This window comes from Zingiber officinale, chromosome 6A (assembly GCF_018446385.1).
Source record: "Zingiber officinale cultivar Zhangliang chromosome 6A, Zo_v1.1, whole genome shotgun sequence".
Classification (NCBI taxonomy): domain Eukaryota; kingdom Viridiplantae; phylum Streptophyta; class Magnoliopsida; order Zingiberales; family Zingiberaceae; genus Zingiber; species Zingiber officinale.
Window position 1 is genome coordinate 139679788 of NC_055997.1, and position 72089 is coordinate 139751876.

General features: G+C 40.7%; 2 protein-coding genes and 1 long non-coding RNA gene across 4 annotated transcripts in view; 1 reads left to right on the plus strand and 2 right to left on the minus strand.

Annotated features, from left to right (window-relative positions):
• Positions 1 to 1084, minus strand: part of LOC121998325 (mitochondrial-processing peptidase subunit alpha-like) — a 7046-nt gene extending 5962 nt beyond the window's left edge. For both annotated transcript variants that reach the window (XM_042553201.1, XM_042553200.1), the window contains exon 1: positions 927 to 1084. In XM_042553201.1, the coding sequence (XP_042409135.1) occupies positions 927 to 965 (39 nt within the window). In that variant the 5' untranslated portion in view covers positions 966 to 1084. The remainder of the gene's footprint in view (positions 1 to 926) is intronic.
• Positions 1085 to 27266: 26182 nt separating this feature from the next.
• LOC121998326 (acid phosphatase 1-like) lies at positions 27267 to 51667 on the plus strand. The gene is made up of 3 exons (XM_042553202.1): positions 27267 to 27728; positions 51001 to 51210; positions 51311 to 51667. Exons 1-3 carry the CDS (start codon positions 27304 to 27306, stop codon positions 51486 to 51488), a joined length of 813 nt encoding a protein of 270 aa, XP_042409136.1. The 5' UTR covers positions 27267 to 27303; the 3' UTR covers positions 51489 to 51667.
• Positions 44422 to 46560, minus strand: LOC121998327. Its single transcript, XR_006116478.1, has 2 exons — positions 45917 to 46560; positions 44422 to 44924 (listed from the first exon to the last, which is right to left on the minus strand). It is a non-coding gene; the product is annotated as an uncharacterized LOC121998327 (long non-coding RNA).
• Positions 51668 to 72089: the final 20422 nt, after the last annotated feature.

The following is a 72089-nucleotide window of genomic DNA, read 5'->3' on the forward strand; positions in this document are numbered from 1 at the left end:
AAACTTTCAATGTGCTCAAACTGTAAACTAAGGTAAGATACCACAAGATTTCTACAGAGTGATTCATATATCTCCAATAGAAGCCTCTTTTTTCCCGTTCATGCCCCCTATTTGTCTATGTTGATCAGTTAATCTGCTGATTCGAACCCAGGATTATATAAATATAACCTTGATTCTTTGCTTCCTGATTCTTCCAAAGTACTGAATGATAAACTGCAGGCATAATTGTGTCCACTACTACAACCTTGACCAATTATCATTTTAGGATAATCTTTGCCTGTATCTGTACCCATAGTTCGCTGATATTGCAAAGCCATGAAATATAAATCTAAAAACCAACTAGATCATTCAATAAAATTTGCAGCTTCCAACATAAGAGTTTCCTTTCTTAAACAATCCATGTCAAGTGCAGAACGTTGTATATGTGTATAAATGATCTCTAATATTACAACTTTAGATTCATTTTTTTATGAAATATTTCTTACTCCATACCTATGACAATTTATTAGTAACATAAACAAAATCAAATTTCTCGATGTTTGTTCCTACTTGGAGACATTGAAAGGAAAGACTAAGGATAAATGTATTATCAGACATCGCCTACATCTCTTCAATAAACCTCCAGAAATTAACAGTTTTTCCTGTTAAGATTAGGAGAAGGGTTACTTCTTGGAATATAAGTGTTACAGATGTAACAAAATTCCGGAGTTAGTTGCATCACATCACCCATCCCCAAGTCCGTTGAACCAATAACACTTGGAAGAACAAAATTTTTGAAAAGATTGTTTAATAAAATACACCCGTAATCATCTTAACTAAGAGAGTAAGAGCACTGAGTTTTCATTAAAAAACAACTGAAAGGCAATAGAAGAAATCTAAATTCTACGAGGGGAAAGAGGCGTAGCGATCCAGAGGATCAACTAAACCTTGAGAGACTTGAGACGAGATCCGACAGCTCGGTACATGGCGGGCAACAACCAAACCCTAGATCGGAGCGGCGACGGTATTCAAATTTCTCAGGCGAAGCGGAGGGCAGGATACGATCCTATTGAGGCGGATGATGGGCGATGGCTCGTGTGTTTGGTCGGACTGTACTATTTAAAAACAACGAGTTGTGAGACAGCTGCCGATTAGGGTCGGGTTGAATCGGATCGGGTCGAATCAGGTTGGATCGGGTCGGATCTGCCGACCTCCAAGTTGATCTGGACCCGCTTAATTTTTAAAATGTTTAAAAATAAAAAAAATATAGAAATATCTAAATGAGATTATATTTTATTAAATTTTTAGATATCTTTTAAATTATTTAAAAATTTTAATTTATCTTTTAATTTTTAAATATCTTAGACTGGCCGCATGACGCCTAACGTAGCCCACGGGCCATGTCTAGAGTCTCTAGACTTGGTCCATATCAAGAGGATTGAAGCTCTTATTTTTTCTTCAAGATTTTTTTATTAATAAATTTTTCAAGTGAGAGAATATATAAAATCTTTTCTTAGTTTATGTATAATAAAAATATGGAAAAATGAGAATTGAGAAGTAAGATTTTTTAAATTTTCAGATGGAATAGTAAGTCATAGCAATAATATAAATTAGAAGTAAATTTATGAATGTGCATAAGCAAATTGTACTTTGATCTAAATTAAAAGAAAATTTATTTATTTTAAAGATTGATTAGTGTGTCATTGAAAACCTAAATCTAAAAAAATTTATTAATTTAAGTATCCAACTCTTCAAATTAATTAATATCGGTCCGACTCCATAAAATTTTTTTAGGATAAATCCAAGAAGCACAGATTATGGTGGATGATCCAGTATCATGAATTATTTGAATATTATGGGCGTATATAGGGACGGAGCTAAAATCTTGATTTAGTATAGGCAACCATATAATATAATTAATAAAGTTAAAAATAATAAAATCTTATAATCATAAAGCACCATAAAAAATTTATCTTATAATTACTATTTTTAAATCTTCATATTTTGAAACTTTTATAGAATAGCTTTATTATCAATAGTTAGAAATATATTTTTTTTAGATAAAGTGAATGGAGAAGAGGTAAAAGAGGAAAGAAGTTTTATTGTGAATGAAATTCTAGTCCCACATTATGAGTTTCAAGATATATTAGTTGGTTTTATATTGATTCATCTGTATTGATGATGTAAACAAGTGCATAGGGAGAAGTTCTATCTCACATGGGGAGGAGGGTGCAAATCCAGGGCTCAGATTGTACTGAACCAAGTTGCTTCGTCCGCTAGGTCGCTTCATCCGCTTAGTCACTCTATCTGCTCGGGCTATCCTACCTTCTACTGTTATACTGCTCTGCCCAATCAGTTACTCTACAATTCGATCGATCTGCCCGCTCGACCTTATTACTTGATCGACTACTCTGCCCGATTGGACACAGCCTGATCTGTGACTCGACCGCACTGTATGGTCGGCCGATCTACCCGGCCTCACTAAAGGAAGGAAAGTATTTAATGAAGTCTGTGCTAATCTAACCATATTGCATTAAGTCAAAGAGCAATTATCACTAACATTTAACCAAATAAAGAAGACCAATCTTGACGATGAAGAAGTTGCCCTTGGATGCTAAAAGGGTTATTGGAGTTGTAGAAGGTGATGAAATCTCAACTGATTTTCAACGATAGGGAACCCCAAGTCAGTTTCGCCCAGATCTGTTGGAAGGCTGCTATGGATTTGATGGAGAGGATGTTGACCAACTGAGAAGGAAATGTAGGACCGTGATCGTTCGATAGAGGGGGGGTGAATATCGATTCGAAAACTCGAGTGTAAAAATACGCAGCGGAAAAGTAAATGAACACAATTGTTTTTACTTCGTTCGGAGCCTGTGACGACTCCTACTCGAAGGCCCGTGGTCCTTGACCACTTTTGTTGGGCAATCACTATCAATTCGAATATTACAGAGTTAAGTACAAGAATTGACAGATAAAGAAAATACCGACAATAGAATTAAAACAAAACCAGCACTGAGTCGGAGAGCTTTTCGTGGCGTCGCAAGAGCACAGAGCAGCAGATCTTGGATTCTTAGTTCATATTGAAGCTCCACCCTTGCCCCTTCTTTTATATGAAGCTCAGGGCGCCCCAGATCCCTTCCAGGCGCCCTGGTGAGACGTGGCAGGTCCAACCAATGAGCTTCACGTGGCGATGTGCAATCAGGATAAAGTTTGCCTCCCGGGCGCCCGGATCCCTTCCGGGCGTCCGGACCTCCGGGCGCCTGTATTCCTTCCGGGCGCCCGGACCCTGTTTTCCCGCAGAATCCGTCCTGCAAGACAAACGTCAGTCCGGAGGCAAATATATATCCTGTAAAATAGATTGTTAGCACAATTAAAGTTCAACAAAGTAATAGCAAAGAGTATGACTTAGATTCCATCTTTCCGAGACCGGAATCTAGTCACGATCTCGACTTAGATATCCGAAATGGATCTAAGCCGGATCGACGCCTAATGTTCCCTTCCCGGGAACGCGTCCTCGCAGTCACTCCCCTCCAGTGACTTACCTTACTTACCTGCCAGACGTTCGGTCAGCCCTTCGACCCGTCTGAACTTCTCGCCAGCTATCCGGTCACCATCGAACCGCTGGACTTCTCGCCAAGCGTCCGGTCAGCCCGTCGACCCACTTGGACTTCTCGCCAGTTATCCGGTCAGCCCGTCGACCTAGCTGGACTTCTCGCCAAGCGTCCGGTCAGCTCGTCGACCCGCTTGGACTTCTTGCCAGCTATCCGGTCAGCCCGTCGACCTAGCTGGACTTCGTGCCAGACATCCGGTCAGCCCGTCGACCTGTCTGGACTTCTCCTGCACACTGGATCAAAGTGTCAGACAACAACAAAACTAACTTAACCTGATTTGTCATTCATCAAAACCTGAGTTAAATCGTTAGTGCTAACCGCACCAACAGGAAATTCCCTTAACTCATTAGTGTTGACTTGCGGTGGAAGATGGTCGGATCTATTCGGGATGGATGAAAGATGGGACTGATGGTTGAGCAAAGAAACTCAGAGGTGGAAGAAGAATGGCTCGCGGTGTGGAGAGGGAGGATGATAGGTAGGGAACCCCCTCACTAAGGTGAAGGAATACATTGTGGGCATAAATAGTAGACGCCTACAAAGTATCTAAGGATTTATCGTTAATTAAATTAGATGAGTTTTTTTTTTCAGAATTTGAATTGTATGAGCAGACTAATACATTGTCGGGTGAGAAAGGTATTGCTTTGATTGTAGGTACAAGAAGAACCCGGGAACCAAAAGCAAAGCGCAGAACCGAACCCGAGTCCGAAGATGAATCAGACTCAGAAGACGATGAAATTATCGTCGAGCTTGTAAAACTGGTACGAAAAATGTGCAAAAAGAAGAAGGTGACTCAATCGAATACGAATGTTAAGTCTGAAGTTACATGTTACGGCTACAACCAGAAGGGACACTACAAGCCAGAATGTCCGAACCAGAAGCAACAAAGAAGGAAGTCCTTGAAAGCAACATGGTCTAAGTCATCGGAAGAGTCGGACGAAGAAGAACACAAGCAAACAAGCTTTCTTGCTCTACTGGTACAAGCGTATGTTGCCAAAACCGACTCTGAGTCTGAAGCCGAGAGCGAATCCGAAGCTGAGTCTGAAACAAACCACGGATTCGTATCTATTTTCGAAGGGCCAAACACCGTTGTAAGATCTTCTCAAGTAGATAAACTGTATAATTTAATTAACTATTTAATACGTAAATTAGCTAAGTCAAATATCCAAGTCAAGTCACTCTAAAAGGAGGTAATAGCCCTTAGGAAAGTGACTAGCCCAAGCTCCTTGACTGAACCTACTTAAACTGGAACCTCAACTCAGGTTCAAATTTTTAAGTTAAAATAATTTTTTAAAATAAATTTTTAAGTTAAAATAAATTTTAAAATAAATTTTTAAGTTAAAATAAATGTTTAAGTTAAATAATTTTTAAAATAAAATTTTAAGTTAAAATAATTTTTAAAATAAAATTTTAAGTTAAAATAATTTTTAAAATAAATTTTTAAGTTAAAATAATTTTTAAAATAAAATTTTAAGTTAATTTAATCAATATATATATTTTATTAAAAGAGTGATTAAAATTTATTTTATTTTAATTTAATTTAATTTAATTTAAATTGAATTGAATTGAATTTAATTTAAATTGATTAAAATTTAATTTAATCTAATTTTGGTCCTTAGTCATCTCACCTGATCTAAGTTTTCAATCAGAGAATCCTATAATTTTTTGTGAGATGAGTCAAGTTTAATTTCAGAGTTTGATTTAAATTTGTATTATATTCAGGTTTAGCTTTGGGCTCAATAAACATGTATTCTTTAGATAAACTTCTGAGCTATGGTGAGTCACCTGGACATGCATAAACTGGTTAGGATCCGTACAAATAGGCATACTTTAGCTTTAGCTTAGAGTAACCATGTCTTTGAGATTTTCCAAATAGTCCTATCTACTGAACCTAATACAAAACCTTTGTCTAACTGGTTAGGATCCGTAAGGGGTAGTTTCAGTTAGTTCCACTCAGCCAAATGCACCAAGTAGAAGTTATATCTTCCTAGACATGCATAAACTGAGTTTCCCTAACCTACTATCATCCAAAACTTCATCAGTATTGTAGGTCAAGTTAAACTTTTTGTCCCTTTTTAATCTAATCCTAATTACCTTGTCGGGTATGTTATTTTTGGAGGTGTCAACTAGTTTGGTGTCTCCCCCTAAATTATTGATTTTTCTTTTATGATTTTTGTATAATTAAGATTAGTTTTAGTTAAGATTTATGCTTAATTTGTAATTTAAATTTAAGGTTTTAATTTTGAATTAATTAAATTGGTCAAATTGTCATTCTTTAAAAGAGTATATTTAATATTTAAAATTTCTTTTTATTAAGTTAATTGAATTGTCTTTCTTTAATAGATTATTGTTAATGTTTAAGCTTTTATTAGTTTTTAAATTCGAATTGATTAAATTGTTTGAATTATATTTCTTTAAAGATTTATCTTTTAACTTGTTATTAATTGTTAATTTTAAATTTTCTTTAATATTTAATTTTGAATTTGTTAAATTTGGTTTTGATTTTAATAGAGTGTTTGAATTTATCCTTATATTTTCTTTGTCTTTTAAGTTCATATTATTAGTTAGATTAACTTATCTTTAAAATTTTCTTTGCTTTGGATAGAATTTTCTAGATTGATATTGTCAAAATTATTAAATAATTTATTAAGGTAATTATTGATTTCATCTAAATCTATTTCGTTATTTTTTGAATTCAACTTTATTTTAATGTTTGAATTAATTATTTCTGAATTAATTAATGTGTCTGAATTAATTTGATCAATGTTTTGTTTGACCAAGTCATGGTTGATGTCAATTTAATCAAAGTTTTGATTGACTTAATCAAAATCTAGATAGTCATTCAAATTGATTTGGTTATCATTTGAATTTTTAGGGTTATTAATTATTTTCAGATTTTCTAAATTTTCTAAATTAATTAGATTTATTTTATCAGATAATATCCTAGGGGTATTTTTGCATGTATTGTCAAATACATTATTTTCATGTATATTTTCAGAAATACCTAAATTAACATGCATATTTTTAAACTACTACTATCAGGGGTATTTTGGTAAATATTACTTGTTGGTGCTGTAAAATACCGGAAAATAGGCGAATATTAATAAGGGAAATTTTCAGAATTTTTGGAAATTTTTCGGGAATTTTTCGGAGCTCGTATGGATGAGTTAACGGGAACAAAAACGGGGTCCGGAAAAGCCTATTTTGGCTACCCCATTTAAATGAGGAAAAGTTGAATTTTTCTTATTTCTTTTCCTTTATTTAATTTTCCTTTTCCTTCATTTTTCGCCGTTTCCTCTGCTTTTCTCCCCGAAACCACTCGCGCCTCTCCTTGCCCTAACCTCCTCTGCGCCGATACTAGCCGCCTCCTCCTCTTCTCTGAGCCCGATCTTCCTCCTCATCCATGCCGAGCCGTGCGCCGATCACCGGCCACAGGAATCCAACGCCGTCGCCGTGCCCTAGCGCCCCCGACGCCCTCTTTCTCTCCTCTGGCCGACGCGACGCCGACCCTGATCTCCGGCATCTGAGCTCTAGCGCCGTTGTTGTCGCCACAGCCGAGACTCCCCTCTACCCCTAGCATCGACGCCCCACTCCCGACGCCACAGCCGTCGCGGTCGATCACTAGCCACCCGAGCTCTCATCTCCGGTCGATTTCCTGTGCCCTAGTTTGGGCCATAGCCAGCCGACTCCCTCTCCTCCCTATGCTCACGACCCACCGTACGGGACCAGCGCTGGCCATCTTCACACTGTGCCTAATACTCGACCCGGTGCCCTAACTGCGATCATGAAGGTAAGGGGTTACTTAGTAGAAAATTTGAGATTTTGTTTGGATACCACAGGCTCAGCTTCACAATTTCCAGCGCTGACCTAGGGTTTCTGAGTGATTTCTTGATTCCAGCAGCGGCTGGATTGAGGAATTGTGTACGGTGGGGAGTTTATGGTTTCAGTAGCAAACTCTACAGCATTTTCTTGTTCCAGCAACAAAAGCACGACTGTATATTAAGGTAAGGGTTTTGGTGTATGGATTGAGTTGGCACGCTCTTGATACATGTTGTTTTAGGTATGAATTGATACATATATAATTGGATTTGGATTTAGGTTAATTTCTCGGGGATATGATTTAGCTAATTAATTTATATGTAATTAGCTAAATCCATATATCATGTTGTTACAGGACTGTGATTCGAGATGGGCGTCTCGACATCGGATTGGTTCGATTCGATCTATATCGGAGGCGGGTACCTCTTGACTTATCTTTTATGATAATGTCTTTGGATATGCATAGTATTTTATAACTACAAGCAATGAACATGTTTGTCTTTGGTATGTCACTGTTTGATATCCATAGCATGTTAGGTTTATCGCCTGTGACGTATCCATGCTTATATCATGTGATTTATTGCCATGAGTACTGTATTACCATGAGTATCTTAGTTTCTAGAATAAGTGACATACCATGTTTTATTGAGGTTAGGACTAGGTTCTGGACTTTTGGTTTCAGTCATGTGTATCGAGATTATCTGATACTTAGGTTTTATGCCATGACTGGCTTGTGTACCTCTATTTGTATATCATATATGATTCGTGTACCTAGACCTTGATTCTTGATATGTGCATATTGTTGGTACGTATGTTATGGAAGGAGATATGTTTAGGATCTAGGTTGTTATACCATAGAGGACCTGTATGCCCTAGATCCGTGGATTGACCTACTGATACTGTGGTACCCATATTATGTATATATGGATTTTTCTATGTTGATCAGGATATTCCATACTTATTATGTTCAGGACATAGGTTTTTGATATTCTATCTGACCTGTGTATTCTAGATTTTGGTATGAGACCATCACTTTACAGTACCCATTTTGTATATATGGATATGGTTATGTTGATCAGTTTTTGTTATGCATAGTGACATGCATCATGATTGCATGCTGTGCGATTGTCGGCTCCACTATGGTTGAGCCCATCGCCAGTTACATGTACTGCACACACCCCCACTCATGGTTTAGTGGTATATCAGGCAGGTGTGTGGCGGTGTTTGGCTCCGTTGGTCACATGACTCAGTGGTAGCCGGCGATCCCGCCTGTTTGGCTCACCGGCATTGAGTGTAGCAGTAGTAGGCCGGCAGACGGTGGACTCTGTTTGCTCCGTTGGTCGGTGACTCGGTGGTAGGCCGAGATTTCCTCCCGCCATCGTAACGGAGATGAGAGCATTGAGCTCCCCATTTATGATTTGGGGTCACAGATGAGTACTCGACAAGATCCCGTCCACTCGGTCACTCATCGAGCAAGGACGACAGAGTGCACGTTGTCACACCCTACCCACTCGGTCTCACCATTTGTGTGTGAGAGGATCGACCGTCGTGGGTGACCAGACGCATCATTAGCATCATACGATTGATGTATTTATATTATTGTGATTGTGTTTGCTGCATTGTTTGTTGCATTTTGGTTGGATGCATACTTTTGACTGCATACGGGATTATTGACATTTCGGTTTGGCGACCCTTTTGTCTGGATAGGAGTTCAGCTTCCTCAGTTACCTTTCAGTTTTGCGTATTCCCTATATATGATTAGGAAGCTGTATTCCATGTTTGTTGCTGTTAGATATATCTTACTACTCATGTCCATTGGTATTCGCTGAGTTGTTGAACTCACCCCCGTTGATACTATCTTTTTCAGGTACCAGGTTGGTTTTGGTGTCGCTTGGAGTATCCTGTCTGCTGGTCCCCACGTCACATCAGAAGACTTATCGGTTCACGTATGTTTTGTTTGTTTTATGTATCAGTTTGTTTAGCTCTGTACTCTGGTTTTATTTTTGGAGTGTTGACGTTGATATGTGGTGTTTTGTATTTGTTATTGGTTGTGTAAGCCTAGCCGGCTAGCAGTTTTGTGATTTGGTCTTGGTACAGCCGAGTGGGCTGCTTTATTTTTAACTGCGTGGTTGTGTCAGCCAGAGGCTGAATTTGATATTAACTGCGTGGTGTTCGTTTTCTTTTATTGTTATTATTCCAGCCACATGTGGCTGAGGTATATAGTGCTTGTAGAAAAGTTTCAGATTGTCCGCCGTACAGGGGAGATGCTGTCGAAATTTCTTCGGACAGAGACTCCTTTGGGGCGTGACAGGTGCGGTTAGCACTAACGATTTAACCCAAGTTTTGATGAATGACAAATCAGGTTAAGTTAGTCTGTTGTTGTCTAACACTCTGATCGAGTGTGCAGAAGAAGTCCAGACAGGTCGATGGACTGACCGGATGTCTGGCACGAAGCCCAGCTAGGTCGACGGGCTGACCGGATAGCTGGCGAGAAGTCCAAGTGGGTCAACGGGCTGACCGGACGCTTGGCGAGAAGTCCAGCTAGGTCGACGGGCTGACCGGATAGCTGATGAGAAGTCCAGATGGGTCGAAGGGCTGACCGGACGTCTGGCAGGTAAGTAAGGTAAGTCACTGGAGGAGAGTGACTGCGAGGACGCGTTCCCGGGAAGGGAACATTAGGCGTCGATCCGGCTTAGATCCATTTCGGATATCTAAGTCGAGATCGTGACTAGATTCCGGTCTCGGAAAGACGGAATCTAAGTCATACTCTTTGCTATTACTTTGTTGAACTTTAATTGTTCTAACAATCTGTTTTACAGGATATATATTTGTCTCGGACTAACTCTATTTTGCAGGAGAAGGAGTTCCTGGAAATAGGAGGTCCGGGCGCCCGGAAGGGATCCGGGCGCCCGGAGGTAAGTTTTATCCAAACTCGTGCGTCGCCACATGGAGCTTGCTGGTTGGACCTGCCATGTCCCACCAGGGCACCCGGAAGGGATCCAGGGCGCCCCGAGCCTCATATAAAAGGAGGGTCAGAGGGGAGCTTCAGTACAACAACGGAAAAAGAAAAGTCTTCTACTGCTCTGTGCTCCAGCGACGCTAACAAAGCTCCGACTGTTGGAATGTATACTGAAAGCCTAAGCTTTGTAAACATTTATTATGAATAAAGAATCACATTTGGTCTAATTGTCTACATTTGTTTGTAGTTGTTCATTTAATTTATATTGTAGATAACATAGTATGTGGTGTCACATACAGAAGATGATGTTATCAGTACCTTATAAATTATAAACAGTAGCTCACGACCAAAATGGAAAAGGAACAAACCATTAGAAGGTCGTAGTGTAATTAGGTATTAGTTTATCTTGACTATATAATTACACTAGTACACTCAGAGTGTATTGAGTAGGACCATTTGAGGTCGTTTCTTTTATACTGACTTTATAAAGGAACAAAGACCTTAGTTATTATGGAAGTGTGTGCTCTTAATCCTAATATAATAACAAGCACATATATTTGATATTCATTTTTTAATTTATCAATGGGTGAGATTTAGTTCGTTGAATCAATAAACCCGATAAGTTGGGAAATGATATCACTTATAGTGTGTGTTGTTGATTATAGAAGGAAACTGTGTCCTAGAGATACTAGGTTGATAATGTCCTCAAGAGGAGCTCATAAAGATTGTCATGTTAAACCCTGCAGGTGGACTTAGTCCGACATGACGATAAGGTTGAGTGGTACTACTCTTGGACTTAGATATTAATTAAATGAGTTGTCAGTAACTCACTTAATTAGTGGACATTCGATATCTTAAACACAGGGAGACTAACACACTCATAATAAGAAGGAGCCCAAAAATGTAATTTGGGATTGGTGCGGTAGTTCAATGATAGTTCTCTAGTGGAATGAATTATCATTGATAAAATTAAGTTGTGTGTTGGCGAACATGGGATGCTTAATTTTATCGGGAGACCAAAACCAATTCCTCCTCTCGGTCCCTATCGTAGCCTCTTATTTATAGAGTACTATACCCACATATACCCACCTTCTATACCCACCTAAAGGGGGCCGGCCAAGCTAGCTTGGGAACCAAGCTAGGGCTAGGGTTTAAGGTGGTCGGCCCTAGCTTGAACCCAAGCTAGTAGGGCCGGCCATAATTAATTAAAAAGAAAATTTAATTTTAATGTTTATTATTATGTGGAAGATTTAATTTAAAAGAGAATTAAAATTAAAATATCTCTCTTGTAAAAGATTTACAAAAGATTAAAGAAAGATATTAGATCTCTTTCCTTATTTGTAGATTGGAGAGATGTTTTATTTTCTCTTTAAAATTATTCACATGTTAATAAAATTAAAATTATAGATATTTCCTTTTATTAACCATGAAGAGATTTTAAAGAGAAATTTTATTTTTAAAATTTCCGAAACAAATAAGGAAAGTTTTAATTGTTGATTGAAACTTGTCCAATTTGCTTCCTATTGTTTTGGCTGACCATCATTGTTTAATTGGGAAATATTATTTTATTTTCTCAATTAAATCATGTCAAGGAAATTAAGGAAAATTTATTGTAATTAAATTTCCTAATTTACCTAGGCCAAGGAATATAAAAGAAGGGGTGAGGGTGCCTTCACAAGATACAACATCTATTATTCCTCTCCTCTTTTGTTCCTTGGTGTGGCCGGCCATCATCTCCTTCTCTTCCTCTTGTGGTGGCCGAACCTCTCCTCTCCCTTGGAGTTCTTGTGGTGGCGGATACTACTCGGAGAAGAAGAAGAAGAAGGAGAAAGCTAGCATCTCTTGGAGCTTGGTTAGTATTTTGGTTTTCTCTTGGTAAAGCTTTTCTTTTGTGGCCGAACCTTGCTTGGAGGAGAAGAAGGTGGTTGGTGGTTTCTCATCTTGGAAGATCGTTGCCCACACAACGTCCGAGGTTAGAAGAGGAATACGGTAGAAGATCAAGAGGTTTTTCTACAAGGTATAACTAGTAATTTCTATTTCCGCATCATGCTAGTTATTTATGGAAATAATACCAAATACAAGAGGCTTACGTTCTAGGATTTCAAATATGTTTTCAAGTTGTGTTCTTTTGTTTCTTTCTTTTCCTTGTGATTTGATTGTTCTCTTTGGTTAACCTAAAGTTATTTTAGGAAATTAAATATTAGCTTTCTATTAAAGGTTTTGTCTAGTCGGTGGTGGTTGCTCCCATATCCAAGAAGGTCATGTGCCTCGCCACGTCAGTACTGGGAACCTTTTATGGAAATTAATATTTAATGGAATTAATAACTTAAGGAGACTTGGGTCGAACGTGTTAAGTTCCGCAGGAGATCCAAGTCAAAACCTAAAAGAACAAATAGATTAAGTTTTGGATCAAACGTGTTAAGTTCCGCAGGCGATCCAAAATTTAATTTAAAAGAACACATGGTAGCTAGGAAAAGGTTCAGACCTTTGTACAAAATTTTTGTACAGTGGAACCTATAGGTTTTCCGAGTAGCAACCAACACCGACAATGCGCCCTTGCTCTTTAAGTTTTCTTTTCTGTCGGTATAGCTTTGTGTTTTGTTTCATTAGCATTTCTTGTACTCTTTTTTGTAATCACATTCGAATTGCTAGTGATTGCCCAACGAAAGTGGTCAAGGACCACGGGCCTTCGAGTAGGAGTCGTCACAGGCTCCGAACGAAGTAAAATCAATTGTGTTCATTTACTTTTCCGCTGCGTACTTTTATACTCGTTGCTTTTCGAATCGATATTCACCCCCCCTCTATCGAACGATCACGGTCCTACATTACTAACCTTGAGCGCAACCCCTAATTCAGTAGGTTCTTCCGTTGGATTTGACTCGAGTCTGGATTCAATTTTGACTTGATCGTCTAACTCTAATGGCTCCTCGTGAAAGTTGGTTAGGCAGGTCTAAAACTCGTGGGCATCCTTGACCTTTCCTATCCTGCAAGTAACTTTGTTAGGTAATAAATCTGAAACTAACTTTATTACCTTTTGGTTTGCTTCCGAATTTTGTGTTGATCTTCTCAGTGTCATGCCACCATCGAAGTCATTCATAAGGATAAAAGTTTCCATCTGCATTCTTCACAGATTGAATTCATGTCTCTTGTACATCTTATATGGAGGTGGTTCGTGAATGTTTTGTCCTTCGACTTGAGTTATTAAAGCACTAATGATAGAAAACTAAAAAGAAGTGCCAAGACTTGGTCTTGGATTAACAATGCTGGAGAAAAAAATATAGTATTTCACTAATTTTGAAAAAATAGTAAAATATTAATAAAATATTAATAAAATATATTATTTCAAATTTTGATAAATGCGATATTCTGCTAATACTAACCAACTGTGAAAAGATGACAATGACTTTTTGAAAAATAGTTTTGGAGAAAAAATGAAAGGCGTACTCTGATACCACAAACGATATCTATTTTACTTTTTAAAAAAGAATCCCCCTTACTCGATTGGTGGTTGCACCAATTCAGAGTGGTACCTACTCTGATACCACTTGTTGGATCGTGAAAGCGCTAGAGGGGGGAGGGGGGTGAATAGCGATCGAAAAATTCGAAGCGAGTACGCAGCGGAAAAATGAAAATCATAACGCTAATAAGAACCAATTTTACTTGGTTCGAAGCCTTCGTCGACTCTTACTCCAAGGCCCGCACTCGTTGAGTGCTTTCGTTGGGCAATCACTAATAGTTCGCAAATTGATTACAACAGAAGGTACAGAAACTATTAAATTGAAATACCGACAACAATAAGAAAAAAAAAACTTGAACCACAAGTTGTCGGAGTAGCTTCGCAGCGTCGCAGGGGTAGAGCGCAATAGAGCAATTATAGCATGAGTTGTTGTGTTTGATGCTCCGTGGAGGCTTTCTTTTATATGCATGCTCCGGGTGCTCGGATCCCTTTCGGGCGCTTGGACCGTGACGTAGGTCTAGCCAATCAGCGTGCTCCAAATCTACAACGAGATTAGTTTTGCCTTCCGGGCGCCCGGATCCCTTCCAGGCGCCCGGACCATCGTTTTTCAGAAATTCCTTTTCCTGTAAGAAAATGTTAGTCTAAGGTAAAATAAAGATTAAACTACCCTACATAACAAAAGTTAGCACAATTATAATAAAACAGGGTAATAATTAGATTCTGTCTCATTGAGACCAGAATCTAGTCACGATCTCAAGTTAGATTTTCGAAATGGATCTAAGTTGGATCGATGTATAAGTTCCCTAACTGGGAACATGTCCTCACCAAGTCACTCCCCTCCGGTGACTTACCTTAACTTACCTGCCAGACGTCCGGTCAGCCCGTCGACCCATCTGGACTTCGTTCCAGCTATCAGGTCAACTCGTCGACCTAGCTGGACTTCGTGCCAGACATCCAGTCAGCCCGTCAACCAATCTGGACTTTGTGCCAGCCATCAGGTCAGCCTTTCGACCTAGCTGGATTTCGTGTCAGCTATCCGGTCGGCTCGTCGACCTAACTGGCCTTCATTCCAACTATCCAGTCAGCCCGTCGACCTAGTTGGACTTCGTGCCAGCTATCCGATCAACCTGTCGACCTAGCTGGGTTTCTCCTGCACACTTCGTCAAAGTGTTAGATCACAATGAAACTAACTTAACCTACTTTGTCATTTATCAAAACCTGAGTTACACCGTCAATGCTAACTACACCAATAGAAGGCGCATTCGATGAACAGTATGAATGCGCCTTCTAGCCCTATGGAAGGCACCTTCGACCAGGCTGAGTTTAGCCGTTGCCAAAGGATAAAGCTTTATCCTTTGGCGTCTCGCTGGAGGTGCCTTCTAGCCTATTGGAGGCGCCTTCCAAGCATGGTTAACTTTTCCCAGGGGCTATAAAAAGACCTCTAGATCTAAGAAATAACATAACAACTTTTGTATTCATTTCCTAGTTACTTTCTGAGCTTCCAACGAGTGTAAGAGGTTTCTTCGCCTTCAAAGAAAGAGATCTTTAGTGTGTTTACTTGCCTTGGATTAACAACCTTCCCAGTTATAACCAAGTAGCTCTTTTAGCCTCATTTTTTTAGTTGTTCATTTATTCTATTTTTTTTTTTTAAATTTGAGTTAAAAGTCGAGGAAGGTTTTTCTTAATAGGTAGTTCACCTTCTCTCCTTCCAGCCTACCTGGGCCAACAATTGATATCAGAGTCCAACAGCTTCAGGAGGACTAACCGTCGAACGAAGCACAAGAGATAGCCGGATCAAACATCCACCCACCGAAATTCGAGGGGGAATTCACCAACTGGAAGAAAAAGATCGAGGTATTATTTAAAACCAATTTCGATTTATTTTTAATAATGGAATTTGGTTTTGTAGCACCCGAAAGCAAAGAAAAATACCACTGGGCCAAAAAAGAGCAAGCTGACTTTGTGGCAAATGGAAAAGCAAAGTTCCATCTGCTAAGCATTTTACAGTCACAAGAAGTCAACCGGATCGGAGCCTACGAGTCTGCAAAAGAGATCTGGGAGAAATTCCTGGAACTACACGAAAGAACCTAGGAGGCGAAACTCGCGGGACAGGATCTGCTCAAAAACTAGATCAGCAACGTCAAACTGGAAGAAGGTGAAACCATTGTACGCCTTCACTCAAGGATCAAGGAGCTTATCACTGGAGTCATGAATCTCGAAGAAAAGGTAAGTAACCAAGATTTACTAAGGTACGATCTTAATGCATTTCCTAAAAATAATGAATGGGCAGCATTAGTAGATGCTTATTATATATCTAAGGACCTAGATTCAACTACTTTAGAAGAATTATTTTCAACTTTTGAAGTCCATGAAACGAGATGTGCAGGTCCGAAGAAGGAGCATAACATTGCCTTAAAGACAAAGGCGGACGAACAAGATTCAAAATCTTCTCTCGATGATAGTGAAACAGCACTGATGGCACGTAAATTTAAAAAGTTATTTAAAACTAAAAAATTTAATCAAGTGCAGGGTAGAAAAAGAAGGATAAGATGCTACCATTGCAATGAAAAAGGGCATATAAAAGATAACTGCCCTAAATTGAATGACAAGGACAAGAGCAAGAACAAGAAACCGACCCAAGCAAACAAGTATAAGAATATGAAGGTGACGTGGGACACAACATCGTCCGAATTAGAAATTGAAGCCATCGCTGGATTTGCGCTAGTGGCAAGTCACCAAGAAGAAGGAGACAAAGCAAGCTCGTCCGAAATGAGCATCGAAAGTATCGATGAAGGGGGAGCGACATCGGAAGAAAATAATACTTTAGGGGAAGCTTTGGATCACGGGATAGACAAGATAAGTCAGGTACGATCTCTTTCTCCTGACAAATTATTTCAATTTATTAAATTATTAATAAAAATTATAAATTAGAAAAAGAAGTTAAGGAATTAAAATCAATACTAGCTAAATCTTGTCGATTAGAAGACTTTTATAAAGTTAAAATTGAGAATGAAAAATTACAAAAAAAGATAGAAACTTTGAAAAATCACACATGCTCAAATATTCAACATATTATAAAACATAGTGGATTGAATTAGTACCTTAAATACCATAAGGGCCAAATTAGAAAAATTTTAAAGAAATACGTACCTAAGAGATTCCTAGTTAACCTAATTGGAAGGAATCTATTTTGGATTCCAAAATCATATTTGGATTGAATGTTTTTAATGGCTTTCAAAGTAAATTAAATATTAATTTCATTAAGAAGCTTTGTCTATAAAGTGATTGTTGTTCCAATATCCAAGAAGGTCTAGTACATCGCCACAGCTTGGAAGCTAATTATTGAAATAAGTATTTAATTGACTAACTGTTAAGCATTTAGAAGTTATAAAAATATTTTAATTTTTTGTTAAAAAATTAATTAAATATGTTTTTTTTAATTCTTATCTTTTTAACAGTTAGAATATTTTCCATTTTTACTCTTAAACTTTTAAAGGTGCCCCATTTTTAATGTGATCTAAAGGGGGAATAGTAAGAGATTAAGTCTAGGAGGAGAGTAGTACAACAAATAACAAATCAAATTTTAATGTTTGTTCTTGTAAAAAAATTTTTACTTGCAAAATATTTTTATAACTACTTTTTATGGTTTGCCCTAACTTGGGTTTGATCACATCAAAAAGGGGGAGATTGTTGGTACCCTATGATAGTTTTGATGTGATCAACCAAGTCAGGTTAGGTTCTGTTAGTGTTTAACCCTTATGTCTAAGTGTACAGGAGCTTAGGAACACAGGAAGTCGAGCGGAAGACGCAGTTAGCGAGAAGGATGCCATGGGAAGGGAGTCGACGGGCACGGTGCATCTGAGGGACAAGGTGTTGCAGAAGAATATGTTGGAACCCCAAGGTTGTTTTGGTGTGATCAACAAGTTAAGTTAGGTCCTGTGTGTTTCTAACCTTGTGTCTAAGTGTGCAGGAGTTTAGGAGCACAAGTAGTCAAGTGAAAGATGCAGCTAGCGAGAAGGACGGCACGAGGTGCGTCCGAGCGACGAGGCACTGCGGAAGAGTACACCGGCGGACGAGAAGGAAGCGTGCGGGGGTTCCGAGGGATGAAAGCCGGAGCGGAAGATTGCTCGAGGAGCAAGAGACGCAGCTAGTGAGAAGGACGGCACGTGGTGCACCCGAGGGACGAAGACTGTGGATGAGTACGCCGGTGGACGAGAAGGAAACACGCGACAATTCCGAGGGACGAGAAGCCGGAGGGAAGCCTGCTCGAGAAGATCGAAAGTTGGGTTTAGGTGAGCCCTTTACCGGATGGCAGAAATCACCCAAGCAAGCGGATCCGGAGTTGAAGACCCGGACCGAGGCGAACTGAACCGGAGCAGTGGTCCCCAGATGAAAAAGTCAACATTTGTTGACTTTAGGCTCCGGGGCACCCGAACCTGGTTTGTTGACCAGATCACGTCGAACGCGATCTGAACGTTGGGGGATAAAGTTTTATCCCCCCAGGCGCCCAGAACCCCTTCCAGGCGCCCCGACAAAGGCTATAAATATAGCCTTGGTCCAGAAGCTTTTTAATAAGTTCAGAAATTGTAACAACGCTTGTGCGCTTCCACTGTTTAGATTAGCTTCTTTCTTTCTGTGCCTACATTGTTGTAAAAGAGGCTTCTCCACCTGAAGGAGATAGTAGTGTGATCATTTTCCTTGGATTAACAACCTCCCCGGTTGTAACCAAGTAAACATCTGGTGCCTCGTCTTTTTCTGTTTTGATTTATTGCTTTTCTATTTTATATGCAAGTGTTAGTTTGAAAAGTCGGGAAGGGTTGTGTTTTATTTTTACAGGGCTATTCAATCCCCCCTTCTAGCCGGCCGCAACGGTCCTACAAGTGGTATCAGAGCCGAGGTGCTTCAGGAGGACTAACCGCCGAACGAAGCAACGAGATGGCCGGACCAATCATCCGCCCACCCAAATTCGAAGAAGATTTCGCCACTTAGAAAAAGCTGATGCAGGTATTCTTTACCACCGATTTTGAATTAATGCTTACAATGGAATTTGGTTTTACAGCACCTGAAGGTAAGGAGAAAAACAATTGGACGAAAAAGGAGTAGGCCGACTTCTTGGCGAACGACAAAGCAGAATACTATCTCCTAAGTGTTCTTCCGCCTCAAGAAGTCAACAGGATCGGGAACTACGACTCGGCAAAGGAACTTTGGGAGAAGTTCCTCGAGCTACACGAAGGGGCGTTCGAAGCCAAGCTCGCTAGACGAGATATGCTTCGCAATCAGCTCACCAGCCTGCGACTTGGGGAAGACGAGACAGTCGCGCATCTGCACTCGAGAATAAAAGAAATCATTACTGGACTTTCAAATCTCGGAGAAAAGGTAAGTAACCGAGATTCGCTCAGGTACGCACTGAATTCCTTTCCTAGAAATACCAAATGGGCATCATTAGTAGATGCCTTTTACATTTCTAAAGATTTAGAAAAAATTTCGTTAGAAGAATTCTTTTCAACATTTGAAGTGCATGAGTCAAAATGTGCAGGAATGAAGGAGCCCAAGAACAACGTCGCCCTCAAAGCTTCGAGAGACGAACCAGAGTCAGAATCTTCTCTCAACGGCGAGGAAATGGTAATGATGGTAAGAAGATTCAAGAAACTTTATAAATCCAGATCTACTAACTATCCGCAGGGGAAGAAGAAAAGGACGATCCGCTGCTACCACTACGACGAAGAAGGGCACGTCAAGGACAACTGCCCCAAGCTGAAGAACAAAGACAAGGAGAAAGGTAAGAAGCCTATCCAAAAGCGAAAGACCCTAAAGGCGACGTGGGACGATACGTCGTCGGAGTCGGAAGTCGAGACATTCTCTGGACTTGTTCTAATGGTAAGTCATCAAGACGACGACTGCGAATCAAGCTCTTCCGAAATGAGCATCGATGAAGGGGGAGCCACATCGGAAGCAAGCAGTAGTTCAGGGGGAGAAACGGACAACGAGATCGACAAGGTAAGTTAGGTAGGATCTCTTTCTCCTGACAAAATATTTAAGTTCATTAAATTTTTAACAAAAGATTACTGCAAATTAGAAAATGGAAATAAAAATTTAAAAGTAATTTTAGCTAAGTCCTGTCCCTTAGAAGAATTAGACAAATCAAAATTAAAAAAATGAGAAATTAAAATTAGAAAATAAAGATCTGAAAATTCAAATAGATAATTTGAAAAACCATGCATGCTTATTTAATTTTAGAAAATTTATAAATTTGAATTGGTATTATAGATATCACCAGAGATAAATTAGGAATATCTCTAAAAAATATGTCCCTAAGAAATTTTTAATCAATCCAGTAAACTAGAACATTTATTGGGTTCCTAAATCCTGCTTAGTCTAAATATTAAATTAGCGCTTTCAGTGAGAAAATTAAACAATGAATTTCTCTATGAGACTTTGTCTAAGGAAGTGGTTGTTGCTCCAATAACCAAGAAGGCCTAGAGCCTCGCCACGACCTGGAAGCCAAAATATTGAAATAAATATTTAATTAACTTTCTGTCAAAGCATTAAAATTAGAATTAATTAATACTTTTAAAAGTTTTTTCAAATATTTTTTTTCAAAATATTTTTATGCTTAGATAAATACTTTTACGTGAAATTTTTACTTAGAAAAATCTTAAGTTAAGATTTTTTTTTAAATAATTTTTGTAAAAACTTAAATTCATACTTAGGAAAATTTTCAAAAGATTTTTTTTACCTAAGTTAAAAGCGGTTCTGAAATTGAAAATTTCTACTTAAGTTTTTTAGAATTCTCTTGTAATTTCACTTATAAAATTTTCTTAAAATTTTACTTAAATTTTTTTTGAGACTGTTTATGTGAAAATTATTGTAAATTTTTAAGGATCTCAAAATTTTCTAAGTCTTTAACCCTTAGATTTTTTTTAAACCCCATTTTTTTGTGATCAAAAGGGGAGAAGGATTAGTATAAGTCTAGGGGGAGGTAGACCAAAATTTAATGACCAAAATTTAACTTGTTTTATTTTTGTACTTAATTGCAAATTTAGTTAAGTTTATTTCATGTCTATTTTTACCCTAACTTAACTTAGGTTGCTCACACCAAAAAGGGGAGATTGTTGGAACCCCAAGGTTGTTTTGGTGTGATCAACAAGTTAAGTTAGGTCCTGTGTGTTTCTAACCTTGTGTCTAAGTGTGCAGGATCTTAGGAGCACAGGTAGTCGAGTGGAAGACGCAACTAGTGAGAAGGATGGCACGAGGTGCGTTCGAGGGATGAGGCGCCACGGAAGAGTACACCGGCGGACGAGAAGGAAGCGTGTGGGGGTTCCGAGGGACGAAAGCCGGAGCGGAAGACTGGTCGAGGAGCAAGAGACGCAGCTAGCGAGAAAGACAGCACGCGGTGCGTCCGAGGGACGAAGACTGCGGATGAGTACGCCGGCGGACTAGAAGGAAACACGCGACGATTCCGAGGGACGAGAAGTCGAAGGGAAGCCCGCTCGAGAAGACCGGAAGTTAGGTTCGGGTGAGCCCTTTTCCGGATGGCAAAGATCACCCAAGCAAGCGGATCCGGAGTTGAAGACCCGGACCGAGGCGAACTGAACCGGAGCAGTGGTCCCCGGATGAAAAAGTCAACATATGTTGACTTGAGGCTCCGGGGCGCCCGGAACCATTCCGGGCGTCTGGAGCAGCCCTGGGCGCCCGGACCTGGTTTGTTGACTGATCATGTCAAACACGATCTGAACGTTGGGAGATAAAGTTTTATCCCCCCAGGGCGCTCGGAACCCCTTCCAGGCGCCCCGACCAAGGCTATAAATATAGCCTTGGTCCAGAAGCTTTTTAATAAGTTCAGAAATTGTAACAACACTTGTGCACTTCCACTGTTTAGATTAACTTCTTTCTTTTTGTGCCTACATTGCTGTAAAAGAGGCTTCTCCGCCTAAAGAAAATAGTAGTCCGATCATTTTCCTTGGATTAACAACCTCCCCGGTTGTAACCAAGTAAACATATGGTGCCTCGTCTTTTTCTGTTTTGATTTATTGCTTTTCTATTTTATATGCAAGTGTTATTTTGAAAAGTCGGGAAGGGTTGTGTTTTATTTTTACAGGGCTATTCAACCCCCCCCCTTCTAGCTGGCCGCAACGGTCCTACAGAGTACACCGGTGGAGGAAAAGGACGTGCGCGATATTCCGAGGGACGAGAAGTCGGAGCAGAAGCTTGTTCGAGGAAAAGATCGAGAAATGGATTCCGATGAGCCCTATCCCTGATGGTCGTGATTACCTAGGCGATCGGAGCAACAGAAGAGAAAAAAGAAAGCTGGAAATATTGCTGAAGGCGCCTTCAAAGGGAGTTGAAGGCGCCTCCGAGGCGCACCTTCACTGTGGAAGCCGCCTTCCAGCTATGGAAGGCACCTTCGATGAATAGTATGAAGGCACCTTCCAGCCCTATGGAAGGCGCCTTCAACCAGGCTGAGTTTAACCGTTGCCAAAGGATAAAACTTTATGCTCTGATGTCTCGCTGGAGGCGCCTTCTAGCATGTTAGAGGCTCCTTCCAGCCACGGATAACTTTTTCCAGAGGCTATAAAAAGACCCCTAGACCTAGGAAATAACATAATTTTGTATTCATTTCCTAGCTACTTTCTGAGCTTCCAACGAGTGCAAGAGGCTTCTTCGCCTTTAAAGAAGGAGATCTTTAGTGTGTTTATTTGCTTTGGGTTAACAACCTTCCCGGTTGTATCCAAGTAGCTCTTTTGGCCTCTTTTTTTTAGTTATTTATTTATTCTATTTTTTTCTAATCTGAGTTAAAAGTTGAGTAAGGTTTTTCTTAACAGCTAGTTCACCTCCTCTCCTTCCAGCCTACTTGAGCCAACACTCTGGGGAATCATCCTCCGATGAATCAGGATTGTCCACCTTACGGGCAGCCATGGAGTAGGAGTACATGATCTCCGAACCACGTTACATAAACATGTTAGAGGTTCAATTATTTTGGTTATCGCCTTTAGGTTTAACTTTATATTTGTTAGTTTTGTTTTATATTTCCGTTGTGCACTAATAAGCCTAGGAAACGATGATTTGGGTGATTGGCTATTCACCCCCCTCTAGCCGGGAATCAAGGCCCCAACACAATCGTCCTCAGATCAAGGTTGACTAGTTGGTCTGAGCTTGAGTTTCGATATTTGACAGTGTAGTAAAGAAAAGTCAAGTAGGTCAAGGAAGAACCGAATACTTGACTGGGAAAATCTTAATTGAAGGTTAGGGAACGAAAAGTCTTAACTGTAGGTTAGACATCGAAAAGTCCTAGCAGGGCTAAGCAGTGAAAGTCCTAGTATGGCTAAGCACTGGAAGACCTAGTTGGGAACTAGGCAATGGATGTCCTAGCGAGGGTAGACAATGAAAGACCTAGTTGGAAACTAGACAAGAGAAAGTCCTAGTGGGTCTAGGCGATAGAAGACTTAGTTGGGAACTAAGCAATGAAAGTCCTAGCTAGGTTAGGCGGTGGAAAGACTTGTTGGGAACTAGGCAATGGAAGTTCTAACGAGGCTAGCAGTGGAAATCCAATGGGAAGGTTGGCAAGGAAAAGTCCAATTGGATCAAGAATGACCATACACTTGATGAGCTAATCCCAATAGATCAAGGTTGATCAGAAATGGAGAGTGTCGACGGGTCAAGGATGACCAAATGCTAAACAAAGAGAGTCTTGATAGGTTGAAATCAATTAGATACCAAGAAAGACATGAATTCAATCTTGAGAGGACTAAATTCAATGTTACCAATCGATTGGGGTGATGCGCTAATCGATTGGTAAACCTTAAACTCGGATTTTGGATTTAGGGTTGGGCAATCGAGTGATGCAATCGATTGGCCCAAATCAATCGATTGAGTGTGTCTTCGTAAGAGCACAGAAGACCTTGGAACTGATTCAAGCAATTGATTGAGGCTTCACCAATCGATTGGATTGATCGATTGAAGGCTTTTTTGCGAGAGCACAGAAAGCTTTAGAATCAATTGAGATAATTGATTAAGGTTTCATCAATCAATTGATCTAATTGATTGAAAGCTTTTTCGCGAGAGAACTGAAAGTTATGGAATCGATTGGAGTGTTTTCGCGAAGAATAGAAAATTTCTAAATCAATTACGTCAATCGATTAGAAACTACAAATCGATTAGTATGACTCACCAATTGATTGGACGGGTGAAAAAAGTCGTTCTGCAAATTTTGTATAGTTGATTTGATATGACAATTGATTAAGGGTAAAGTCAATCAATTGAGAGGTATTTTCTAACCTGAAAGGAATCCTATAAAAGGGGTTCTCGTGGATATTTCCTGATGTCAATTTTTGGAGATTCTAAAATAAAGTGTTGCTGCATTTCCGAGTCAACAAGAAGCATTTCCGAGTAATAAGATATCAAACAAGTAAGGTATTCATTATATTTGTATTTACTCTCTTGTTATATTCTCGTGTTCGAGTTTGTACAAGATTTTTCCGCCTTCAAAAAATTTTTGAGAAGAAAGTTTTTATATTGAAACTATGAGAGAGAGCTAGAATTTTGAATTAGTCATCTTAAGAAGATATATACTAAGTAAATTGAAGACATTAACATTTTGACATGCTTTGCTTCATGTTTCTACTGCAAATTAAAATTGAAGTGAAGTGAGATATTCATCCCCTCCTTTCTTGGCCATAAGTGTCTTACCATGTTGTTGGGATGATTTAAGCTGTTTCTACCTATTTGGATCATTCAATTCTCTTTTTATTGAGTATTACGATTAGACTAAAAATTTTCACTTTCATAAATTTTATTAAAAAATCTACCTAAGTTTTAGGTAAGTAATTGTTCATACATCTGTTATTTTTAGTAATGAAAGTTTTTGAGTAAGATGAAATATGCAATTTCTTTCTTTTAAAGATTTTTAGTGTTTTATTTTTTTTTATTAATTACATTAATTATTTTTATTTATCTGCTTACTTTTATATTGGTTAGTTTGTTCGTCTATTTAATTGTATAACAAGTGAAAAATATTTATTCTATTAAATTATTTTTAAAACCTATTATTTTTTACGTTTACTTCAATAGCGTCAGTCAAATGCATCTTGACTTATCATTGACCACCTAATGTCCTTGAGACTATGGTATGCATCGCGATAAAGTATTTAAGTTGTTATCTAGGTATTTATGATTTAATTCTTGATTATAATATATTTGTAGAATTTTTTTTTTAAATAGGATGCGCTATCAAAAGATATTGGACTTCTAAGCTACCGACCGTGCACGTTTTCCGATTTATCTTTGTGGCCGGTGAGAAACTTCTATGGAGTCGGACAAGTCACTCCCAGGACTAGTTAATGAAGCTAACTGAGTTTATTATTTTTTTTTAACTATGAAACATTTATTAAAAGAATGTTGGACTACTTGGCTGCCCGTCACAGCGCTTTCCGATTTATCCTAGTAGTCGGTGGAAAATTTTCATAGGATCGAGCCGATCACTCTCGGGCTAGCCAATGAAGCTAACTAGTTTTATCATTTACTTTTCTCTTTAATGGATGGTGGATATAAGAATACTGATTATCAGGATGGACCTCCATATATACTTTCCTGATTTATCCTAGTGACGGATAAGAATTTTCGTGGTGCCAAATCAGTCTTCTCATGTTCGATGATACCTGACTTGATTAATTATTTTTTTACTATAGAGCTTTTATCTCCTTTTATAATAACATGGAGACAGACAATGAAGGACGTTTAGGGTGAGCATTATCATCTTTTGTCACCATACTACGGAGAATTTATTCACCTAGTTTGAGGGGTCAAATATTGGAGTTGTGAGCACAAATCCCCCCTTATAACTCACCCACTTACTTTTTCAGTTATTATAATATATCTTCTTTCTACTAATCCTTGGATGAATTTACGAGGGTGTTGGGATGAGCATTTTGCTTTTTACCACTTACTACATGGTATTTATTTACTCTTTAAAATAATAATAATAATAATAATAATAATAATAATAATAATAATAATATCAAATAATAAACATTTAAATCATTGATTGATTGAGCTATTTCTACCCCTGGCATGGCCAATTGGAAAGAGGCATAAATTGGCGTCAAGGGCTTAATTCTCCGGTAATGCACTTTTAGACTCCTGCAATACTTGAAAATTTAGTATGGCGCCGCTGGGTTAGGGGTCGACTTATTTTCTGAATTTATTTGGTGAGTAAAATCTGAGACCGAAATATTTATCTAGGATTATTCTGATTATACAATATGGATATCTAGCATATGTACATAAAAAAAATTTGATTGACCGATTTCCACTGACTCAATTCACATATTATATGATTCAAATTTTATTGTGCTACCACAAGTACGATCCATTAGAAGTTGGACCACATATGGTCCAGCCTGATTGCTATAGCTGCCTCAATCGTATGACTAAGAATAAGCGACTAGTCACTCTTCCTAATGATGAATTTGCACAACCACAACCTAACAGAGAACATGCCTTTGCCGGCGATTGATGAGAGGGATTTGCTAAGGTTTGTCGATTTATCATTCCGAACATGTGGAAGAAATAGACATTGAATGGCGGGATATGATCAAACCACCGACAACACTTTTTTGGTTCAATCAAAGTTTCATATTAAAAAAATTTGATAAAAATTATGGGGTTAAAAGGATACATGATATCTATATTGGTATGAAGTCTTTTGGGTAGAGCCCAAGAGCAAAACTATGAGGGTCTAGGCCTAAAATGGACAATATCAAACCATTGTAGAGATATGTGGACATCCTTTGGCCACAACAAATAGTATCAGAACTATGATCCAGACCATATGCCATGTGGACGTTCTTAAATGAAGTTGAGGATAGACTCGGAGTAGGTCAGGGTGATCGTATGTTCTCGAGGAACCCGAAGTAGGTCAAGGTGACTAGATGCTTGCAATAAGACCTAGAGTAGATCAGGGTGATCTGATACCTGCGGGGAGACAAATAGATCAGGGTGACTGAATGCTCGTGGGAAGGCTCGAAGTAAATCAAGGTGAGACCCCGAAGCAGGTCAGGATGATCGGATGCTTGTGGGAAAGGTCCGAAGTAAGTCAGGATGATCGGATACTCGCAGGGAGACCCGGAACAGATCAGGATGACTGGATGCTTGCAAGGAAGCCTGAAGCAGGTCAGGATAACCAAATGTTCATGGGGAGATGAATATGTCAGAATGATCGAATGCTCACAAGGAGATTCAAAGTAAATCAAAGTGATCGAATGCTCACGGGAGGGAATTTCCAACTGATCTCAGAAAATTTTTGTTGTACAGCAGGATGTTTTTCTTATATGAAGTCAAAAATTATTTTATTTCTATTTTCTTAATTAATAATTATGAGTTAAATCCATGTAGGATTTAATCTGACCTTCACTGTACATCTAAAGCTAGGTCTCCTTTTTGGCCTTTATAATTAAGGTAGAGAAAAAAGTGAAATCGCTCCTGCAATGATTGAAGCCTCCGATTCAATGCCGCCCTTCCCATCCCTTGCTCTCCTCCTCATCTATCTCTTCGTCTTCTCCTCCGCCGACGCCTATCACTCCCTCCTCCAGATGGTCCCCCGAGGCCGCACCCTCAGCCGTCCCGCCGGCGTTGGAGGAGCGGCCGATGACTACTTGTGTGACAGCTGGAGGCTCTCTGTGGAAACTAACAACGCAGGGACTTTTCGATCGATCCCAACGACGTGCATTCCGTACGTGAAGAAATACTTCAGCGGGGATTGGTACTTCTCGGATTCTGAGGTTGTCGCCGGAGACTCGCTGTACTTCGCCGCCACTGTTCCGATCGAGGGCGATGGGAAAGACATATGGATCTTTGACGTCGACGAGACGCTTCTTTCCAATATTCCGTATTATGCGGCCCATGGATACGGGTAATCCTTTTTCCCATGCATTCTACTCAAATATATGATTCTCTTTATTAACTAGATGCCGATATTTTATTATTATTTTTGGTATTTTAGATAGTTTTGATAATTTTTATGTTTTATATTTAAATTATTCTTATTATTTCAATTTTTTTAATAATTTAGGTATTTTTATCTTTTTAATATATATATATATATATATATATATATATATATATATATATATATATATATATATATTGAGTTCATTTAAGGATTTTAAAATTATGATTCTTTTTTTCTCTATCTATTGTGATTTATTTTCTTTTCTTATATTATATTTAGTTGATATTTCAGAGAAGATTTTTGTTTAATAATATTTTTGAAAGTGTCATTATTTCTCTATTTTATGATATTCTTCTTTGAATGAATAGATTTTAGAAGATTATTTTTGGTATTCACACGTGATTTAACATATTCAATAATCTACAGAATAATCATTATCCTACTCGAGGTTAGTTGATATCAGAGCTCGAATTGTTAGAACTTCTAACCGTCGATTATGCACAAGATTTATGGTTTAATTAAACCATGTGAGTAGAATAATAACCTCGAATAAATGAAGTCGGGGTTTTCGTGTTCGGAACAAGAGGATCAGATATCAGGCAGAAAATTCTAGTAGATAGCCAGGTAGGTAAGCCTTAGTTGCGGCTAGGCAAGGACGACCTAGTAAGTTAGTTGGATTGAGGGGCAAGGAAGTCTTAGTAGATCTGGTGGACCGAAGGGCAGAAAGACCTAATAAGTCGGTTGGACTGAGGGACAAGAAGACTTGGTGGGTTGATGATCAGACATCAAACGGATAGGCTTTTCGCTTGAGGGAGGCCCTGGGGTCCTTCATTTGAGGGGGATTGTTGGGGTTGCAAGGTTACAAATAAAGTCTCACATTGAAAACACATGAGAAAGAAAGATATCTCCATTAGTATGAGATCTTTTGAGGAAAATCCAAAAATAAAACTTTGAGGGTTTAGGTCCAAGGTGTACAATATCATACTATTATATAAATATCTTGTTGGTGTAGATTGCACTAATAATCTGATTTTGATGTATGACAAATAAGTTAAAATTAGATGTGTTGTTTGTCTAACTACTCTACTAAGTGTGCAGGAGTTGACTGGTCTGAGGGACTTGCCACCAAGCTGAAATCCAACTAGATCTGCGGGCCTGATAGCTGGTGGGAAGTCCAGATAGGTCTATGAGGCCTGATATCTAACAGGAAGTCCGGTTGGATCTGCGAGACCTAACAACCAGTCGGAGTCCAGTTGGGTCAGCAAACCTGACAACTGGCGGAAATACCTGGTGGGTCAGAGGTAAGTCAAGTAACTGCAGTTGGTAAGTGAAGGTAAACAACTGGAGGAGAGATCCATTGAGGACGTATTCCCTGTTGAGGGAGCTATAGGCGTCGATCCAATTTAGGTTCATTGGGGAAGCCTAAGTTGAGATCTTGACTAGATTGTGGTCTCGATGAGACAGGATCAAATTACTACCCTATCTGTTATGTTGTGCTAACTCTGTTTTGCAGGGTAGATATAAATTTTATTACCCCAACTAACCTTTTTTTATAGGGAGAAGGATGCTGAAGAAAAGGACTTCGGGCGTCCGGAAGGTATCTGAGCGCCCAGACTCCAGGCGCCCGGAGCTGGTCTGGGCACCCAAAGTAGGCTAGCCTAAGCGGGTCGCGACCACCTAGGCAATCCGGGCACTCAGACTCGGTCCAGGTGCCCGGAACCGAAAAATCATCCACAAGCTGACATGGAGCGCGTCGATTGGCCGAACCACGTGGTCCAGACGCCCAGAGGGGTTCCAAGCGCCCGAAATGGACCTATTTAAAGGCATTTGACAAGTTTCTCTCTTGCTCGGTGCTCCGAAAACACTCTTGCGACTCTGCGAAGCTCCTCTGACAACCGGTGATCAAGACTTTCCCATTTTGTTGTTGTTGGTAACTGTTATTTCCAGTTCTTGTACTTAACTCCTGTAAACTTTTTTTGAACTGTTAGTGGATTGCCCAACGAAAGCACTCGACAAGTGAGGGCCTTGGAGTAGGAGTCGTCGAAGGCTTCGAACCAAGTAAAACTCGATTTGTTAGTATTACGTTATCTCTCTTTCGCTGCGTACTTTGTTATAATTCATTTTCGATCTTCGATGATCGCTATTCACCACCCCCCCCCCTTCTAGCATTCTCTCCGATCCTACAAGTGGTATCAGCGTGGGTACCACTCTGAATTGGTGCAACCACCAATCAGGTAAAGGGAGTTCCTTTTTTTTTAAAAAAAAAATTATATATCGTTTTTGAATTGGTATCAGAGCCATTTTTTTCCCTCCAAATTTTTTTTAAAAACTCCACTTTCATTTTTTCAATATTAGTTATAATTGATGAAATAATTCGTTTAACAAAATTTTCATAATTTTTTTATATTTTTATTACTATTTTATTATTATTTTTGAAATTGGTGAAACTCCCTTATTTCTTTATCTTCCACACTACTTATCCCAAGACAAAGTTTTGGAACTTGCTTCTTGTTTATATTTTTTTGCATGTATATCAATGTCTCATCAAGAACGATGGAACATCCACGAACCACCACCATATGAGATGTACAAAAAGCATAAATTCAATCTGTGGAGGGTGCAGATGGAATGCTTCATCTTTATGAACGACTTCGATGGCGGCATGACACTGAGGCGATCAAACTAAAACACAGGAACCAATAGAAAGGTAATAAATTTAATTATAAAATTATTACCAAATAAAATTACATTTAGAATTGGAGAACACTGATACCTATGAGTTCTGGATTCGACTAACCAAGCTTCACAAGGAGCCGATGGAGCTAGAGGATCAAGTCAAAAGTGAATCCAGACTCGAGTCAAATCTAACGGAGAAACCTACTGAATTAGGAGATGTGCTTAAGGTTAGTATAATTTACCAAAATGCCCCTATCATTAGTAATTTAAATAATGTGCAGGATAAGTTAGATAAATATGAAATTATCTCAAATATGGTCCATGATAATTTATATTTACATGATTCAGATTTAGAATTACAAAATAATCTAGATTTTGATCTAAGTAAATAAAGATTTTGATCAAATCGACATTAACCTTGACTTGGTCGAACTTGACTAAATCAATTCAAGTAAATTAATTAATTCAAAAAATTTAAAATTAAGTAAAAATTTAGAAATAATTAATTCAAATATTAAGGTAAATTCAAAACTTAAAAATGAAGAAATAGATTAGCTAAAATTAATAAATATCTTAATAAAATATTTGATAATTTAGATAATATTAAGAAAATCCTATCCAAAACTAATGTAATTTAATAAATAAAAATTTAAATCTTAAAGATAATAATATAGATAAAACTAATCTAATAAATTTAACTTATAATATAAACTTAAAGAATATATTATGATAAAATCAAACACTCTGATAAAATCAAAATCAAATTTAATAAATTCAAAATTAAATATTAAAGATAACATCTTTAACGAAGATGATCTAGTAAATTCAAAATTAATAATTAATAAAAAGTTAAATATTAAAGATAAACCTTTAAAGAAATCTAATTTAAACAATTTAACCAATTCGAAATTAAAAAATAATAATGACTTAACCCATTTAATTAATTCAAAATTAAAAACATAAATTCAACCTAAACTACAATTAATTAAATCTTAACTAAAACTTAATTAAATTAAACTTAACAAATTAAAGAAAGGGTTCCTAAAGCTTGTCAACCAAGCAAGAAAAATCAAATCAAATACACATAAAACTAAAAGTTCAATAATTCAAGGGGAGCCTCCAAATTAGTTGGCACCTCCGAAATAATAATTTACCCATAAGGGTAATTCGGATCAAATAAAAAAGGGATAAAAGTTTAAATTGAAAAATAGCACTGGAGAAGTTTTAGATGATAATAGGTTTAGGAAATTATGTCTATGCATGTCTAGGAAGATATGACTTCAACTTGGTATATTTAATTTAGTGAAACTAACTGAAGCTACTTCTTACCAATCCTAGCTGGTTAGACCAAAGTTTTGTTATTAAGTTCAGTGGATAGAACTATTTGAAAAACCTCGAAGGCATGGTTACTCTAATGATGTCAAGATGATTCACCACAACTTAGAAGTTTATCAAAAGAATGTCTGTTTGTTGAACCTAAAGCTAAACTTGAATCTAACACAAGTTAAACCAAATCATGAAATTTAATTTAACTCATCTCACAAAATCATAGGATCCCTTTTTCTTAACACTTAGGCTGAGTGAGATGAATAAAGATTAAATTAAAATTAAATAAGGATTAAATTTAAATTAAAACTAATATTAATTTAATAAACACCAAAATCAAAATTGAATTAAACATATATTAATTAACGTATTTTAAAAATTCATTTTCAAAATACTTTTAAAAATTATTTTGAAAATTCTTTTTAAAACCTTTAAAACAATTATTTTAAAAAATTCTTTTAAAAATCCTTTAAAAATTATTTTAAAAATCCTTTTAAAAATTTATTTTAAAAATCCTTTAAAATTTTATTTTAAAAAATTCTTTTAAAAATTATTTCAAAAATCCTTTAAAAATCCTTTTAAAAATATTTTAAAAATCCTTTAACTTTTTTTATTAACAAACGATCAAAATTCAATTAAGTTAAACTTTAAACTCAATTAAGAAATTAATTAATAAATAATTAAAATTTAATTGTTTAGTCTAACCTTATTAAAATTTTACTTAACTTTATTAGTACTTAATCTAATCAAATTAAAATATTAACTTTACTCTAATGCACTTTAAATGAAACTTGAATTTATAAGTTAATTAATGCTTAACCTTAATTTAACTTAATCCACATTAATTTCAACGTTAATTTTAATTAAATTATAATTTATATTAATTAAAGATTGACTCAAATTGACCTTGACTTGTTTCTAACTTTAACAAATTTAACTCTGAATTAATTCAAACTTAACTTAGTGAATCCTAACTTAACTTTAATCAATAATTTGTTTAAATTAAACCTAGCTAATCAAAACTTAAAATTAAAACTAATACTTTCATTCATTAGTCAATTAACTCAATCAGTTAATATGAAATATTAGTTGTTTTAATCAAATAGGTATTAAATTATTGAATTGAGTCAAGTAAAAGTTAATCTATAAATCATTGATAATTATTAACTATTATTGAATTAATAATAAATTATTTTGTTTAACCTAAAACTTAATTTTAACTTAATACATATAAATTTAAGGTTATTTTTTTTTATTAATGATTAATCAAACTTAAGTGAACAATCATAATAAGGTGTCAATAATATATTTGATGAAAATTTGTATTACGAATAGTAAATTTCCTAGGTACTAAGATAGAAATCCTTATTACTAACAAAGATAACTAGAAGGTGCTAGGTTAAGGGAGAGCAAGAGCCTTGAAAATATGTTCAATTTAATATGTCCAAACTCTAGTACAATTTAAGGGGGAGTGTTAACTTAAGGGAGAGAAAGAGTTCAATTATTTTGAAAATATGTTGAAACATTGATGTGAAATTTTTTTTAAAAAAAAAAAAATTACAACTTACAAAAAATTTATTTGCTTTGAGAAAGTTTTTGAAAAAAATCAAATCATTTTTTTTTGGAAAATTTTTCTTCCATTTTGAAATTTTTCTTAAATCTTTTTTATAAAATTACCTTGAATTTCTTTTAGAATATTTTGAAATGTTATTCTATGTAAAAATTACTCTTAAATGTTAGAAAAATTAATTTGATGAATTTATTTATTATCTTTTACCTTAAAAATCTTTATAGGAAAATTTTCTTTGCAATTACTTTGAAATTACTTTTAGAAAAAAAAAATTGAAATCACATTGAAAATGTTACTTAGTGATCATGTTCGAAGGCGTGAAGCTAGAAAGTCGGGGATTCTGGCAGTTCAGCTGACTAGATGAAAACCTCGCTCCTATCTGCGAAACAAACCAAACTAGGGAAGGGGTCCCTGGATTGGTCCTCCAACGCTCAAGTTAGAAACAGAAGAGGAATTGAAAATAATAGGGACAGAGATTAATCTTGCCTTTCCTCATACCTATCATACTCTTGTATACCTGCCTTAGTGTCCCTTCATATTCCCTGTTTAATGATATTAATTTGCATACAGAAGGCATCGTCTTGGTTTCTCGCATTCAATGATAAATGGTTCTCTTTTGTTTTCTCTTCCCCTTATTAAGTATCTGTTTTTCCTCTTTTATTATACCAGTTCATTATTCACTGTCAATGGCATACCCCGAGCCAGACGGGTGGCCTGCTCAACCCGCTCTCCTGTCGATTGGGCTAACTAGACGTTGTTTCATCCAGACGACCGATCACTTTGACCTCCATCGTGGTCATTGACCCATGCCAGGTGGGCTCCTCCTTACCACTGCATCACAAGCCTCCCCTTCAAGTCTAGTCGAAGGAGGCTGCAAGTCAGACTGACTGGACAAGAAGATGTGTCGTTGGCGACTTTAAGGTCTGTTTGGCCAATATGTTTCAGTAACTGATTAGACTGTGCTTGGTCTTTAATCGCTAATCGACCTATAAGGCAATGCCACTTAGATTTATTTTGCTATTACTGGGTTCAACCCTATGACCTGTTCTTTACACTGATCGGGACGATGAGTAGCAACACTGGCATATGTTTTCCTTTTCCTCACGCGTCCTCGAGCGAGCTCGGTCTTGGCTAACATCATCCAAATTTCTTGAAGACCGTGTAAATCCCTGATAGTTATAGCCGAACACGCGGCCATACCTTTTTAATTAAGCTCAATAAATGCTATTTGGTGATCGACAAACATGTGTCCCTCACTGCCACCGCATGCTAAATGTGATAGGCGGATATCCTCTTGCAACAATGTGCGCACCTTTTCAAAATCAACGATGGGATCTGCCTCTATGTTTCTATTGATTTGTATTAGACGGCTGAGGTCGATCAGCCGAAAGGTTTATAAACCCCACGTGCGTCATCGTCTTCCTCACTCTGCGTCTTCATCTTTGAACTTTTCAGTGACACTACATTCTTCTTCCTTTTCGGCGACCGTAGCGATCTCTCTAGTAAGCTTTCTGTACCCCTCAACCGGATCTGTTCGTTGTTCTTAGCATCCTTTCCTTCAATCGAACTTCTTTGTTGTTTCTTGCCGACGTTTATTTCCAATGGCAAGCTTCTCTCAACCTCCTATTTTCATCCCTGTGCTTTAGTACACGTCCATCGAGTCCAGGTTCGACGGAGGCGATGCTAAGAGTTTGAGAGCTACCTTTAAAATTCCCTCTGATTATCAAATCAGTCTTCCTTCAGCTTATGACCACCCGAACGAGCCACCTCCGGGTTTTATATGCTTCTTTAGGGACCAATTTACTGCTAATCTGTGGTTCCTGATCCACCATTTCTCCTCTACTGTTTGTAAATATTTTTATATTTCTCTCCGTCAACTAGTGCCGAACTCCTTTCGACTGTTGTGCAGGGGTCGTCGTTCTGTTCCACCTACATGATATTCCTCTTACTCCTCGGCTCTTCCACTATTCCTATTGTCCCAAATTGTCCGAGCCGGGGATTTTTCTCTTCCAAACCCGAGTGGACCTAGTCTTCTTTAACAAGATATCGTCCTCCAACAAACATTGGAAGGACTACTACTTCTTTGTTCGCTTTCTCGAGCAGTCGGACTTTTTGACCAACTGGCAATTAGAGGTGTCAAACCCTCCTGAGCTTAAGAAATACAATAGCCGATCGGACTGTCTCTATGCAGCTTAGCCGATCTGAAATATCATATTCATAAGTTGCTACTAGAGGGCGCCCTCTACGTGTTCGGCCTAAGCCCAATCCGCACAAGGCTTCCGTCTAACCTAGGTATGCTCTTTCTTTTCCCTAACCTTTGAATCTAACTTATTTTTCTTCCTTCTATGCAGCTCGAATCATGTTGGGAGTGTGTCTAGCCGACAAGTGTAAGCTTGCGGACACAGACATTAATGTCGCGGCCGTGGTTGAGCTAGAGAGTCGCGACTTACAACCGGTTGGCTCCCACGAAAATTCGCTAGGAGAGAGCACAGGAGCTCCAGCTCAAGGGAGCTAAGAAGTAGCATGTTGTATGGTTGTTGGTGAAGCGGTTGGCGCAACGAATCCTCCACCCGAGCAACTTTCGGTGATTCTGGTCAACGAGGCCTCGGAATCGGCTTCTTTCAGGGAGTCGTTGATAAGCCGAAAGAGGCATCGCGTGGAGATTGCTGCCCGATCCACCACCTCCTGTCACGCCCCAGAGGAGTCCCTGTCCGAAGAAATTTCGGCAGCATCTCCCCTGTACGGCGGACAATCTGAAACTTTTCTACAACAGTATATACCTCAGCCACATGCGGCTGGAATAAACAACAATAATAAATAGACAATCACCACGCAGTTAATATAATTCTCAGCCTCTGGCTGACACAACCACACAGTAATAAGATGACTCGAAATCAACCCTACTCAACTACACTCGTAAAGCTCAAATCCGAAGAACTCACCTCTTCTGCCGTCTAGGCAGACATGTAGTAGAATAAATCCAAATCATACCAAAAATCCATCAAACGATAAGAATCCATACAATATCCATAAGTAAAACAATACAAGACTAAAAACAAAGTCTGATAGAGAAACTAAAATAAAATAACAACTCAAAACCAGCAAAGGACTAGCACTACGTGCAGATGGGGACTAGCGACTGGAACTGCTCCGGACAGCCTCAACCTGAAAATATAACAACAATGGAGGCGGAGTGAGTCCAACACTCAGCAGGTACAACTGATATGCAAAGTAAGGAAATAACACCTAGCACTAATCATGCGTACAGTCTCCTGATAAAAATAAAGGTAAATGCAAACCAAAGTAAACAGGAGAGAAACTGTACTAACCAGGACCTGGGTATAAGGACAAACAGTCCGGAAGGTATAGAAGACCTGTTTGCATGTCAAACATAGGTATCCAAACAATATGCAGTATATAAATGCAGCAAACACAAACACAAGCAATAAATGCATCATGCATATGATGCCCATGTTATGGTCACCCCTGACGCCAGTCAGCCAACTCACAACCAAAAGTGGGACCGAGTGGGTAGGGCTGTGACGACCGTGCACTCTGCATCACTACCCCTGATGAGTGACCGAGTGGACGGGATGCTGTCGGAGTACATACATACTCCTACCCCAAATCGTAAATGGGGGAGCTCAGTGCTCTCATCTCCCGGTACACTAAGACGGGGAGAGATCTCTAACGTGCTACACGCTGTGTCACACTACCCATGAGCGGACCAATGGAGCACCGGAAGAGCAAACTGACGTGCTACCACGCTGCGTCACACTATCCATAAGCGTCACAACGGAGCACCGAACAGTGATGAAACTGGCGATGTGCTCGACAATAATGGAGCAATCTATCACACAGCATACAATCATGCGAATGGTGCATGTCACTAAGCATGGTAATATACTAAACCAATCTATGGACATATAACGATGTGCACCATAGTGAACAAATCATATCAAAGTACTCTAATCAAATAAGGTATCAAACCTAGGTCCTGAACATGGTGAAGCATGGTTATATCACTACCCCTATGAGCATGTGTAATCAGGTACATAACCACACGAAATGCAAAACAAACAATCAATCAAGCAGGTAATCAGGTAGTGATTAACCAAAACAAATGAGGAACATAATTAATGCAACTTGTTAATTTCATTACTATGCATATCAAAGACAATAAGTCAAAAGTACCCGCCTCTAAAGAAAGGTCCAAATCCGACGTCGAGATGCTCGTCTCGCGTCAAAATCCTGTAATATCAAACATATACGGATTTAGCTAATTCCCTTGTATATTTAATTAGCTAACCAACCATTAAACCAAATCCAACTAGGTTTAACCTAATCCATTTCAAAATTACAATGGATTAGATACCCCAATTATCTACAATCAAATTGTATTAGATTAATACATGAACTAATATTTAACCATATAAAAATCTGAATTCTCTACAGCATGTATCACGATCTAAAATAATCAAATTACACTATGATCTACAACTAAGACCAAAAACCCAGTACCTTACCTTGATTCCTAGCACTGTTGCTGCTGGATGAATTTGATGCCGTAATAGAAAGTCCATAGAACAGCCTTTCTTACTGGTATCCTTCACAAAACGGAACAAGATGAGATCCGGCAAGAAGATTACAAATCAAACAATGCCTAATCTCTACAGACCTATACAGAAAATGCACACTTCCTACCAATCTGATCTCACTGATCTCAGCCATAGCTTACCCTAACTCAGTGCCGACAGCTTCCTCTCGTTGTAATCCACTGCAGCAGTGTCGCTTGGTCCAATCCGACGAGCAAAGAGGGAAAATAGCACTGTGAGCGGCGCGAGGAGAGGAAAGAAAGTAGGGCCCTCGGCGTCGGCACCTAGGGCAGAAGCAATGGGCACGCTGGGTCGGATCTGGTGGGTGGCACTACTCTGTGCGATGCTAATCTAGGGCAGAGGCGTCGTGAGGGAGAGTGGGAGGTGAGGATCGGGAGGGCGGCTTCAGTTGGACAAAAATGAAGAAGAAGAGGGGGAAACTGCTCGGGCACACGGCAAAGAGGAAGAAACGGCGAAAAATAAAGAAAAGGAAAAAGAAATAAGAATAAAAAAGAAAATCAACATTTCCTCACTTAAACGGGGTAACCCAAAGAGGCTTTCCCGGGGCCCAGTTTCCATCCCCGTAAACTCGTCCATACGAGCTCCGAAAAATTCCCGAAAAAATTCTAAAAAATTCCCTTATTATTAATTGCTATTTTTCGGTATTTTACACCTCCGCTACATAGATTCCAACTAGGACCAGCCCACATCTTCCATCCGAGAAGGGCGAAACCTCCACACCTGCGCTTGAGCGAGCGACAACCATCCAACATACTTCACTTTCATCTTATAAGATATCATCTTTGTTCGGGCTACCATAAGGAACAATCTGTGCACCGCTGGTCGCTTTCCTACCACCTCCACCTCTTCCGAAGGCTCAGAAGTCTCAAATCTGACCGACGTCAACGTCTCAATCAGCCGGCAGAGCAACTTCAGCCCCGTTTGCTCCGAGTGGCCGGCGTCATATAACGACGGTCATCCATCTGCCTACATACGAGTGGCGTGACTCCAACAACGCCGAATCCCGAGCCCCTAAGCACTAAATAATTATCTAAGGGTCGATCGCACAGATATAGGTCGACACTCGGGCCCGTTCAACGGTCATGCCTTCAGGAGCACTCGTCGATAGTCATACCTAGATGTCCACTAGGGTAAGTATTTTACTTGTATGTTCCTATTTGTCACCGCTCAACCCTAATAAAATTTTTTGCTTCCTCGTAGTATTGGGTAGAAAGTCTGGTCATGTGCCAAAGGCTCACCTTTTAGGAGCAAGAAGTTAAATAACTGCACGCCCCGAGTGGTCAGGCAGCGGCTTCTCAGGCGTAGCTAGAGCAAATGAGTACTGAGATGGCTCAATTAAGAGCTGATCTGAGTAAGAGCTCCGAACTGCTGGAGGCAGAGAAGAGCTAAGGCGCCGAGTAGGCTGCTTAACTGGCTCAGCTTGATAAACAGGCCAACTCCTTCGATTCCAAGCTCAACTTGGCCAACACCAGGAAGATCTAGGCCATCAAGGACTTAGATATCAAAAATAAGGAGTTTCAGGCGTTGGCTCAAAACCTGAAGGATGTGGAGGCCTCATTAAACATCGCGAGGGAGAGTAGGTCAGCCGAACGCTTTACCACGAAGACCCAGCTCGATGCCAAAGATGAAGAGCTAGCCAAGTTGAAGGAAGAGCTGAAGGCCTCCCGAGCAGCCTTAGAGATTTATTAGAGAGCCGAGTCAAGTAGGTTCGATCTTATGAAGCAGACCTACATCCGCTCGGATGCTTTTAATGACAAGGTCACCGATCGGGCACTCCGTCTATTCAACCTTGCTATTGACAGAACATTCGATCAACTGAAGGAAGGTGACTACCTCCCCTCCGCTATAACAAGCAAGGTCATCAGTCAGGACAAGCTGACTACATCGCTGCCCGATGATGTTTTAGATTTTTTGGAGTGAGCTTGTTTGAGCGAATGCTGAGTTATTATGTATTGTCCTTTATGTGCTTATAGTTTTTATCGTAGTATTAATGGATGATTGCCCATTCGGCAGACCTTTTTATTTAATGTCAATCCTTCATTCCGCACCACTCAGCTTTTCCTTTTCATAATTTTTAGATGTTTCATTGCGCTACTACTGCCAACCACTTACCATGAAGTGAAATGTTTCATTAGCGTGGCTTCATAGCCCACTGATCGACATCATATTAATTGCTTGGATGAGCCATTTTTCATCGATCCCGAGTTTATAGCTACTGCTCAGCTTTTGATGTAGACATGGAGTTAAGGTCGCTGCTCGATCGTTACATGGTGTAGTTGGGGGTTTAAGGTCGCCACTCGACCGTAACAAGGGTTTAAGGTCGTCGCTTGACCACTGATGGCAACAAGGGTTTAAGGTCGTCGCTCGACCGTTAATGGTGACAAGGATTTAAGGTCGTCGCTCGACAGTTGATGGCGAGAAGGGTTTAAGATCACCGCTCGACCATTGGTGAAGACTGGGGTTTAAGGTTGTCACTCGATCGCTGATGACAACAAGGGTTTAAGGTCGCTACTCTACTGTTGGTGAAGACTGGGGTTTAGGTCGCCGTTCGACCGTTGATGGTGACAAGGGTTTAAGGTCGCCACTTGACCGTTGATGGTGACAAGGGTTTAAGGTCGCTACTCTACCGTTGGTGAAGACTGGGGTTTAGGTCGCCGCTCGACCGTTGATGGTGACAAGGGTTTAAGGTCGTCGCTCGACCGTTGATGGTGATAAGGGTTTAAGGTCGTTGCTCGACCTTTGATGGCGGTAAGGGTTTAAAGTCGCTGCTCAACTTTTAACTTGGTCGATTGACTCAAGAGTTTGGAAAACTTTCATTGTTTATTCATGTCTATCCTGCATCTAGAAGGCATATACACAAGTACATTTATATTTGCTTACGCACCTCTCACCTGGCCTTGTAGGGTTAGAGATGATTCATGCTCCATGGCCGCTCGAGCCATTTTCTGTCTTCATCTTCCAAGTAGTAGGCCCTCGAGTGGAGTTTCTGCACGATTTTGTAGGATCCCACCCAGGGCACCTATAGTTTAGTGACGTTGTCTCTTGGCTTGATTTTCTTCCACACCAGATCACCGACTTGAAAATATCTCAGGATCACCCTTCGATTGTAGTTCTACCTCATCTGCTGTCGATATGCCATTAGCCGAACAACAACTTTATTCAACGATTCATCCACTAAGTCGAGCTCCATTAACCTCCGCTCGGTGTTTCCCTCGTCATAGAGTCGTACCCGGTTGGATTCTACTCCAACCTCCACGGGGACCACTGCTTCTCCTCTATACACCAGCTGGAATGGTGTTACGTCGGTCGCCTCTTTTGAAGTGATGCGAAGTGCCCACAAGACACTTGGGAGCTCGTTGACCTAGTTACCCCCGGCGTGGTCGAGTCGAGCTCGTAAGCTTCTAAGGATCTCCCGGTTTGTGACTTCCACCTGGCCATTGCTCTGGGGTAGGCCACTAATGTGAAGGTTTACTGGATGGCATAGCCTTTGCACCACTTCCTGAGCCTCCAACCCACAAACTGCCTCTCGTTATCCGAGACAAGTCGGTGGGGAATGTCGAACCGACACAAGATGTTCTGCCAGATGAATTTGATGACCCTCTACTCACTTATCCTTGCTAGTGGCTCAGCCTCCACCCATTTTAAGAAGTAATCCACCACGATGAGCATGAACCTCCACTGACCAGTCGCCATGGGAAATGGTCACACGATGTTCATTCCCCATTGGTCGAACGGGCAAGACACCGTGGATGACTTCATCTCCTCGGTCGGTCGGTATAGGATGTTGTGATACCTTTGGCAAGACATGCATATGGTTACTGTCCAAGCGGCATCCTCTTGGAGAGTTGGCTAAAAATATTCGGCTAGAAGAATCTTTCGAGCCGGCGAACGGCCACCTCGATGACTTCCACAGGAGCTTTGGTGCACTTCCTGTAGGATGTACTATGCATCTTCTGGTCCAACGCACTTGAGCAGGGGTCTGGAGAAGGCTCTCTTATACAGCTGATCTCTGACCAAGGTGAACCATCTGCCCCTCTTCTTTAATAGTCGCACTGCCTCTTGATTGATCGATGTGCTATCCGATCGGAGGAATTCAATCAGCGGCGTCGTCTAGTCGCTCGAGAAGACCACTCCCTCCATCAAGTCGATGTGTGTCACCAATGAGACCTATTTGATAAGCTGGATAATCACGACTGGTGATAATGATAAACCCAATAAGTCTCATTGACTATCCCTGGGGATGATCGGCCCGACCCCATAGAATTTTCACACTAGTCGTCAAGGTAAATCGCGAAGGGCGCGGCGGGCATCCTAAGAGCCCAGCATCCTTTGGTTGTGCGCCCCATTTGAAGAAAAAATTCCTACAAATACGTCATAGTTGGGGATCGAACCGTGGGTGTTTGGGTGACAACCTAGATATTCTACCATGACACCATAGCCCTGGGGACGTATTCGAGCTCGCTAAAGAAATAAGTAGATCCGCTACCATAGCGGTCCCCCTAGTGTCGGCCCCAAGGATATGGAGGGAGGTAAATGTAGGTACACAGGCCATAGACGCATGGTGGGGTAAACTCCAGATCGTCAATTCCTGAGAATCGACCTCTAGCCATTACGCCAGAGATGTTATGCTAGGAAAGTATCCGAGTCCCATGTATCCGAGGTCTCTAGATTCCATGGATGGTCATCGTACTCATGATCGTAGTCATGCTAGGCAAGTTCCTGCTGAGGAATCCTTACACCATGATCATAGTACCCAAGATGAGATTCACTATCTACAGAGATAAGTCAGAAAGTTATCTCAACGTTTAGTGACGTAAGATCATAAAGATAGTCTTTTGAAAAATCTGTAATTTCCAATTGAAGGAAAGATGTCGAAGCGCAAGTTTGAAGTTGAGGGATTGGGGAATTAATTACTTCGCTGCCTACAACTTTGAGAGAAGGCCAACTTTATAGCACCTCTACGTCCCTCTTCCTCTCGCTACGGCAAAGACTACCATGAAGATGCACATCTTGACAATATCGAGTACGATCAATCCGACTCTCTCGATTGTTTGATTGTAGGAGGTGGCAAAGATAATAAGATCAAAATATTTGATCATCCACTTTACGATGAAGACAAGAGCAAGTCAATTTATGATGATGATGATGATGAAAGATGGAAGGAAGGGCATGTTGCTTCTGAAGATAAGGATTTTTACCTTCCCGATTGCAAGCCAAGAGAACTTGATTTTACCTTCTCATTTCTAGTGATTCCTCTTGGGATGGATTTCAGTAGTGTAGCAATTCAAAAAGACAACCGAAACCGATGGAAATTTAAAATACATTATTGGTGCAGATGGAACTTCACCTAGATCAGTCTCACCTATATGGGCCGAGGATATGCTTTTATTCACAAATCCTCACAAACCTATGATCTTGGCTGTATCAAGGTATGATCCTAAGAAGAATATCACTGCCCTTTTAAAAGTATTTGGAGAATGCCAACCAATGAGAGAGCTCTCTAATCTTACCCTAATTATGGGGAACAGAGACAAGATGCGTGCAGGTAATGCTAGTGTATTAACAATAACATTGACACTAAATGACAAGTATGACTGGTTGGTGCAGTTGATACCGATGATTAAATCTGAGTTTTGATGAATGACAAATAGATTAAAGTTAGATGTGTTATGTGATCTAACATTTCTACCAAGTGTGCAGGATTTGACTGGTTTGACACTAAACTGAAATCTAGTTAGGTCTAGAGGACCTGATAGCTAGTGTAGAAGTCTAGATAGGTCAAGAATGACTCAATATCTGGTAGGAAGTTAGACAAGATCCGCAGAACCTGACAGCTAGCCGAAATCCAATTGAATTTGCGGACCTGACAACTGTTGGGAAGAGCTGGTGGACCAAGGTAGAGTCAAGTGATTCTGTAAGATAAGTCACTAAAGGAGAGTGTGTAGGATCGAAAGTGCTAAGGAAGGGAATAACGCTCATGGCTTTTTCACTTTTCAGAAAATATGATTGAGTAAACACAGCAAAATTAAAAACAAGTAAAGAAAATAATGACATAAGTTGGTTTCATTTGGTTCGAAGCCTGTGATGACTCCTACTCTAAGACCCGCACTCGTTGAATGCTTTTGATGTGCAATCACTACAAGAAAAAAACTGATAGACAACACTTTAAAAGAGTTGTTTATGTGGCTGAAAAAGTGTTGTTAAAAGCACTGTTGTTAAAAGTCTGCTCAAAGATAACGCTTTAAAAACATTGTCATTTGTAACAAAGACAACGCTTTTGCAACGCTTTTAAAGTGTTGTCATTTTTTGCAAAGACAACGCATAAAAAGTGTTGTCTTTTTTAGCAAAGACAACAGGTTCACAACACATAAAAAAGGCGTTGTCTTTTTTAGCAAAAGACAAGAGGTTTTAAAGTATTGTCTTTTAATACCAAAGATAAATAAAAAATAAATAAAAATGAATCTACTTCAATCAATGACATATTATTAAATAAACAACCAAGATTAATATACAAATTATCATCCTTACACTTCTATAACAAATATAATTACTCAGATACAAAGAAATTTTAATTAGGAGATACTCAAAACTACTCCTATCGACTACATCTTGTTGCATGAACTTAAAGGGTCTTGATAGATGCTACTTATCCTCTTAACTTGAATGTTTTTTACTCATTGCCTTTAACATCTTCTCGTTTAAATCCCAAAGCCTTTTTGATAGTTCTTCGTCGAAGTACTTCCCAGCCACATCCCTGAGGTTCGGATACAGTGTCACATAACATGTAGTTGCTGCTCCTGTGAGATTACAGAACAAACATATCAGTAAGATTGCAAAAAAAATGAATGATAGAACAACTCATGAAGAACAGTTGATCATAATCGCCATGGGTTGGCAACGATTGATAGATTGAGCCTAATTGTCATTTGTCTGCATTCGAGTGTCTCATACTTTTGGTATCTTCAAAATCTGAAAGATAAAATACAATTATCAATAAGACAAGACAAAACATTGCCAACCAAATTGTAAATTAGCATGATTCATTCACTTTTAAATAAGGCCAATAAAAGCACAAGATACTTAATTACCCATTAGTAATATCTTTCACACTAGATCATGTGGACACAATTAATGTAATATGACAAATGTGATATAGTAAGTTTGAAAAGAACTATAACTATTAAATCAGTTGGTCCTCACCAATATACATAGACTTGGACAACAACCTATGTACTTGGATTACAAGCTGATTGTAAAATCATGAGTTTAAGATTTGATATGAAACATTGATACTAGTTGAAATAATTTAATAATGTATGTTTCACTGTAAGTTTAAAGAATGAGGTAATCAACAACTAAAAATTTTATTAAGCAAAACTATAGACAATTAAGAGGTCAGGTGTCGATCATCTTTTATGAAATAATGTATGTTCACTGTAAGCTTAATAATGTATGACCATTGTAAACTTAAAGAATTAAGCACTCAACAACTAAGATTCTAATAAACAAAAAGACAAGATGGCATGATGTAAGATCAGTCATCATTATGAAATAATGCATGTACACTGTATTGGAGAAGTATGCTAATCCTTAGACAAGATGCTTTTGGTAAATTAAGGTTCAATAAACAAATAAGAACAACTAAGTGAATGTACTTTAAATGAAACCTAATAGTTAACTACGATGATGATGAATGGATGATATGAAACAAACCAAGTTGCAGCAAGATTATTTAATTAACAAACATAACCAACCTACAATTCAACACAAATGATATTGCAAGCGATTAAACTAAAACATTATAAAATTGAATGAATCTAATGTAACAAACATTTCTTCAAACACTTAACATGCAGGATACAAATGAGCCAAAATGCATGCAATCAAAAGAGGAAATGACAACTCCATTACAATTCAAGACTTAAAAGTAAAGAACCAACAAGTCACACAAGGAATCGAACCAATGTTATCCGGATCTTGAAGGTTATTGTTGGAAGCTTCAGATGGAATTGATCTGAGGAGCTTGGAAGGCTTGAAAGGAGAGACGGTTGTTGTCCGATTCTCAGAAGAAGAGCTACAGATGAGAGCTGATCAGAGAGGGAATGCGAGTGTGATCCGGATGGAGTGGGTTGAGATGTGCTCCTGACGAAGAAGCTGTGTGGGATGGCCGGATGAAGCTTCTCTAGCAAGAGATCTACCAACGAAGAGGCTGTGGATTGATGAAGCTGGCTGTAGCACTTCTCTTGATTGGGAGAAATTTGAAGCATGAAGAGATGATGGCTCCTGAATCCGGAAGTTGATTTTATGTTCAACGGGAGAGGGATTCAGCAGAGTATCGTTAGATGGAGAGGGGTTCAGAGGAGAGGTTCATGAAGAGGGTTCGACAGAGAGGGGTTGGATGGAGAGGGCATGAGATGAGATGAGGAGACCAGTATGTACGCGTGAGAGGGATTCGGGAGGAGAAGACTATGCATGAGAGGGATTCGGTAGGAGAGATTCGGGAGAAAGGTGGGTGCCAAAGTGAAACCTAGGTCTTTTCTATTCCTTAGTTGCATCCAACGGTTCAGATCATCCCAGATTTAAATGAGGGCTTGACAATAGACAACGCTTTTTAAAAATCGTTGTCGTAGATAATAAAAAAAATGCTAATAGACAATGCTTTTTAAAAAATATTGTGTTTGACCCATAAAAATCACTAATAGACAACGATTTTTAAAAAAGCGTTGTCTATTAGTAAGAAAATAAAGAAATAGACAACGCTTTTCACTAAAAACGTTGTTAAAAAAAAGACAATGCTTTTTAAAAAAAACGTTGTCTTTTAAGTATTGTAAAATTCTAATTTTCTTGTAATGAATCCACTAGTAGTTCGAAAAAGGTTATAAGAATTGAGTATAAGAACTGCAATGATTTAAAAACAGTAAACAAAATTATACTAACAACTTTTAAAGATCTAAAGTTGCAAGCCTACAGTCGTCAGAGCAACGTTTGGGCATCGTACAAGCATTTCCTGAACAGTGCACAGGAGAGAAATTTCTTTAAATTGATGTGTTGAAGCTGCTGGTCGAACACTCCTTTTATAGCCCTGTCCAGGTGCCTAGATCTCCTCCCTAGCGCTTAAACTGTGCTGACATGGTGAGCTCTCGTCGAAACTTCATCCTGGAAGTCTATCAACGTCTAGGCGTTTGGACCCCCTTCCGACTCCTAGACCGCTGATGTGGATCTGCCAATCGTTGTACTCTAACTCAGTGTGAAGATGAGTTTTGTTGATCTTGGTGCCTAGAGCAACTCCGGGCGCTTAGACTGCTTGGGTGCCTAGCCAGGCACCTGCCCGGGGGTGCTCCTTCATTGAAGCATGTCCGGGCACTTGGAGCAACTCTGGGTGCCCGGACCACATTTTTCTAGTTTTGTCTTTACCACAAAAATGAGTTAGTCCAGGAAATAGTATATATAAAAAATAGATTTTGACAGCCTCAGAACTGTCCGGTCCCGACTTTGAGTTTCGCTGAAACTCTAGGTTGAACCGACGCCTACTGTTCCCTCTTCGGGGAGCGCATCCTCACTTACTTATTTTTGGAGAGATTACCTTTTGCCAGACCGGTATTTCAAACCATCTGGACTTTTGCTCAGCATCCGAGATATCATGACTTTCCACTAGACGTCTGATCTCCGACCCGTCTTCCATTTGGTGTTTGTGACCCCAGAACTTTCACCTAGCATTCTTGACCCTAGGATTTTATCCAACGTCCTCAACCCGCCAAAACTTTGCCTAGTACCTCAAATCAGGATTTCATTGCCTAACCGCAACTAGAAGTTTCCACCTTTTGCTTAGCCTCAACTAGAACTTTCACTTTGCCTAAGATCACTTAGGACTTTTCTACACACTTAATTCAACTTATTAGAACAACAACACAATTTAACTTTGAACCTTTGTCAATATCAAAACACAAATTTGATTAGTGCTTCCAGCACCAACAAATTACACACCCTATATACTATACCCCATGAGCACTTATAAATTTTTTTATTTTAATTTTTTTAGTTTGAATACTATAACTCAACCTTAAATCATAATAGAAAATTTTAATTGACTTGATCGTGGGGTAAAAAATAAAAATAAATACATGAAATCTGTACCGAGGTGTCTCGATCAATCCCAGTTACCTCAATCAAAATTAAAAAGAAAAAAAATCAAAATTAATCCAGGCACCTCAATCATGGACAGACGTGTGTATATATTTATGATGGAGATTATAGGTTTGTCTTGAGCCAACGATCCATCAAAATGCTTGTAATGTTCTTCTACTCAAATGATTCTCTTTATTGAATATGGCCATCGATGTTCCTCTAAATGTCTTATTTTCTTGTGTGTATATGGTGGACATATTGTTTGATGAAATTTGACTATTCAGAACTAATATACTCCACCCGATTCTTACCCGATTCGTGAGCTGCAGGCAGTTGGTTCATAAATTAGACTGTTCAGAAACTAATATTAATGCAATTTAGGGGCGTTTGGTATGAGCATGGGAATGAGAATCGGAATGGGAATCATTGTATTGTAGAATGGGAATGAGAATCACTCTTAAAAATAATGTTTGGTTAGTTGCATACTTTCTATCGGAATAAATCAATATTTCCTTTTTTACCCTTAAAGGAAAATAAGAGAAAAAATTAGATGTGAGAGAAGATGAATGTGAGAGAAAACTATGATGAAAGAGAATGATGAGAGAGAAAGTATGATGAGAGAGAAAATATGATGAGAAAGAATGAAGAGAGAGAAAGTGTGATGAGAGAAAATGAGAAAAGAGAGTGTGATAGAAGAGAGCATGATGAGAGATAAAATATGATGTGAGAGAAATTATGATGGAAGAGGATGAAGAGATAGAAAATGTAATGAGAAAAAATGAGGGGAGAGAGAGATTGAGGTGAGAGAAAGTATGATGCGAGAGAAAGTGTGATGAGAAAAAAAGAGAAAATGAGTGTGATGGGAGAGATGATGAGAGAGAAAGTATGATGAGAGAGAAAGTGTGTTGAGAGAGAAAGTGTGTTGAGGAAAAAAAATGGAGGGAGTGTGATAAGAGAGATTGAGGAGAGAGAAAGTGTGATGAGAAAAAAAAAGAGAAAAGAGAGTGTGATGGGAGAGATTGAGGAGAGAGAAAGTATGATGAGAGAGAAAGTATGATGAAAAAAAGAAGGAAGAGAGTATGATGGAAGAGATTGAGGAGAGAGAAAGTATGATGAGAGAGGAAATGTAATAAAAAAAGAGGAAAGAGAGTGTGATAGGAGAGAGAAAGTGTGATAAAATGATGAGAGAGAACAAGGAGAGAGAAGTAATATGAAGAAAAAATAAATAAATAAATTTTGATATTTGATATTAAGGGAGAAAATTTTAGTTTTAGGTCAAGGGTATTTTTGGAATAAAAGAATATTTTGATTGATGAAAATAGGATAATGACTCATTGAAGGGGAGGTACATGGGAATGAGTTATTACCCAATTTCAAGGATTCATTCCCTTATTCCTATTCCTATTCCTATAATCCAAACATTAACAATGACAATCAATGATTCTCATTCCCATTCCCCTCTCCTATTCCCGTAAACCAAACACCCCCTTATATTCCAGTACTGTCCGTATCATTTGTGGGCTGGAGGTAGTTAGTTCATAAATTGCTATCTATTACTGCCACATGTTTTAAGGTCTCCGTGATTTATCTCGTTTATGCACTCTCTCTTTCGGGTACTGTGAATCTGGTAGTGGGTGGGCGTCGAAAATAAGTGTAATCATCTTTTGCTCCAATTAGGATTGTAACTGAACCAAACGTTCGTGAACAAATTTAGTGTTCGACTTAGTAAGAGCTTATTTATGTTCGTTCAATATACATAAGATTAATTAAACAAATAAGTTTAAACAGATCGTTAAGCTAAATAAACAAGCTTGAACACATATGTGTTCAGCTCGTTAATGTTTATCAACAATGTTCGAACAACGTTCATGAACAATGTTCACGAACCATATTCATTAATAAAACTCTTTTTAATATATTAAATGAATAATAAAATAAATAAATAAATTTAAATTATTAAGCTCGATACCAATCAAATAGATAAAAGTTTCAAACAATCAAATAAGCTTGAATTGAGAGTTTGATAATATCTAAATGAATCAAACTCGAACCAAGCTTAAGTCAAGCTCAAGCAAAGCTTAAATTGAGAGATTGATAACATCTAAATGAACCAAGTTCAAGCCAAGTTTCAAATAAGATCAAGCTCATAAAAAATAAACCAAGCCAAACTTGAACACTCATTTCAAAAGCTTTGTTCATTTTAAGCTCGGCTCGATTTGGTTACCTTATCAAACAAGTTTGAACACTCCAAAGCTCGGCTCAGCTCGACTTGTTTACAGCTCTAACACCAATAAATTACCATTTATCACCCCTCAGGCACAGTACGATAATAAAAGGTAGGACAAACTCTCATGTAACGAGTGTTCGAAACTTATACAAGGCACCTTACACGAATCACTCGTGATGTTGGGATATCGGAACTAATCTACATTTTCTGAATTTACTCTGATGATAATAGAAAACTTTTATGAGACGAGGATCAATCACTTTTAAATTTAATCAATTTAAAAATTAAGTACCTAGATTAATAAAAAAAACATAAATAAAAATTACTATCTATCTCGAAAGAGCTAGTTTTGAGATCGAGTCAATTTAGATCTTGTAGTTAATGCATGTCTCTCATTATTATATGAGACACAACTCCATATATTTCATGTAAATTTAACTAAACTTTTGATATACAGAAATATCATTTTATATACTTTAGCAGAAGCATTGGTGGCGAGCTTAAGCCTCATTGGATGTTAATGTTATGTAACGAACGGATTAATAACATATACAAAACGCTGCTCGATACGACCTGGAACGCCTATATATGATTCATATCTTTGTCAAACGAGTTTGGCTTCTTCGTAGTCATAAAAGTCTCTGTTTGCATTTTAATTTGGATATCTATATATTCTTCTTTATCATTTCATAGATCTGAAACTTTCAACGAGACTTCATTTGATGAATGGGTGGAGCTGGGTAAGGCTCCAGCTTTACCAGCAAGTCTAAAGTTATATGGACAGCTTCTTGAGCTTGGATTTCAGATGATTCTACTGACGGGTCGAGGTGAGGGCCAAAGAAACGTGACCGAGAAGAATCTGCTTTCTGTTGGCTACCGTTCATGGGAACGGCTTATTTTAAGGTAAAATATAAAGCAATCGATAATAAAAATAAAGGATGTTATTTAATTTCTCTCTAGTCTATCTTAAGTTTCGCGAGCTTGTGGTGAAACAATGGTACAGGCAATCTGATGACCATGGAAAGAAAGCAGTCGTCTATAAGTCAGAAAGGCGAGCAGCATTGGAAGCAGAAGGATTCAGGATTCATGGGAACTCAGGAGATCAATGGAGTGATCTGTTGGGGTGGGCAACGTCAACGCGCTCCTTCAAACTCCCTAACCCGATGTACTACATTCCATGATGTACTACAACGGTAAAGTTTCTATAGTCCCGGAGACAAGATTGTTCTCTGAGATAGAATTGCCGATCAGCCACTTATATCGATTTGTGTAATTATTTGTACGCACTCTGTATTTGTATTGTACGTATTCCACGTTGCTAGAACCCAAATTATATATTTAATAAAGGGTCAGTTTGAAAGTCGGTTTGTCCGATACCCCCTGCTATGTATAATAACAGGCCATAGTGGTGAGGTTAGATCCTCTTGTCGTAATCTCTGCTATGTATAATAACAAGCCATAGTGGTGAGCCAGACGGTGGAGGTCGTCGGCAGTGAGCAGGCCGTTCCGCCATTCCTTACTTGCCATCATATAGTTTATTCATCGCCGACGGCCTTTGACCATTCGACTTGATCTAAAATTATAACCTAAATGGGATGATGAATTCAGAAAAAGTTACAATCAATTTTCTCTGGATTCTAGCTACGATTCAATGTGTAAATTATGAAAGGGATAAAAAGAAATTAGCGCAGACAAAGAGGATCTGAACTCTACAAAGAGGATCATGCCGTCACCTAGGGCTAGTCTCCGCCTTTTTTTTTTTTTTTCCTTTCTTCTACAAAAAAAAAAACACTAGTTTTTTTTCCTTTTCACCACCGTTGACCCAGGGCTGCAGTCTGGGTAGGCCTGTACGTGGCTCTGCCATTGGTTGCAGTTGGACCCTTTAGATATTCAAGTCAATCTCGGATTCAGGAAATGAGAGGGAATAAATGAAAATATGCGCATGCATAAAAAAGCATACCTGATTCTTACGATCTCTTATCCATTTATACTTAGCCTTTCAACCTGTTAGAACTAATGCAAACTAGAATGAGGGAGTGAATAGTTTCAATCGCGTTGAACTAATTGTGCAGTGGAAACTTGAACAAATTGACAACATAACGCAGATAAAGTTGGTTTTACTTGGTTCACCTCCTCTCAAAGGTGACTACGCCCAAAGGCTAATCATAACGACTGCCACTACTATCATTCTCCTTCTCGGATACCTTTCGAAGGCAGAGAAGGCTCTTACAATATTTTTTTACAACAAATACAGGCAATACAAAGTTATAAATACAAATGAAAAATAAAACAACTTTATAAGCAAATTCTTTGCTTTCGACACATTCTCATTGCTTTAGATTACCTTTTGATGGTAGAAAATATAATAATTCTTTGTCTTCAAATTCTCAAGAACCGTCTTCGAAAATCTCCTCAAAACCCTTTCTTTATAGCCTTTAGGTCAGAGTTGGCTTCTATCTATCAATCGATTGATCTTCCCCATTTGTCAATTGCTAGATCCATTGTAGATTCAAATCTTACTATGATATGTCAGCCCAATGGCTCCATCCACCTCAACATTAGTTGTCTGCCCATTTCCATTAGTCTACAGATTATGCAATAGTCTCATAATTGAGTTCTAAACATTTTGTTAGCTTGAAGAATGACATCAGTCGACTAATCATTTCATCAGTTAATTAATCATAATTAGTCAAATTAAACAATCAATTTTCTCAACTTTCTCTTTGCTTAAGTTACATCATCAGTTGACCCTAGGACTAGTCATGAAATTAACTGGGTTGGGCTATTAACGGTTGACTTATTGAACTTATAGTATTACTATAACAATTACTACTCACAGGCATGGTAGCAATTAATGTCCACATATTACTATAATAAGTACTGTTACATATTAGTGTAGCAAATCCTATTTCTGGGGTTTAGCACCCATTAGTTGAGATTGATTCTCTTATTTTAGCCTAATTGAATGATTCTCTCCTTGCCTAGTATCTTGTTGACTTTAATGTACTATGATTTTTTTTATCTTGTATCCGGTCAATCTTGACTTATCGAATCTTTATCGGTGCTTAATATTCTGGTCAACCTTAACCTGTCGGGACTTCATGCCTGTTGGACTTCCAATTGTTAAGTGTTCATGTTAACCGTGACTCACTTGAACTTTCCATCTCGTGTCAAATCCATATTGAACTTCTGACTGCCAAGTGTTCGGTGACCCATGACCCATTTGGACTTCCCACTTGCCAACTTTCCGTTAGACTTTTAATCACCAAGTGTCTGATCAATCCACTTGGACTTTTCGTATCTTGTCAAGTATTCAGTTAATCTTGATCTATTTGACTCTTCGCTCAACTAACTTAACATATTGATTGATTGTCAAGTATCTGGTCAACATTGACCTATAAGTACTCTGTGGTAGTTTTGATGTGATCAATCAAGTTAAGTTAGGTCATGTTATGTTTTGATCCTTATGTCTAAGTGTGCAGAAACTTAGGAGCATAAGAGACGCAGCTAGTCAGAATGATGGCACGGGAAGGAGTTGATGGGCTCGGTGCATCTAAGGGATGAGTTGTTGCAGAAGAGTACGCTAGTGAACGAGAAAGAAGCACACGACGTTTTCGAGGGACGAGAAGCTGGAGTGAAAGATTGCTCGAGAAGACCGGAATATGAGCTCTGGTGAGCCCAATTACGGATAGCTAAAATCACTCAAACGAGCGAAGCAGGAGCGGAAGCCTCGATAAAAAGTCAACTGAAAGTTTGATGTGTTCCCGCAAGTGCACGAGCATCGTTAAATAATAAAATATATATAAGTTGATCCCATGAGAACTGAGAATCAAACACTAATTAGTTCTACACTTTGAATTTAATTAGATAGTATCAATAATTGTTTGATTTGAGATTGTCAACTAAAATATGAAAATAGAAGAGAGATAATTGAGGAAGCCCTTAATTCAAGAAGATGTTCTAGGCTTTCGATTTCATTGTAATAGTGAATGTTGTGCTATAAATTTGCTCAATTCTAGTTCTCCACTTCTATGTTTACATGATGGTCTAAATTTCTATCGATTACCACCCCGCGATGATGTATCAGAGTACTTTCCCTACCAATAACCAATATGTCATCAAGTGAATAAATAACTTAGAGAGTCCAGGTTTTCAGTAGAGTACGTAGGTCACTTACGTAGCATATGATTAGGGAAAGCTCATTAGGTCAAGTGAATCATCCATACATAAAATTATTCTCCCTTAGTAGGTTATGATTCATATAGAAGGATGGTTACATTAGCTACTCAACGTTAAACAAGCATCCTAAAGCCATGTCGAGCTATATCGAAGCATACACTCAAAAGAAGTAACAACTTATGTATCAATTCAATAAAACTTAAGATTCACACTCAGATCTAGATACACAACAATATATCTAGTACAAAAATTAGATCTACGCATATAGAAATACAATCTAGATAAATAAATTCATGTCCATAGAGAAAGCCTTCTTGTAAGTATTTCATCAAATAGAATAAGTATTGATCCGGCGGTGAGAATGGGGGACCCACTTCCTGAAGGGTCCCAGCCTGAGGACAGATGGAGGGCTGACTAAGCGGGTAAGGGCCGCGTCGAGCAGTTGAGCAGGTCCAAGCGGAGCCAGATATAACCCAGCCATCGGCTTGGGTTTCCGACGCCAAGGCGGATGTCTGCCCGGCTGGAACCGAAGGGCCGAGCGGTTGGTCCGTTCGGCCAGGATAAGGGCGAGGATACAAAGGTTAGCCGAACGGCCTATTCGCTCGGCTCGGGATATGGGATGTCAGCAAAGGCATGCCTAATGATTATGCCGTACACAAGATTTCACGATAGAGGATCTAGCCGTCACATCATGGAGAGGTTGATACAGTAGCGGTATGGCCTTATGGATGCCCTTCTGACAGACCCATACCTGGGCATGGTCGAAAGCAGGTGATTGCTTTGATGGGCGTGCCCAGGTTCCTTCGAGAGGTCTATATAAGGTCTCCATTTCTTCACCGGAGGTACACGAGTCTTCTGTTTCTAAGCCACCTCTTTGTTATTCCTCGCCTGACTTGAGCGTCGGAGGGCCGTCGTCGGGACACCCCTCCCGGCTCGGTTTTGTTGCAGGTTCGCCGGAACACTCGAGGATCTAGCAGGGAACGCCACATCCCCAGCGTTCGTTGACCCCTGGTTCGGACAGGATCAATTTGGCGCCGTCTGTGGGAACGCACCTGCATCTGAGCAGAGGCAATGGACGAGGCTGGAAGAATACATACCGTGGCACTCTCACAAGAAGAGTTGGACGCTCTGGTCGAGATAAGGGCCGCCAAACTTGTGGAGCAAAAACAGAAAGCAGCAGCCGAGCGGCCGGAGCAACAAGCAACGTCTGCGTCGGGTGGCCGAGCGGAAGCACCTCCAGCCACCGTCGCATTCCATCGAGCCTTATTTCGTACTCCTGAAGCCGTACCCGCTCGAAGAGATAGAGGATCTTCTTCAGACGAGATGCCTAGGCGAGATGACAGAAAGGGGAAAGCTCCCCGAGCGGACTCATCTCCCGAGCGGATCAATCGCCAATTTTCGGAGGCTATTCTACGAGACCCTCTGCCCAAGCACTACGTGCCTCCGACGATCGGCGAGTACAATGGAACAACAGACCCGGATGATCATCTGGGTAAGTTTGATAACACAGCTACGCTCCATCAATACACAGATGGAGTAAAATGCCGAGTCTTTCTTACCACTCTCTCGGGATCGGCTCAACGGTGGTTTCGGAGGCTGCCGGACGGATCCATCACAAGCTTCAAGGACTTCCGAACGGCCTTCCTCCACCACTTCGCCAGCAGTCGGCGTTATCAAAAAACAAGCGTAAGTCTGTTCGCCATCAAGTAAGAGACCCGGGAATCGCTTCGAGCTTACATCCAGCGATTCAACCAAGTGGCGATGGACATTCCAACGGCCACTTCGGAAACCATGATGAATGCCTTCACACAAGGCCTAGTGGATGGAGATTTCTTCCGATCGCTCATCCGAAAGCCGCCCCGGGATTATGATCACATGCTACATCGGGCCAACGAGTACATTAACGTGGAAGAAGCGTAAGCCGCCCGTAAAAAGGAAACTCCAACCGAGCGGGTACCTATTCAGGCCGAACGGAAACAGCACGCCGCTCATCAACCGCCGAGGGGACCAAGGGCCGAAGCAATCCTCTCCCCTCGTGTAAGGTCCCAAGTACAAGAAGTAGCTGCCGCTCGAAGCAAGCCGAAGAAGAAATGGACTCCTATGTTCTGCTCCTTCCACCGGACGGATACGCACAACACAAGGGATTGTCGAAGTCTTCCCTTCGTGGCTAATCCCGTTCCCAGGAAGGCCGAACGACGGTCTCCTTCCATCGACAGGAGGCAAAGGACCCATGAAGCCGACCGGACCCACACCGAGAGGCGACATCAACAGACGCCCGATCGGCATCGATCTCCAAGGCAGGAGAATCGCCGAGCGTCAAGAGAACGATCCCGGCCGTCCGCTCGGGAAGAGGAAAACATAAGCAAGACTTCCCGGGGCGAGATCAACGTTATTGCTGGTGGGCCGACCGGAGGAGATTCCAACCGAGCCAGAAAGGCGGGCGTCCGGCAGCTACAGATCCACGCAGTCGGTTGTAGCCAAGAGCGGGCAAGTGGACCGGAAATCACTTTCGGGCCCGGAGACTTAGAAGGAGTAGAAGTGCCCCACGACAACGCTCTGCTCATTAAAGCGGTAATAGCAAATTACACTATTCACCGCATATTTGTTGACACAGGGAGCTCGGTCAACATTATATTCAAGAAGGCGTTCGATCAGCTGCAAATTGATCGAGCCGAGCTGCTACCCATGACAACGCCGCTCTACGGGTTCACGTGTAACGGGTCGGACGGATCGGTTGGCTACCTCCTTTGGGAGAAGAGCCGGGAGGACCGGGACAATAAACTTCGTGGTGGTCGACTCTCCTTCGTCCTACAACGTCATTTTGGGACGACCGGCGAATTCGAGCGATCGTCTCAACCTTCCATCGAAGATCAAGTTCCCGTGGAGGGCAAAGTAGGAGAAGTGGAGATCAGCTAGCAGCTCGGCGGTGCTATATAGAGATGATCCGAGCAGACTCGGAAGGCGCCCGGATCGAGGTACACGCCATAACCGAGAAACCTCCTGCTTTAATTTATGATGAAAGGAGGAGGTTCAGATCCATCACCCGATCGGAGGCCACGACTTTTATCGCCTCGATCCGGAAGCAGAAGGAGGAGCTGATCCAATGGCTCCAACGAAATCATGATGTCTTCGTCGACACATGAGTTGCCCGAATTTCGCCGATGCAACATGAGTTGCATGTCCGACCGGACGCTCGGCGATGAAGCGAGAAAAGGGATTTCGGTCTTGAGAATGCCATCATCCGGTAGAAACTTCGGAGGCCACATCTGTGGTCACGAGTTCCGGCTAACGTAGTATTAGTCTCTAAGCCGGGCGGCAAGTGGAGAGTCTGCATCAACTTCGGGACTTAAACAAAGCATGCCCCAAAGATTTTTATCCCCTTCCGGATAGATCACCTTAGCCGGGTGCGAGTTAATATGTATGCTCGACGCCTACCAAGGCTATCATCAAGTCTTGCCGCGTGAAGATCAAGAAAAGTTAGCCGTGATCGCCGTATTGCTACAATGTGATGCCGCTCGGATTGAAGAATGCCGACCACCTATCAACGCTTGATGAACAAAGTGTTGAGGGAGCGGATGGGCGGAATCTGGAAGTCTATGTGGACGACATTCTTATCAAATCAGTCCGAGCGGCCGATCTCTTCAAGGACATGGAAGAAACCTTCCGAACGCTACGCAAATATGGAGTCAAGGTAAATCCCGAAGTATCTGTAAAAGGAGGGCGTTTCTTGGGGTACATAGTGACCGAGCAGGGAATTGAAGCAAATCCAAAGTGAAAGCTCTACAAGACATGCCGCCTCCCGAAATACAAGGGAAGTGCGTGGTTGACCGGTCGGATAAGCTTTGTCGATTCATCTCCAAAACCGCCGAGCCTACCATTCTTCAAGATCTGCGCAAGGCTACTAAGTTCCAAGTGGGATGAAGAATGTGACCGAGCGTTGAAGAATTGAAAACATATCTCAATTCTCTGTACTTGCCAAGCCGATCGGGGTGAGTCACTTTATATTTATCTGTCGTCAACTGAGCATCTTGTAGGCTCCAGTGGCGAGGACCAGCGGGTGTATTTTCCGAGCCACATTTTAAAAGATGTGAATCTCGTTACACCGGCTCGAGAAGTTGGCCTTTGCTTTGGTTCTAGCCGCTCTCGACCATATTTCTTGGCTCACACCATCATTGTCCGGACGAACAACCCACTAGGAAGAGTGTTGAATCCGAAGCGTCCGGACGGCTCATCAAATGGACGAGAACTAAGTGAATTTGACATCCAATACCAGCCCGCTCGGCGATCAAGGCGCAATCCTTGGCTGATTTTGTGACCGGAGTGCAAAAGCCAGCCGGAAGCCTGTGGAGAATATATGTGGATGGGTCTTCCACTCGGCTCGAAGGTGGGATTGGAATATTGCTGCTCTCGCCTCAAGAAGAAAAGATGCACTTATCCATCCGACTGGATTACAAAGCTACCAACAATGAAGCAGTGTACGAGGCCCTCGGATTACAGGCGGCACGGCATGTGGGAGCCGGTCGGGTGACACTTTATTCGATTCACAGTTGGCCGCTCAGCAACTATCGACACCTTTGAAATCAAGCTGGCTTAAACTCTATGCTGAGGCCTTTGAAAACTCAAAGCTAATTTCCATGAGGTTCTTATTCAGAAGATTCCCCAAACGGAGAACCAGGCAGCCGATGAGTTGGCCAAACTAGCAAGTTCTATAACGCCGGTCATTATCCCGAAGCCAATTGAACAAGTATCTTTGGTGGCACATGTTGACCGGATGGAAGGCCTCATGTTTCGGGACGATTGGAGGACACCCATCATAGAGTTTTTGCTCGGGCACCACTCCTGCCGATCGGGATGAAGCCCAGCTCTGAGGAGGGGCGGTCGGTTCACACTCATCGATCAGCTCTACAAGAAGGCTTTCTCGCCCTTGTTGAAGTGTGTGAGCTCGAAGACTCATTACATCCTCCAAGAGGTACATCAAGGATCGTGCGGAGGATATCCGCGACGATCACTAGCCAAGAAGATTTTGCTAGTCGGATACTTTTGGCCGACCTTACAAATGGACGCCGCTCGGACAGTATCTGTGCCTTTCATGAAGTATCACAACTTCTCGCACCGACCGGCAGAGGAGATGAAGACATCAGCCGTTTCATGTCCTTTCGATCAATGGGGAATGGATATTGTGGGTCCATTTCCGATGGCGACCGGGCAGAGGAAATTTTTGCTGGTGGCGGTCGATTATTTTTCCAAGTGGGTGGAGGCCGAGCCACTAGCCAGGATCACCGAGCAGATGGTCAAAAAATTCATCTGGCAACACATCATCTGTAGGTTCGGTATCCCTCGCCGATTGGTTTCCGACAATGGGCGGCAATTCACAGGGAAGGTGCTAGAAGATTGGTGCAAAAGCTACGGCATCGAGCAACACTTCACGTCCGTGGCTTACCCCCAAAGCAACGGTCAAGCCGAAGTAGCCAACCGGGAAATTCTCCGTATTCTGCGCGCTCGGCTCGACCACGTGGGAGGAAGTTGGCCGGATGAAGTGCCGGGCGTTTTATGGGCCATCCGGACGACTCCTAAGGAAGCAACGGGCATCACACCTTTTCATCTGGTGTACGGCGGCGAAGCAGTCATTCCGGTTGAAGTCGGCGTCGAGTCCGTCCGGGTCCAATTGTACGATGAAGGCAACGCCGATCGGAGGAACATGGAGCTGGATTTGATTGACGAGGAGCGAGCCAAGGCATCCGTTCGGCTTATGGCATACCGTCAACGAATGAAGCAAAACTACAATCGCCGCGTCATTCCCCGATCATTCCAGGTCGGCGACCTTGTCTGGAAGAAAGTCAAACCGGTCGGCGACGTCGGCAAGCTTGAAGCTCCGTGGGCAGACCCCTTCAAAATCATCGAAAAGCTCCGCTCGGGCGCATATTATTTGGAGGACGAGGACGACCGACAGTTAGATAGGCCGTGGAGCGCGAACCACCTCCAGCCTTACCGGGCGGGATGAAAGGTGTACCATTGTAAATCATCCTGTGTACTTTTTTCGACTGAATACTGGAAATGCAGAAATGAAGAATCAAGAGAACAAATATAAGGCATTGTCAAGAAACGAAGGCCCCACGTCGTTTGGCCGGAGGTAAATGGGTCGAGCCAAGCGCTCGAGGATCGAAGACCCAGTACCTTCCGGACGGAGGTAAATTATCCGAGCCAAAATGCTCGATGAAGCAGACCCTCAGCCGTTCGGCCAGGAGTACGTTCTCCAAGCTGGGTGAAAAGGGCATATGGATTATCCGAGCCAAGCGCCCGAACAGCGAAGGCCTCCCAGCCGATTGGATTCGCAAGCAAATGACCCGTGCTGTTCGGCCGGGCATAAAGACTGTTCAAGCGCGATATAAGTTATGAAGGCCAAGGTCGCTCGACCTGGTAAGGAGTTAGCCTTGAAGGCCATCTAGCCCAGACGTTAAACCGTAGAGCCGCGCCGACCGGCTATAAATAACCGCGCCGTCGAGCACCGACGTTAAAGATCGAGAGACGAGCCGGCGTCTATAAACCCTCCGAGCGGAAGACCGTCTAGCCCAGACGTTAAACCGTAGAGCCGCGCCGACCGGCTATAAATAACCGCGCCGTCGAGCACCGACGTTAAAGATCGAGAGACGAGCCGGCGTCTATAAACCCTCGCGCCGTCTAGCTCAGACGTTAAAACCGAGAGCCGCACCGGCGTCTATAAATAATCCGAGCCGACGAGATCGAGAGACGAGCCGGCGTCTATAAACCCTCCGAGCGGAAGACCGTCTAGCCCAGACGTTAAACCGTAGAGCCGCGCCGACCGGCTATAAATAACCGCGCCGTCGAGCACCGACGTTAAAGATCGAGAGACGAGCCGGCGTCTATAAACCCTCCGAGCGGAAGACCGTCTAGCCCAGACGTTAAACCGTAGAGCCGCGCCGACCGGCTATAAATATCCGCGCTGAAAACCGTCTAGCCCAGACGTTAAACCGTAGAGCCGCGCCGACCGGCTATAAATATCCGCGCCGTCGAGATCCGACGTTAAAGATCGAGAGTCAAACCCGCGACTGTGAGCTTACTGGACGAAACTAAGGACGCCAAATAACGAGCGTTCGCAAGTACTAAATTGATTAAGTCCGATCGGCCATCAGTTTGCCAATACTTCGCATTCACTGAATGCAAACAGCATAGCCAAGCGCTAAACGATTTCGAGGAAAACAAGTCAACTGATTAACCATATCGGTCGTCTAGTGGGGAACACGTGGAGCTTAACTGATTCTACGAATAAGCACCAAACAGACAAAAAACGACAATGAAGGGCAAGCAAAAATAGAGGCAAAAGAAGACAATTACGCCGATCGGCACATGCAAAAATTTTACATCAGCAGATGAAATACAGAAAGTACTGAGAAGAACTCACTTCACTCCGGGTCCTCAAAATTAAAAAAGGCGTCCGGGATATCTTCAATCATAGCCGCCAGATCTGAAGAGGGAATGCTCAGGTCAGCAGGAAGGTGCCCCCCCTTCTTCAAATACGCCATGGTGACCTTGACCGCCTCGGCGAAAGTTGAGGAGACGTTGCCACTGAACTTTTCGCCGAACCGCTCCGAGCGGAGGTATTCATGGCGCGCTGCTGCTAGGCGACTCGGCTCCCCTTCCTTGTACTTTCTGAAAGCCGCTCGGGAGGCAATTAGTTGGTCCTGGAGAACTTTCTGGTCCACCTCCGCTTTAGTACGTTCAGCGGAGCGCCCATCCCGTTCGGCAGCTAGTTGGGCTTCCAGATTCTTAGATTGCTGATCTAGGGCTCGGACTTCAACTTTCATCTTGTCCAGATCAGCAATCGCCCGCTTCTTCGGCTACTGGCGCGCTTCACATCTGCGTCGCGTTTCTCCACCAGGCCTTCAAGTCGAGTCACCTCTGTAGCCAGGTCGGCGGCCTTCTTCTGTTCGGCCTCACGGGCTTGCTTCTCCCGCTCGGCCGATGGACCCCCCGAGACTTGGAGTTTTTCCATGAGATCCTCCAGCTCGGCTAGCCGATGACTAGTGGCGATTTGCTCGGCCCAATGCTGTAAGGGAAATAATAAAATCAGAAACCAAACAGTAGCAGGGCACGAGAAGAAAAATGAACCTACCTGAGTGGCCTGCTGCATGTGGTTATCACCAAGCTGCTTGGGCGTCATGAGGGCCACCCGAATCTGAGCGTCCTCAAAAAGCTTGGCGAGCGGACCCCTCAAGGTTATCTCATGAATGGGGCTTGAAGGCCGATCGGCAGACAATAAATATTCCTCCGATGGGAATCAAAGGGTAGTCTTGATGGTCGGGTGGCCGGCGTCGCCTGGCCCGAGGACTCCCCTATGGTTGAAGTCTCGCCCAACCGTCGTAAGCGATGACGAGTCAGTGGAGGAGAGCCAGAGGGCTGTGCGGTGGGCGAGGCCACGGGGGTCCTGATCTGCGAAGGCGTGCGATCTGGCGAAGCGACCTCGATCGGCGCCTGTGGTTCGCCTTCTTGGGTCGGCGGAAGGCTGGGGTCTCTTCGACGTTTCCGCCGAACTTCCCGTGGTGAATCCCCGGCCTGGGGGACTCCCAGCTCGACTGGGGCAGAGGAAACAGGATCCGCCTCAACCTCTGTTGAAGTGGATGGAGTAACTTCTGTTTCAGGGGCGGACTGCGTCCCCCCCTCTCCTGTAGCTGCCGGGCGGCTGGGGATTAGACCCCGCTCGGCGAGTTCTTTTTTGGTAGCCGCCTCAATCTTCACGGCTTTCAATTTCAGATGATCAGTAGCCTTGGAGCGCCACATGACTTCAGCTGCAGTAGAAAAAATTAAAATCAGTTAGACAAAAAAAGGCGAAGTGAGTAAAGAGTCCTTACTCATGCGGTAGGGAAGATTGGCCCGAACGGGAGATAATCCAAAAATGTACAACACCCCCTTGAGAAGCAACTGGTCGATTTTGTACCGCTGACCGGACAACCAGTTTGCCGCATGAAGGTAGGCTGGATTGCTTCTGAATTTGCCGAGCTCCGGCTGGGTCGGCACAGCGGTCTGCCATTTAGTTCGGAATGCTGGCCGCTCGGGAAGTCGTATATAGAAGAAAAACTCCTTCCAGTGCTTGTTGGAGGTCGGCATATTATCAAAAAATTTGAAGCCTATTCTACTTTGGAAAATAAAGGTGCCCAACTCGGATTGTTTGGGGTAGAAGAAGAAGTGGAATATTTTGGGGTCAAGTGGAATACTATGCAGCCTAAAGAGGACGACCACCCCACTCAGCAGCCTAAAGGAATTCGGCACAAGTTGGCCGAGCGGGATGCGGAAATAATTACAAACTTCCAAAATAAATGGATGGGTAGGAAATCTAAGGCCGCCCTGGAATTGGTCTAGAAAAAAGCAAATGGTACCGATCGGCGGGTTATGGGGCCGATCGGTCGGGTCGGCTATAACTATTTCATGGTCGTCCGGGATCCCGTACGTCCGAACAAGACGCCGAGCGCCCTCCTCGTCAAATTTACTTTCCATACTCATATATCATGGACCGTGAACATGGGTAGCGGGTTCGGAAGAGCTCGCCATCTCGAAGAGACAAAAGGATAGCAACGAAAGAGAGGTGAAACGATTAGGAAAGACCTGGTAAGCGAGGAAAGAAGGCTCACTAAGAAGGAGATGGGCGGAGAAGATCGCCGGTGAGATGATAGCCGCCGAAAAACGGGAACTGGATCGCCGGAGGCCGCAGCAACAGAGGAGTCAGAAGGACAAAGCACGAGCAAAGATGCGGCAGAGGAGGAGGACTAAGGCTTTATACGGCCGAAGTCGATTGGCCTCCATCGTCCGATCCAGGTCACGAGAAACAAGGACGCCATCGGGCCGTCCATTTCAAAACAATCGGCGTCCCATCGTACGGATCATCACTGCCACGCGAGAAGAGCCACGTGGCGCTCTGTCACCAGGCGCAATTAATGCGCCCATACCGCGCATGCTTCGACTTAATGAAAAGGATTTGCGTGATTTTCGAGAAGATTTAGACCAGCAAACATCTACGTGGAACGCCAAGACATTCAAAACGAAGAGCCGAGCGGCTCAAGGGATATTATAAGCGACGGTAAGGCGACGACCGCCCACTCGGACACATAGTCCAGTCAGTCGGACTCACTGCCTCCTTCGACTAGACTTGAAGGGGAGGCAAGTGATCCTGCGGTGAGAATGGGGGACCCACTTCCTGAAGGGTCCCAGCCTGAGGACAGATGGAGGGCTGACTAAGCGGGTAAGGGTCGCGTCGAGCAGTTGAGCAGGTCCAAGCGGAGCCAGATATAACCTAGCCATCGGCTTGGGTTTCCGACACCAAGGCGGATGTCTGCCCGGCTGGAACCGAAGGGCCGAGCGGGTGTCTGCCCGGCTGGAACCGAAGGGCTGAGCGGGTGGTCCGTTCGGCCAGGATAAGGGCGAGGATACAAAGGTTAGCCGAACGGCCTATTCGTTCGGCTCGGGATATGGGATGTCAGCAAAGGCATGCCTAATGATTATGCCGTACACAAGATTTCACGATAGAGGATCTAGCCGTCACATCATGGAGAGGTTGATACAGTAGCGGTATGGCCTTATGGATGCCCTTCTGACAGACCCATACCTGGGCATGGTCGAAAGCAGGTGATTGCTTTGATGAGCGTGCCCAGGTTCCTTCGAGAGGTCTATATAAGGTCTCCATTTCTTCACCGGAGGTACACGAGTCTTCTGTTTCTAAGCCACCTCTTTGTTATTCCTCGCCTGACTTGAGCGTCGGAGGGCCATCGTCGGGACACCCCTCCCGGCTCGGTTTTGTTGCAGGTTCGCCGGAGCACTCGAGGATCTAGCAGGGAATGCCACATCCCCAGCGTTCGTTGACCCCTGGTTCGGACAGGATCAAGTATCATAAAAGCTTCATTAAATAAGGAAATTAGAAAGTTCATAGAGTTCTATATCATCCACACATTACAATTACTTCCTACATCCTAAAATAATGTAGATTTACTCCATACTAGGAAAAATAACAATCCAAGAACTCAAAATGATAGAAACTTTGAAAACCCAAAGGAAGGAGAGAAGAAGTTTATCCTTTGATGTTGAGTGAAGTCCTTGGATGTAGATCTTAGAGTGTCGATGAGGATGGAGCAGTAGAACGACCTTAGATCATCTAGATAATGACTCCTAGTGTAAAGATTCGACCTAGGGGCTCTCCTTTCACCTTAGAACTTCCTCCTCTGCAAAGGGGATAAAGTGCCTCTTATATAGAGGTGAGGGTACGGGGTAGTCGTGCCTAGGAGCACTATTTGGCACAGGCAAGCCGCTCTCTAGCTATCTGGCCGTGCCATTTAGCATGGTCAGAGCCAAGTTGGCTCTGGTTCTGGGCACCTAGCCGTGCCATTTGGCACGGCCAGAGCTATCTCTGGCTTCTGGCCGTGCCAAATGGCACAGCCAGAGCAAAGATTGCTCTATTTAGGCCTTCTAGGTCGTGCCAAATGGCACGACCTAATCTTCAAACCTGTATTTTTCTGACTTTTGGAGACATGGTCGAGCCTCAAGGCACAACCAAATTCATTTTTGCTCTGGAAATCTACATGGGTTGGCTCCTGGTCGTACCATTTGGCACAACCTGAACAGCTTTTGTGTTGTGGGTTTCCTCTTGGTCGTGGCATTTGGCATGACCAGTGTCTCACTGGTTCCTTGGTCGTGCCTTTAGGCACAACCCTCCTTCTAGAGCTTCTCCTAGCCATGTCTTGGCCAGGTCCAATTTGACTCTAGAAGTTTATTGTCGCTTATGCCCCAATACTTAGGCGCTCCAATACTTTGCTTTCCTCAACACGAGGGAGACATGGCTAAGTCATAGTCTTCTTCAAATGATCTTCTTTTGCATCTTTTGAATCATTTTTCGCTCTAAACTAATCTTGAAAGTGAAAACAGACACCGAGTAGATCTCTAGATGTAAAATAGTAATTATACTGAAATTAACATGATAAAGGGTGCAAAAGCATAGATCATAGATAATGAATACAGAAAGATGTGCATTAAATAGTAAAAAAATAATATATAAATTTACGCACATCAAAGTTAACTCTTGTTCGGGCCCCCGGAGTTATTCCAGGCACGTGGACCACTTTGTTCCAGCTAGGGTATCTCGACTCCTCGGCGCTGTAGATGAGCATCAGTTAGGGTCCAAGTGCCCAGAGCAGGTCGAAACGCCCGGAGTGGGATAAAATTTTATCCCGCGTCTGTTGCGTAGCCATTTATGAGAGTATGAGATTTGCCACCCTGGGGTGCCCGGAGAGGGTCTGGGTGCTCGAACTATGCCACATCAGAAAATAGTTAGTTTCGACCAATGGGCTATCAATAGAACCCTGGGTGTCATTTCTGGTCTTCTCCTTTTTGAATAACACACTTTGTACTTCAAATTTCTTTCTATCTTTCATTTCTGAGTGTTATTTTCGTGTATGAGGCTTCTCCGCCTCTGACGTTTTGTTCAAGAAGGAGATCTTTTTACTGAGCTGATTTTTCTTGGAGTAGCAATCCTCTTATTGCAAGCCAAGTAAAACTTTGTGTCTTGTACTCTTTTAATTCCATTATATTTTGATTAAGTGTGTAATTGATAAAGCCTGATTGTTTGAGAAAGGTATTTACTATTTTATTTTGTGCAGGGCAATTATGTTGGCTGCAAGGGACCTACATGACCTACCTAATGTCTCAGTCGGCCAACTAATATATTGATCAAACATCAGAATCCAATTGGAATAAACTCAAGTTAAATCAATCTGGTCAACTTTGACTAGAGCTCAATTGCACCAACACGACCATCCACGTGATAAAACAGATTTTATAGTCTACATATGACAATTTGTCCTTGGTGCGCACTTTGCCTTTTGTGAGCTGCCACATGATGAATTGGTGCTTTGAAATGATGTAAGGCTTCTATACAACTGCTACACATGCCTCCCTACTGCTCTCTAGCCTAAAGAAGTCATATGCAGTAGCTCCACGTCATAATTTTAAATCAAACCATGAGTCTAGCATTGTCACAGCTTGCTCAGTAGAACCAACCACTTCTTGGATTGTTTAGTCAGTTTGGATCAGTTTCTTGATGAGGGGTTTGTGAGATGGTTTCACTTGCCACACCCATATGTTGGTGTGTTAGAGGTATTGGTGGTGAACATACTACACCCAAAGGAGTCCATCTTTCACTGGATGTTCAACAAGGACTTGGACATCAGTGTAGAATTCTATGTCTTGGGATCACACAATCTGTATCCCCCTTTATCTTTTGCCAAACACATGGTAGCTCAAGAGATGGGTGGATACTTGGTGGACCATACAAAAGAGCAAAAAATAGCATATATATTATCTATTACTGCACAAGGGCTTGGTAAGATGGAAAGCCAAAAATATTCAATCCCTTGGAGCACTATTTTCGCCAATTGAGGTTGTCGGCATATGACAAAGTTTGCTTGTGCCATGAAGCAAGTTTCGAAGGATATCCTTTGTCAAAGGACCATAATTACAAGTCCGCAACTTCTCCACTGCAAGAGGAATGCCCAAGCATCAGAACGAAAAAGATCCTCTCTAAAAACATGAGATTTCCAGCAATCTGCTTGTTATGCGATCATCAATTCAAGTCATGAACAGATTAGATTTGCTGAGGTTAGAATGCAACTCTACAACCTGTCTAAACTACCTCAAACAATCTACAATCAAGCTGATTATTGGTTTATCAACCCTAGTGACATCTGCATACTCTAGATGAGTGAGACTGATGGCATTACACATAGGATGATAGTGAAATGCCGACTACATAGCAATTTGAGCATCCTTGAGAACACCTCTAAATATAATCTAAAGAGGAAGGGTGATAGTGGATCACCTTGCCTCAAGCCCTCCTCTTGAAGAATCCATCCATTGCTCTATTAATACCCACCAAGTAGGAGACGACGACTACACATTCCTCTATTCATATGATGTACCACTCCAAAAATCTAAATTGCTAAGTGCATCAAGCAAAAATGACCATTCAATAAAATCCAAAGTCTTTTGAAGATTGACTTTGAGTACACACCGTGGGAAGTCCTCTTCCATCTTTACTTCCTCAAAACTCTTGGACAAGATGGATGTCCTTAACATAAGGTACTTGTGCTGGATCAATGATGCATCACCTCAAGCAACATTCCCGCCAAGATTTTGGAGAAATTCTTGTACACAACAATGCAAGAAGCAATTCTTGTACACAACAATCTATAGTTTGTAACCCTTGATGTGTGATCCGACTTCGGAACTAACATAAGGAGATGTGATTCCACAACTAGAGAAGTTGCCCTATTTTGAAAAATTTTTGGACTGCGACATAGACATCAAACTGCATCATGGTCCAGCTTACCTTGAATAAATTTGAGTTATATCCATCTAATCTCAGAGCCCAAACGCTGCTAATGTAGAAGACGACTACACATATGTCATCAGAAGAAATTAGTGTGACCAAACCTTGTTCTTGGACCTCTATAAGCATCATCCCATCAAGTTGAATGTTGATGTCCAACAGTGTGCAATCCCCTCTTATGCTTAGTAGGCTCTCAAAATGTGTTATGAATTCCTCCGCAACCTCAAGTATGCTAGTAATTTGCTCCCCAGACATTTTGGTGATGGTTACCGGCATATTTTTCTTGTTATTTCTCTTCACTGTATCATGAAAAAACTTACTGCACTAGTCAGATTGCTTGAGATACATATACTTAGCCTTTTGTTGATTAAATGACTGTTTCGCCTTTGCTAGCCTAGTTGTCGTTGACCTTAAGTTATTGTTGTTAGAGTGTATACTAAAAGCCTAGCTTTTAGTATAAACATTTATCTAGAAATAAGAATCACATTGGTCAAATGTCTACATTTATGATAAATGTAGTTGTTCAAATAATTTATATTGTAGATAACATGGTGTGTGGTGTCACACATAAAGGATCATGTTATCAGTACCTTATAAATTATAAATAATAGCTCATGACCAAGATGGAAAGGAACAAACCATTGGAAGGTCGTAGTGTAATTAGTTATTAGTTTATCTTAACTATATAATTACACTAGTACACTTAGAGTGTATTAAGTAGGAACATTAGAGGTCGTTTCTTTTTATACTGACTTTATAAAAGAACAAAGACCTCAGTTATTCTGGAAGTGTGTGCTCTTAATCCTAATATAATAACAAGCACATATATTTGATATTTATTTCTTTAATTTATCAATGGGTGAGATTTAGTTCGATAAATCAATAAGCCTGATAAGTTGAGAAATGATATCACTTATAGTGTGTGTTGTTGATTATAGAAGGAAACTGTGTCCTAGTGATCTAGGTTGATAATGTCCCCAAGAGGAGTTCATAAGGATTGTCATGTTAAACCCTGCAGGTGGACTTAGTCCGACATGACGATAAGGTTGAGTGGTACTACTCTTAGACTAAGATATTAATTAAGTGAGTTGTCAGTAACTCATTTAATTAGTGGACATTCGACATCTTAAACACAGGGAGACTAACACACTCATAATAAGGAGCCCAAAATGTAATTTGGGATTGGTGCGGTAGTTTAATAATAGTTCTTTAGTGGAATGAATTATTATTGATGGAATTAAGTTGTGTGTTCGGGGCGAACACGAGAAGCTTATTTTCATCGGGAGACCAAAACTAATTCCTCCTCTCGGTCCCTATCGTAGCCTCTTGTATATAGAGATTTATACCCACCTATACCCACCTTTCTACCCACCTTAAGGTAGCCGGCCAAGCTAGCTTAGAGCCCAAGCTATGGCCCGCCAAAGCTATTGGTGGAGCCAATTATAGGTGGCCGACCAAAGCTTGGGTCCCAAGCTTAGGTACCCAGCCACTAGAATATTAAAAGGATTTTTATTAAAATTATTTCTTATGTGGATATCATGGTTTTAAAAGAGAGTTTAAAATTTAAATCTTTCCTTTTATAGCTTTCTACAAAAGATTAAGAAAAGATTTGAAATCTTTCCTTATTTGTAGATTGAAAGGAGATTTTAATTTTGAGAAAATTTTCCTTTTTAACCATGATCATAATTTAAAAGAGAGTTTTAAAAATTAAATATTCTCTTTTATTAGTTTCTACAAAAGATTAAGAAAAAATTTGATATCTTTCCTTATTTGTAGATTAAAAAGAGATTTTAATTTTGAGAGATAACTTTCCTTTTTGGAAATTATCCACATGTTTAAAAGAAATATTTTAATTTATAAAATTTCCTTTTTATAACCCACCATGAAGGGAAAAATTATTGGAGAAATTTTTTATAAATTTCCGGAAACAAATTAGGAAGTTTTAATTTTTGTTTTAATTAAAACTCTCATTATTTTGGGGAAATAAGTGGTCGGCCATGTAATAATAAAAAGGAAAATTGTTTTTAATTAAATAAATTTTTTCTTTTTTATGGCAAAAGAATTAAGGAAGTTTTTAATTAAATTTCCTTATTTGCCAAGACCAAGGAATATAAAAGAGTAGGTAGAGGTGTCTTCATGGTGAACGACTCTATTATTTTTCTCCTCTCTTTTTCCCCTTGGGTGTGGCCGGCCCCTCCTCTTTCTCTCTTCTCCATCTTGTGGCCGAACCTCATCTCATCCTTGGAGTCCTTGTGGTGGCCGGATCTTGCTTGGAGAAGAAGGAGAGAAAAGGATGCGATATTTCTAGCATCCCTTGGAGCTTGGTGGTGGCCGAACCTCTTTATCTTTGGTGGAGTTTTTGGTGGCTGAAGCCTAGAAGGAAGAAGAAGGTGCTTGGTGGTTTTCATCTCGGAAGATCGTTGCCCACACAATGTCCGAGGTTAGAAGAGGAATATGGTAGAAGATCAAGAGGTTATTTTTGCTTACAAAGAAAGGTATAACTAGTAATTGTTTTCCGCATCATACTAGTTTTCTTTGTATAGTTATTTTTGGAAATACCAAACACAAGAGGCATATGATTCTAGAGTTTTCGGATTTGTTTCAACGTTGTGTTTCTTTTCTTTTATTTTTCGAATTTGTGATTCGATTGTTCTTTTTGGTTAACCTAGAGTTATTTAAGGAAATTAAATATTAGCTTTCCTTAAAAGGCTTTGTCTAGGCGGTGGTGGTTGCTCTCATATCCAAGAAGGTCATGTGCCTCGCCATGCAGTCCTGAAAGCCAATTTTGGAAATTAATATTTAATGGAATTAATAACATAGGTAGATTTGGATCAATAGTGTTAAGTTCCGCTTGCGATCCAAATCTAAACCATCAAGAACAGATAAGTTAAATTTGGAATCAATGATGTTAAGTTCCGTCTGCGATTCCTAATTTAACTTCTAAAGAACACAATAGATTATTTAAGGAAAGGTTCGACACTTGTATAAAATTTTTGTTCAGTGGAACCGGTACATTTTTCCTAGGACTAACCAACAATTGTAGTGCCATGGTGTAGACTCCTCAACAAGTATTTTCTATTGGGCAGCCTCTAGTTCAGCCACAACTTGCTTTGACTTTTCCAAAATGTGTTGGAAATGCAATCTGGTATGGTTTCATAGCTGCGATTAAGTTTGACCAACTTCTGTTTGAGGTAGAATTAACTACCCCTTTGATCGGCTC

Bases quoted from the DNA above. Each gene is read 5' to 3' on its own strand.
- LOC121998326 (XM_042553202.1), top strand. From the start codon at position 27,304: ATGATTGAAGCCTCCGATTCAATGCCGCCCTTCCCATCCCTTGCTCTC. The intron at 27,729-51,000 runs GTAATCCTTTTT...ATCATTTCATAG, and splicing joins TATGCGGCCCATGGATACGG to ATCTGAAACTTTCAACGAGA. The intron at 51,211-51,310 runs GTAAAATATAAA...ACAATGGTACAG, and splicing joins TGGGAACGGCTTATTTTAAG to GCAATCTGATGACCATGGAA.